At 40.4% G+C, this 72,089-nt stretch overlaps 2 long non-coding RNA genes across 3 annotated transcripts; one reads left to right on the top strand and one right to left on the bottom strand.

Moving 5' to 3' along the window:
• Positions 1–27,479: 27,479 nt before the first annotated feature.
• On the bottom strand, positions 27,480–67,602 carry LOC115781346 (uncharacterized). 2 transcript variants are annotated; one of them, XR_004020074.1, is made up of 4 exons: positions 67,330–67,602; positions 44,171–44,247; positions 36,584–36,667; positions 27,480–28,486 (listed from the first exon to the last, which is right to left on the bottom strand). It is a non-coding gene; the product is annotated as an uncharacterized LOC115781346 (long non-coding RNA). The 2 variants fall into 2 exon arrangements; XR_004020075.1 differs by lacking the exon at positions 44,171–44,247.
• LOC115781345 (uncharacterized) lies at positions 46,998–51,541 on the top strand. The gene is made up of 2 exons (XR_004020073.1): positions 46,998–47,282; positions 51,138–51,541. It is a non-coding gene; the product is annotated as an uncharacterized LOC115781345 (long non-coding RNA).
• Positions 67,603–72,089: the final 4,487 nt, after the last annotated feature.

The raw sequence follows: 72,089 nt of genomic DNA, 5'->3' as shown, positions 1-72,089 counted from the left end.
AAATCAGCACTTTTGGCTCCGCCACCTCCAGCTTGGCCTCCCGTCTTTTTGTCAGTGCCACTGTCGCCAAACCATACATCATAGCACATCTCACTGCATCTTGTAAATCTTTCTTTTCACTCTTGCTGTTATGCTTCTGTAACAAATCACCCCTTACAGATGACTGCACCCACTCCACCCTGCCTGCACTCTCATTCTTTATTCCTCTTCTCTCCACAGCATACCTCCACCTGCTCCCTACTCTCACTACAGATCACAATGTTGTCTACAAACATCATAGCCCATGGAGACTCCATTCTAACCTCGTCTGTCAACCTGTCCATCACCATAGCAAATAGGAAGGGAGAGCAGCTTCAACAACTCTTTCTTGTAGCTTCATGGGGTGGCTCATCAACTTTATCCCTCTGTAGTTACTAGAGCTCTGGACATCACCCTTGTTCTTGAAAATTGGTACCAGTACACTTCTTCTCCATTCCTCAGGCATCCTCTCACTCTCTGAGATTGTGTTAAACATTCTGGTCAAAAATGCCACTGCTCTCTCTCTCCTAGACATCTCTATACCTCAACAGATATGCCATCTGAACCAACATCCTAGCCACACTTCATTCTCTTCATAGTAGGGCTGCAAAGATTCAATGAAGTTCATTCTGAATAGTAAACCTCTTCATGAACTGAATTGTCTGAAAACTTTTCAGGTGTTTTGGATGGAAAAATCTTTTTGATTTCATTTGAGGCCTTATTTGAACTTTTGGACAGAGGCCATTTTTATTTTCTTATTTAAACATTATATTTTCATTTAAAAATAAAAAATTGCATTCACTTTAATATGCATTGTTTATTTGATATTTATTGTGATGGTCAAATTAATGTTAAAAAACCCATTGGATTAGTTTCAAACTCGTATTTTTAAGGGTCATTATTTTAATTGTGAGAAGAGAAAACAAGGTGATATTCACAGGTGGGCAGGCTTGAACAGGTGAGGTAAGATTGAAATAATCATTGACTAATTGATAAAATAATTGACAAATTAGCCGACTACCAAAATAATATTTAGTTGTAGCCCTACTGCACAGCTGCCCTCACTTCCTCCTTACTAATCCTCTGCACTTTCTGATTCACTAACTGTCCTCCATCTGTTTTCTTCACTCATTAGCTCCTCAAAGTACTCCTTCCATCTCTCTTCACTTGTTGGCACATTTCAATGTCTATCCTTAACCATCCTAACCTGCTGCACATCTTTTCCAGCCAAGCCAATTGATGGGAGTCATTTTCTTCTTCCTTAGTGTCGAACCTCACAACTCACAACAAGCCTTTGCCACTTCTCTCTTTGCTGTATGCCTAGTCTCCCAGTACTCCTGGCTATTTTCTCCATCTCCCTGACTATCCCACTTTTTCTTTGCTAAACCCTTCTTTTGAATACTGTCCTGTACTTCCTTATTCTACCCTCTTTTTCCTCTTTCCTCTGTCCAGAGGATACACCAAACACCTTCTTTGCAATTTCCCTCAGCACTACAGTTGTACATTCCCAGTCATCTGGTAACTCTTCACTATCACCCAGAGTCTGTCTCAACTCCTCCCCGAACTCTGTGCAACATTCTTCCTTCAACTTCCACCACTTAATCCTTGCCACGGTCTTCACTCGCTTCTTCTTCTTGATTTTCAAAGCCACCCTACAGACTACCATCTGATGCTGCTTATCTACATTCTCCCCTGCCATCACCTTGTAGTTCCCTATCTCTTTTAGATTGCACCTTCTGTATAGGATGTAGTCCACCTTTGTGTACCTTCCTCAACTCTTATATGTTACCCAACGTTCCTCCCTCTTCTTAAAGTATTCAGATTATACATATTGTGTTACTGTTGGTAATTGCAAAAGTCATCTCTCTTTCACTGGCATTTTAAGCCTTTAAGTAGTATGAATTGAATGGAAAAACCTAAGGAGGGTCCCTGCTGGTTGGTGAGCAACTAGCCAGAAGCATGATCAAAAGCAGATCAGTAACATCGATGAAACCGAAAAATACAGTATGCAATAACAACACCACCAAGACAACAAGACCTAGCTCAGAATCCTGTAGTGTTTCGTGCTTTGAATGGATTTTATCTGCATGAGCAATGATTTAACTTTTAAAACCACATACTAAAGTGTGGTATAGAAATCAGAATTGTTGTGTTAGGGGCTTTGTTTTTATTACTTTTTTTTTTTTTGATTAGTTTAAATGTGACTTGAATGAAAATGGAACTCTAAAGTTTTACAAATATATGAACTTAAAAAGTTAACCTAAAAATGTATATGTTCTAATAGAGGGTTAGTGTGTTAGACATATTCAGTTTTTACTTGCATGGAAAAGAGAGATGCTAATACACCACTGGTGGGTTGCTGACAAATGTGCAAATATAAATAGACTTTTTCGGTTTTGTTTCACCGGGAACGGCGAAACAACAGATGATTAAGACGACTCCTTTGACATGCAGCATGCTAAAGTGTAACAGTTACATAAAAGCCACAACATTTTTCAGGTTTAGTTATAACGCATAAGCAAAGAAAATATTCACAATACAGTGAAGTAAATGTTAGAATCAAGACTCAAAGCTTAGAGGAGCTGAATGAAATCTTATGGTAAAGACCCTGTAGATTACCACTCTTTCAAAGCCCTTCTAAACATGAAAAGAGGCCTGGCATATCAACAGGAAACTTTACTAAGCTACTCACTCTACAATATACTTTTATCTGAATGGAGCCAGTGTTAGCTCTGTTAGCACAAAGTAACCCTATTTAGCATTCAGCTTCTAGCTCCTGACCCTCAGGTCTTCCTTCCGAGGATATCCTGTCTCATAAACTTGTTTCACTCAGCACCATCTCATTGTTATCCCTTTTAAAGGGGAAACAATAAAGATGCTTCTTGACTACAGCTTGACTAAAATCTAGGCTTTTTTTTTTTTTTAAACAAAATGTAATCAAATGATGTGATAAAATTATACTCCTAAATGTCACTTAAAACTTCTTCCATAGTCCAGATATTGATCAGTCTGAAGTGGACTAAATGGCAAGGTTTTGTGTCAACACGCCCAGAGCATTTAAATAAACCACAAAAAACAAGTTCTTTACTGAACTCATGACCTCTCAACCAGCAGCTTAGACGTAATGGACCAAAGTAAACCTCATGTTGCCACCAACATACATAAGAATGTCAACACAGAGAGCTGATTAGCATCAGACTGCAGAGGTCTAGTGGACTGAGATCAAGAAAGACAGAGAGACACATGGAGGGTGGAGAGGAATGTCTGTTAAGCTACACTAGTGGGTCTGTATCTGCAGTGTGTGAGAGAGTGAGCATATGAGGCATGGGAAAAAAAAAGACAACGGTCCCTATGGCGACAGAATACCTTTGTCTCATAGGTCAGGACCTCTCTTGTGCTCACTCAACCAAGCCTGCTGAGGGCACTCTGCACACAAGGTCGTAAGTGTTTGTATGCGCACTAGAGTTGGAACTAGGGCCCATCGCAGACAAGAGGGGGTTAACCTGAAAAAGCCAACCTCCCAGGTCACTATGGCAATGCCATGGCAATTATGACACACAACCTATGCTCTGAAATCAGAAGTGTCAATCTCGCATCAAAATCAATCAACCCCATTATGGTTTACTGCAAAAAAAAAAAAAAAAAATGGTTATACATGTGCGTTAGCAATTTGGACCAGTGATTACACAGTTGGATGTGCAGGTGGAGCATAAATAATCCATACTATCTGATGGAGTTCTGCTTAGCGGGATCACCCAACCCCCACAAAAGCAGTGAAGAGTCACATTAGACAGACAGGCCATGAAAACCGCTAAAAAGCTTTGGCTGAAGTAGCTGCGTGATCTGAACGTCACTGAAACATGCGGACCACGTCTTATTCTCCCTGCATGAAGAGGCTTTTCACAGGCATCTAACATCTTGACTAAAATTGAAACTACGCTGCACTGTTGAGCTTGGAGCCTCATTAGTGATATCTATCACTGATCTCGGCCCACATTATACACATGAACAAATGCTGCTACATGACTACAGTGAATATACTCATGCAGCCTCCATGACTAACCACTGGCTGAGAGATATTCAGTGAAGCTTGAAGCTTTGCAAATCCAAAAAAGAATTGGGACAAGAAACATGAGAATGAGATGCCAAGAAAATGCATATTAAATTGGGAACCGTCCAAGACATTAGTGGTGTGTATGGGCTTGTCTCACCGACGTATGAAGAAAAAAAAGTTACCAAAACACTGTAGTGCTTCGAAAGTACAGAATAACAATACCTGGAAATGGCAAGCGATACTGCTAAACTGCTCACATTTGCCAGGTGTAGAATAAAAATCAGGCTTCCTTTTGTTTATAATATATCTATATGAAAACCACAAAAGAACTTGAGCAAAACCTAATGCCACCCTACCTTCCTCATCAGAAAAACTTGAAGTCTTCCATGCAAGTTCCTTGACAATACAGTTTGTTAGCCAGCTCTTTCTAACACTTTGTATGATCACTCATAGTGTGTGCATTTCCATATACAGTGTGTATGTGTGTATCAAAGAGTAGCCCACAGGTTAATGTTTAAACCATCCATCTCGTGGTCTGAATGCTGACAAGCCTGTAAGGAGGACTCCTCGGGGTAATGGTGGTCATATGGGCTGATGGGGCTGTCCCGTAGGCCTGCCCATTTGTTTAAAGAGTTCATTATGATCTTGGCCTCGATCGTGCCTGCAGTGTAAACACTCGAGTGAACCCTTATCACGTAAAGCTGATATGCAGGCCGGCAACCCTCTTATCGTTATGGTGACTGACCAAAGTACGGGCTGTGGAAGTGATTGATGCTGGACTTTAGCTACTGCCTGTGACAGATGAGCCATGTGACAGGTAACAAACTGTCCTATTATTAGGACATTTAACTGTGTGATTTCGGGGTCAGCGATGGTTAAATACACTGCTAAAGCAAATTTTGTCTGCCATTTTTAGACCCGAAGATCTACACCAGTGTCTGAGCTAGTTGCATTAGGTTTAATTATATGCGCTTTAATAATTTTGATGATGACCAAATGCATGACATAAATTTTGTATGTTCTCGGGGATGTTACTCGTTGACGTGTCCATTGTGTTCGTTGTGTAATCCATCACCAGGTACATTAACTCAGGTGCAGCCCCCCCCCCCAGGGCACTTTATAATATCTCTCTAATCATTTCTAATGTTTGCGTGAAAGCTCAAGATAAAATATATATTCATTCTTGACTTGTAAAGTGTGGTACATTACTTTATATGTTTGTCAGATATGTTTACTGCCAGATAACAAATCCATTAAGAGGTTTCTCACTCTTTTAGACAGGACAGGAGAGTTACTCAAGATGAGCAGTCGCTTTGGCTGTCAGCCCACCCACTGCTGCACTGAGTTGGGAAATAAAACAAGTTACACAAACTCCTCTGGACTCCAGCCTCTGCAGCTGACATGCTTAGTGTCAGAATAATAATGAAATGCCCATAAATTCTCACAAGCGATGAGCCCTTACAATCTCAACAGACTCTATGGGCAGAAGCTGCAATGTGACATTGTATCATGTTACCTCAAAGGTCTATGGTGACCTGACCCTTCACACCGGCTGTTTATAGCACACCATTACGTGGTGGAAATATGTGCCTGCATTCACGTGTTTTGTGGAGTTAAAACAAGCACTTGAAAAAGTTTTTTTTTTTTTTTTAAGGCGCATTCAATTGCTACCTGTTGTTTTTCGTTCTAAAGAACATACACAGTGTCTAAAATGCTGAGTGCACAACAAATGGATCTCTCCTCGAAACTTTATGATATAAGAAACAATGTTGCTTTGGTCTTCATAATGATACCACACTACTACACATCAATGTCTGAACCAGCACCTTCCACTATTAGTACCTTTATGCATTTTGTTTCTGATAAGGATTTGATTCTTTTTATGTTTGTCTTTGATACGTGGAACAATAACCACAAAACCGATATGATCACATGCTGAAACATTATGAATTTATTAAGCAGCCATCTTTTTTTTTTTTTTGCACGTTTTATGGACAGTGGAGAGAGACAGGAAATGGGAGAAAGATACAGTGGAAGACGCGCAGGCAAATTGGCGACGGGCCGGGATGCGAACCCGCGCCGCCCGCACCGCAACATGGCATGCGTATGTGGTCACCGGCTTCACCACTAAGCCACACAGGCGCCCCTGAAGCAGCTATCTTTGAAAGCATATGATTTGCAATAACTGATTTCATGGGACTTCTTTGGCTTAGAGGACAATTAAAAAAAAAAGAAGGAAAAATTAAACGAGTTGTCATGCTTTTATAAAATGCTACTATCAAATATGAAGAATTTCCTAAATATGGGATAAGTAAAGTATTTATTATTCTGTTTTATACAGACTCTTCCATTCCAGCAACAGTGAGTTTATATTAAGACATGGCACAGCCCCAACTTGAAGCATATAGCCACAGTTATACTCTTACACTGTTAATATATTAACAGCTGGATCAATGGCAGAAACAGCTACCACTGTTTCCAACTATTAAGATGATCAATAGCAAACAACACTGTCATTAAGCAACATTTCATTCCTTTGCCAAAGAATGACTCCTGGCTGCCACTTTGTGCCTATTTCCAAATCAGTCACAGGGATCAGATGGGCCAATATTACAAATCCTCCCTGCAGAATATTGCAATCTTTCCAAGCTACTTTTTTTTTCAGTTGACAAATGTAATGCTGGGGGTAAAAAGACATCAGGGCAAGACTAGCTTGATAACACCACACAGCTCCTTACTGAGTCACATGTATTACTTGTAAGACTTGATTTCCACTGTTGTTATTGGATTTACTGCATTTCAGGATCCTTTCCAGATGTCAGTAAATAACTGTGGATAGGGGACTATGCTATGATTGACCTATTAAGGTACATGAAAAGCAAAACAGTCAATATTTTCACAATGGCTTATAATATTTTATGGTAAAGATGCCTATTCAAGTGCGATCTCCACTAAAAGGCCATCAGCAAGAACAGCCTTCCACCTTCATCTTTGTGCTGTAGTGCAGGGGTTAAATTGAGCGTTCTGTGGTTTTAGGGTTGTCATGAGTGCACGTACGTGTGTGTGTGTGTGTGTGTGTGTGTGTGTGCTTTTTAAAGAGCCAAACCTATGCGTAATATAATTTCACAGACTGCACATGAAATATAACAGGGGCTGACCTTTGCTTTGAATGTGGCAGTGTGAAAAACTACCAGCTAAAGAGAGTAAAACCTTAAAGTGATGCTTAAAGTGACTCTCAGGCCTCACTGTTGGGGATATCCTCCCTCTATTTATACAATAAGCCAGATCTAATGGATATGTACAAGGTATTGAAATCATATTATTAGTGAAAAGTAGTCACTGTGCTATTTGGTATCATGGTGAACATGGGCCACAGAAAGCTACAGAGAGAGCTGTCTCAGGAGATCAGAAAGAGAATTATTCTCAAGATGTTCAATGTGAAGGCTACAAGACCATCTCCAAGCAGCTGATGTTCCTGTGACTACAGCTGCATGTATTATTCAGAAGTTTAAGGTCCATGGAACTGTACCCAATCTCCCTGGATGCGGCTGCAAGAGGAAAATTGATGATAAATTGAAGAGACGGATAGTAGGAATGATAACCAAAGAACCCAGAACAACTTCCAAAGAGATTAGAGGTGAACTCCAAGGTCAAAGCACATCAGTGTCAGATCGAACCATCTGTTGATCTTTGAGCCAAAGTGGACTTAATGGAAGACAGCTGAGGAGAACGCTACTGTTCAAAGCAAATCATAAAAAGCGAGACTAGAATTTACCAAAATGCATAACGAGAAGCCCCAAAGCTTCTGCGAGAACGTCCTTTAGACAGATGAGACAAAACTGGAGCTTTTTGGCAAATTACATCAGCTCTACGTTCACAGATGCAAAAATGATGCATACAAAGAAAAGAACACTGCTGTGAAACATGGAGGAAGTCATTGGTCCTCCAACAGGATAATGACCCAAAACACAGCTAAAAACACCCAGAGAATGGCTCAGAACAAAACACTGGACTATTCTGAAGTGGCCTCTCTGAGCCCTGATCTAAATCATATTGAACATCTGCGGAAGGAGCTGAAAGGTGCAGTCTGGAGACGGCACCCTTCAAACCTGAGACAGCTGGAGCAGTTTGCTCAAATACCTGTGGACAGGTGCAGAAGTCTCATTGAGAGTTACAGAAATCACTTGATTGCGCTGATCGCCTCAAAAAGTTGTGCAACAAAATATTAAGTTAAGGGTACCATCATGTTTGTCTAGGCCGGTTTCATTACTTTTTTTTTTTTAATAATTCTCTTGAACCACAATTCAAAAGCAGTGTCTGATTTTCATTAGTTAATTTTCAGTAAATTTTTATTTATTATCACTTTTGTCAAATTCAAGTTATTTCAGTGATCATTGTGAATGAATATCATGTTGCATATGCCAAATTTCATGGCTCAACCTCTTGTGGTTTTGGAGTCTATAGACCTGAAAGGTAAATCCTCACGGACAGACGCTCGGATGAATGGATGGTATGGTATGATGACAATATCCTCCTGCTTTATGCTGGGCGGGAGGATAGAAAAAAAAAAGAGCTCAGAGATGTTATTGCTAACCTATATTTCTCTAACCTTCAATATTGTAGAGATGGGTGACAAATTAAAGTAAAATACAGTCAGCTGCCAGTGCTCAGCTTCAGGCAGTAGAATATTTAGGTGGCACGAATCCCCTGGAAGCACAAACTCTAGAACACATAATTACCAGGTCTCAGTAGATCTTATTGGGGTGCACATGAGCCTAAGTCACTTTATTCACCGTATCAATTCAAAAACAAATGGATAAGTGAGAACCAGGAATAAGAAATGCTAAAAATCATAATAAACATAAACCACTGAGAATACTATCACTCTCTGTGACTACCCCATTAGCGTTTTTAGGCTGAGTGGTAATAAAATTGAATCCCTGACAATGAGAAGATCCAGTGGATGATAGATGCCAGCTTGCCTGATTTGGGTTAACCTTTCCTTTAAAAGTGAAGAGTCACCACTAATCAATAAAAAGTTGTTCACCTTTGTCCCATCATTAAACATTTCTTTGGTGATGTGACTGGTTTCTTCTGGGATGACAGTGGCTCCTACCATAAATCAATGGGACTCAATCAACTGGGACATTCTGGACATGCTGTCCACCATAACCATTAAAACACTAAATGTCAAGGCATCTTGAAGCTGTTCTAGCACCATATAATAGTCCAACATCTTGCTTAGACACTTTATGTTTTGTTCCTTTAATTTTTTATCTGTCTGTATGTCGTTAGAACAACAGGTCAGTTTTTTTATACACTTAAAGTACCCAAGGTAAAGTAAAGTCTCCACATTTATTTCTATTTTTCTCCCTACCTTGCCATTCATCTGCTGCCTGACTGCAGCAGAACATTTGATATTCACAGCTGAGTTACAGCTGCAGTTTGTATAGAGATCAAATGGTACTAGTTGTCAAAATATATACATTTTTTAGAGATGCATGTAGTGGGCCTGAGCATCCTCAAATATAACAACTTCAGGTGACCTAGATCATTTTCAAAAGAGTGAAAGAATAAGTTCATTAATTTTACAGTTGTTTACCAAAATGCCTTGTGAGCATATTTAAGGCTTAACAAACCCGATGAATGCACTTTCTTTAACTTTCTTGCAAAGTTGAATTCCTGTGCTGGTGGACTGTTGCACTTTCAGTACCGTCACCTGTAAGCTCAGTGGAACAGCGGAACATCCTTGTGCATGGGAGCTCTTAAGCCCATGGATGAGAGAAACCCGAGGCCCACATAGAGCTACTGCAGTTCTAAAATTCCACAGTTTAAAAAAAAAAAAAAAAATCCAGCACATTTAACGTAGTTTCTGCATTGCTAGCCCCCCCGAAGAAAAAAAAAAAAAAAACACAAAGCAGTGGAGAGCGCTTGACTACACCTCAAATCTGAAATGAAGCTGGGAGCATTTCTCAGACAGTTGTGTATCTTATTTCATTTTCCAGCTTGGCGCTGGAGTCCTGAGTTCCCCTTTCTGGCTGCCAAACCGGCCTACGTGTTTGTTGGTAGGCATGCAGAACACAGGCCTGGTGACAGAACAACACTGATTTGCTACTGTAGTGCAACAAAAGACATAATGTTCTTTTGGTTTCCTGTGCGCAACCCTTAAGCAGGAGCTGTTATTAGCAATCGAGGAGATGTGTGCAGTGTAAGGACAAAGAGTTAATTTTGATCTGCTGCACAGCTGACATAGTTATGGTTATGTTGTATCTCATAAAGCTCCAACTAGCAAAATCTTAAAAAAAAAAAAAAATAGTATTACTGGCTAAATATTGATGATGAGTGAGAGTTGGAGAGTAGGTGTGGCCAGTGACAGATTATTGATTCTGCATACATGCCCATTTCCCTCAACTTCAAGTTGGCAAGAAAGAGAACACTTTCCAACAATCTTACATCAACAATCAATAAGAATATGGATGTGAACAAATGTGACACTAACATAAGGAGACCAGAAAGACACAGACATTGTTCAGGGAACCAGTCAAATCCTCTCATCCAGTCAACTTACAAATTCAGCTTACATATGGCATCTTTCCCTGGCTATTAGTGAAGCCAATCTCCTGTCCAGAGCTCCTTACTGTAAATCTGGCAGGAGGGTCCCAATCCTATTCAACCCAGAAGGGCTTTACCATAAGGAAGGCTCAAGGGGAATAGACCCAGCTCAGAGGAAGGTCAGCCCTGGCTGATGGAGGACAAACGCTGCAAAACAAACCAACCATAAAAGTGACTAGAAGATGGTGCAGGAACTTGAAAAACAGGCCAACAGGGCTATGCAGCTGTTGAACATACATCACTGCGGGCCAGCTATAGATACAAATGATAAACGTCTGAACCTGAAAGTCCTGTTTGAGGAGAAATCTCTGTATTTCCCTCTGTTGTTTTCTCTGTCTCTACAAGCTGTGAATGCACCCAAGCAGAAGCTTATCGCAGGTCTCAGGTTTGCTGGAGACAAACGGAGTGCAACGGCTGAGCCAGACAAAAAAAGTAACAACGAATAAAAACAACTGCAGGACAAGTCCTCAAACACTAAAATTAAAAAGGCACAAATGTTTGTCTGAGCAGGATTACCATAAAAACAGATTATAACTAATGTGTTCTGTCAGTTTTATTACAATACTGAAGATAAATTACAAGCACCAGTACCAGAATAAAGGGTAGATAACATTTACATGTTAGTGTCTGTCAAGTCTGTATGGATTTAAAGGAGTCACCATGCAATTACAAGCGGGCTTCAGAACAGAGCATCTGTCTTCAGCTCATCTTCAGCAAAGATCCAGAACAGCAGATGCGACTTTACAGGCCCTACAAAATACTCTGAGGTCGAATTCTCTTCAAACCACACGTATTTATATCATAAACAACCCTTCAAACATCACACGTCAGTCAGGATTCACTGCGGTGTCTTAAGGTTGCCCCAAAATGCACCGAAGAGTGGATTGTTGCCAGGGTTACAAAACAGTAATCTGTAATTACTCACTACACATCCAGTATTATTATCAAACAAGCATCACGTGAATATGTGAGGAGTTGGGAGTTACCTGAACCAGGTGCAAAAGTACACCTAATGCATATCTGTGAGATGCCTTTGGCTTTGACAAAGCTACAGCGTTCAGCCCTATGGGAATAAGAATGGGATAGCAGTGGTATACGCTGAGTCCAAGGTGGCCTTTGCTGCTTCCAATTGTATGTCTGATGGCATTTCTCTTGGATGGTGACGGCTCAGCTAATCATAGCCATGTTAGCAAAAGTGATATGAAACTCTTCTGTTTTCAACCTCCTAAGACTCTCTGCCCTCCTATAGGGCTATTACATTTTGGCTTTGCTGCATCTTATATTTCATTCTGCTCAATAGTGTTGTATACTTTGTTAAGCCGTGTTGAATTTGTTGTGTTAGTTGTGTTATGCTGCAGAATAAACCTAAGGTCCCCATTAGTGTGGCAATCCAGCAGCAGAGGCATCTCCCAGTCAAAAGTGGTCAACAGTTTAGAAATGGCACGTGCCAGTGAACCAGGCGTGGATGGATGCCAGTCACTTTTCAACCTGATCAATATAATAGCATTATTAAGAAATGAAAACTGCCAGTTGGTCAAGTTCTTTCAGTACATAACACATCATTTATCAAATAATTTGCAGAAAGCAGTGGCCAACTTCTGTTTTCTATAAATTTGCCTAGGACGCCAATTCCCCGAAAGTTTTTCATGTTCAGGCACAAGGAAAGAAGGAAGCAGAGGAGGAGAAAAATCCTCAGTGTTACTTTAGGAGTAACACAGCACCTGCAGCCACATATTAACCACTGCTTCACTCTTTTAATCTTCCCCCTGCTGTGCTATAAAAGTACTAAACACCACTCACAGGCAATAAAAATCCAACATTTCTTGGCTGAACATCAAGTCGGCAAGTGAGGCGCATCACCATTACCCATCCAGCCATGACCCCTGTCACACCTTCTGACTCTCTCACTGTCACAAATATTTTCTGTACAATATAATAAAGGTATACAACATGGTCTGCATACTAGAAAATTTCTTCCTAAGCAATAATCCCATCTCTAAAACAAAACTTCTTGATTGACTTCATGAAAAATCAATATTTACAGTATAAGCAGGTGTTATGCAGGTGTTTCCACCAGCAGGTGTTTCGCCCTGTGCCTCAGAGCTGACTGAAACAACTGTGCTGAATGTATAACACTGCATTAACCCTTTGAGATCACTGTCCCCATCCCCGCATCAAACATACTGGCCAGAGGCCTTTATAAAGAACAGCTTTAATCGCTTAAGCAATCACTGCGTCTTCAACCGCTATGTCAGAAATCGGGCGTGCAAACAAGACAATAAATAGGCTTTGTGTTGAGTGCATGGCTCACTAATGAATAGCTTACATCACAGGGAGATGCTGCCTATTGATGAGCAAGAGCCGTTCAAGCTGCGCAGGCGTGCAAATGAAAAGCCCCCACCACCACACACACACACACACACACACACACACCCCACCCAACCACCCTCCCTCCATACAATAACAATAACCCTGGAAAAAATTAGTAACAAATGACAAATCTGCGCGTGACAAATGGGCAAAGTGTAAAATTAAGAGACATACACTGCTTGTAGGTTGCAGCCATCCCTGTGCCACTAACACAACATTCCCTCACAGACAGGCACAACTGCTGCAAAGAGGGCTGCACTTATAAACCAAAGTCCACATGAAGACTTATACCTTACAGCAGATTGCGCAAACCGAGGGCGCCATGTCTTCGGAAATCTCGGTGAGCTGGGAAACGGTCAGTGCAAGAGCGAGAAAGGAGCGAGGAAAGAGCGAAATATTCGCCGACACCAACCACGTCCTCGTTGGCTCCCCTTGCAGTCCTGCCGCTGTCAAAAATCCCCCACCACGTCCATACAAAGCAGAGCCATGGTGCTCACGCCCGCAGGAAGTGACCTCATGACTGACAACTGGCAGAGAGAAAGCGCACACCCTGACACACCTATGGTTTCAGCGAATAGAAAGAGCGCAAGAGTTTCCCTTGTGAAGGACGCCCCCTGAGCATGGAGAGCGAGCAAGGCGGACCGGAAAAGCCTCATCTTCTAGAGGCAGCAGTGACACACTGCAAACATAGGATGTTACAGAAAAGAAAAGAAAAGAAAAAAAGAACCATATATATATATATATATATATATATATATATATATATATATATATATATATATATATATATATATAGTACCAGTCAAAAGTTTGGACACATCTTATAATTCAGTGGTTTTTCATTATTTAAAAATTCTCTGCATTGTAGATTAATACTAAAGTAATTTGACCTAGGGAGAGATGCATATGGAATATTTAGTAAACACAAAAGGGCTAAACCAGAATATATTTTAGATTTTAGATTCTTCAAAGTAGGCACCTCTTGTTTGGATGAGAGCTTTGAACATCTTGGCATTTTCTCAGTCAGCTTTATGAGGTAGTCACCGGGAATGGCTTTTAGTTAACAGCTGTGCCTCGTCAAGAGTTAATTTCTTGAATTTCTTAATGTGTTTGAGACCATCAGTTGTAGAGTTGGTGTGCAGTGAATAGCCCTGTTTGAGTAATGTTCTAATCCATATTATGGCAAGAAGTACTCAGGCAAGTAAAGAAAAACGACAGTCCATCATTACTTTAAGATTTGAGATTTGAGATTTTTGGTTCCAAATATCATGTCTCTGTAAGACGCACAAAAAGACGAGCAGATGGTTCCTACATGTGTAGTTCCCACTGTAAAGTATGGAGGAGGAAGTGTGATGGCATAGGGGTGCCTTGCTGGTGACACTGTTGACGATTTAGCTAAAATCCAAGGCACACTTAACCAGCATAAGGGCTGTTTGACCAAGTGGAGTGTTGCGCCAGATGACCTGGCCTCCACAATCACCTGATCTCAACCCAACTGAGATGGTTTGGGATGAAGTGGACTGCAGAGTGAAGGCAACGCAGCCAACAGTTGCTCAGCACCTCTGGGAACTCCTTCAAGACTGTTGGAAAATCATTTCAGGTGATTACCTCATGAAGCTGATTGACTTCCAATATTGTGCAAAGCTGTAATCAAAGGAAAACTTTGAACACTTTTAAGTTTACTACATGATCACTTATGTGTTCCTTCATAGTCTGGATGACTTCAGTATTAAGTGACAATGTAGGAAAAAATAAATAAATAAAAACACTGAGTGAGAAGGTGTGTCCAGACCTTTGACTGGTACTGTATCCTATTCAAACTAATTTCAGGTATGTTTCCATGGAAAACAGGAGAATTTCCAAGCGATCCCAAACTTTGGAGCGATAGTGTATATACAGTGATGCCGACCCAAATGAATATGGAGTGACAAAATTTGCAACCCTGTGGCATTGTCCTCACATGCCCCCCACCCCAGCTCGTGGTCATCCAGGTTTCCTTCCCTCTTGGCCTCAGTTCAGTGCTGTTTAATTCAGTTCAATGAAGAGAGTTTGAATTACACACCTTGCTGTCAAATATACTTTATAGTCCTCACAGGGAAATTTGTCTTGGACATCGTACAAAAACAAGCTGCTACCACAATAATACAGTATACCATAAAATACAGCATACTATAAAAAGCAAGAGATAAACACAGTGACTGCAAGTCATATATACATAAAAATTGCACACTTACAATACTAATAAAGAAGCACGATTATAGAGCAAAGCAAAAAAAAAACCCCAAAAAACAAACAAAAAAAACCAATAAACTGTGTCTTTATATTTTCCTGCATTCTCTTTTATTTTATTTCAGGATTATTTCAGCTGCTGTTCTGCCTGGTAACAGTCTTTGGGTTTCAGTAGGGATATGGCCATTGATTGGCTTACCTTTTCTTTTGACAGTTTTAGCAATTTTTAGCCAATTATGACACTTCACACCATATTTTTCCTCTGTGTGAAACTGAAACTAGCAGAACATACTGCCACTTCATTGTGGTAGTTTCTATCATATTGACCAAAATCAGTAAAACCTGTGGCTAGTTGGTGACTTGTAACTTTCCCGTATGAGTATGGCATTAATCATTCTGACCTTCTTCTTCTGATTGTAATAAAAAGTCATCCCTTCATATGGATCGGGTAAAAGCCAGACTTTAGGAAAGTGTATGTTCTGTGGAGCTGGTCAAAATGTGGGACATTGTCTCAAGATGTGAGACAGGAGGACAAGGAGTACAAATGCTGTGCAGTCCCACATAAAGAAGGACATCAGGTCACCCTCCATGGCAGTGAGGAAACCATTTTGTCCTGGAGGCAAACTTTATATGAGGTGTGGATGAACTTTAGCCTCTTGTGGTGGAAATTTGTTTTACAGACATAAATGTAGAAAAAAAAATCATCCTGAAAACTTGGGCTCAGTAACTCAGGAAAAAGAGAGACAGAGAGAAAAAGCTATAATTATAATAAGTCTACATTTATGGTTGGCTACACATTTGACATGGTCCATTTGGTGATAGCCACAAGTTTTTTTTTAAACCACTCGATGCCCTTCCTGATGCAACCCCAAAGGGATTTGTGTGTCCTCCTGGGATCAAACTGGGAAACTTTTGCTTGCAATGTTTAATCTGTGAAGCAATTTGTCCAATTTAAAAGAACTGCAGGACTGAAAAGTTCATTCTACATTGTACATACGTATATGTACACAAAATGTTCAGATGTCCATTTCATACTTAATAAAGTTGCACACCGGATCATGACTGGCTAAAAATAGATAAGTAGTAAAATTATGCTTGCATGCTCTTAGTTTAAACTCATAGTTGAGCACCGTGAAACGTCCTGCCTGGATCGGAGGAACTAAATGTTTCACATATAAATACTATAGGACTGGGAAAAACGTGACATGATTCCCTCACATCTGAGCAAAAAGACAGTATCCTTACATTTACAGATGCCTTGGCAGGATTGTGTAATTTATGGGATATTTGAACATTTCAAGGTTGTGCTAATTGTGTATAAGAAAATTCAGGTTTTTTTTTTTTTTTTTAACTTTTCAGAAGAGAAAAGCAGCCGGAGAAAACAAGGTCTTTCACTCTGACATCAGGCCAAGTTATGAGGATTTCCAGTCAGTGTTGCAATAAACTGCCCATTACTGAAGCTTTGTTTCCCCCCGGCTCATGCCAGATGCTGAGTGTGCAACCCTGGCTGTCAGTTGCATCTCTCTTCTCTACTGTTTCTTCACCCCATTCCCTGTCCCAGCGTGCCATCAAAGGTCTTTGCAATGTGGGCGTCACTCGAGGTCTGGGACCAGGCGCTGGCTGTGCTGCTTGTGTACTTGGACCACAGTGGACTTTTGCAACCTCCATGCACACTCAGCATGTACCACACAAGCTTGGCGATGGCAGGTATTCAGATTCTACAGTAAAGTTATCCAATGCCTTGCTATTTCAGTAGTATTTTAAGTGGCACTTAAAGATTATGAGTTACTGGTTGAGGTTAAACTAATGCATTTATTCTATTCAGTCGTAATCTACACACACACACAGACACACACACACACACACACACACACACACACACACACACACACACACACACACACACACACACACACACACACAGAGTGTACTTATTGTGTAATTTGTAGCAACAGTTTTGTCTATATTCCGTGCTAAGCGTATACATTCATGCTTGATCTTAACAATAAATGCCCAATAAACAACATAACCCAGAGGCCCACTCACTATCTGTTAGTTTTGAGTACTTGTCTTACTGCACTGTGCCAAGTGGAAAGTATGGTGGGGGGTTGTTTTTCAGGAGTTGGGCTCAGCCCCTTAATTCCAGTGACAGGAACTCTTAATGCTTCAGCATACAAAGACATTTTGGACAATGTCATGCTCCCAACTTTCTGGGAACAGTTTGGGGACGGCCCCTTCCTGTTCCAACATGACTGCACACCAGTGCACAAAGCGAGGTCCATAAAGACCTGGATGAACAAAGTTTGGTGTGGAAGAACTTAACTGGCCTGCACAGAGTCCTGACCTCAACCCGATGGAACACCTTTGGGATGAATTAGAGCCGAGACTGTGAGCCAGGCCTTCTCGTCCAACATCAGTGTCTGACCTCACAAATGTGCTTCTGGAAAAATGGTCAAAAAATCCCATAAACACTCCTAAATCTTGTGGAAAGCCTTCCCCAAAGAGGTGAAGCTGTTATAGCTGCAAAGGGTGGGCCGACATCATATTAGACCCTGTGGACAGAGCCGGCCCAAGGCATAGGCGACATATGCGGCTGCATTGGGCCCCCCCTGACCACCAGGGGGCCCCCAAGCTCACTTACATTTGTGATGAAGCTTTATTCTTTTTTAACATGCCAGTGTAGTAATAGAAAAAAGGAACTATCCCACCTCCTCATATTTGTACAATTGTAACAACACTAATTTAATGAGTAGGCCACTTGCTGACTGACTGCGTGTGTCAGCGTGAATTCAGGTAGTTTGGGCACGCATGCGCATTGGCAGTGCTCCAGGTGACCTGATGGTCCGTCAGTTTCGGTCATTTGTGGATGAAGCTACTGAACAGAAATGTGACAGAAGGGAGCTGTCCCAGTGAGGCAGAAAGGAGGGAAAGGAGAATATTGGAGGAAGAAAAAGACAAAGGTATGTTTCCATGAGCAGTTACAATAGTTTAGTTTGTAACCAGCTCCAAACGAATCGCTATCGCTAGCCGGCTAAGTATGGTACTTATCATGTCACTGTGTCTCTGTCAAAAACAACCTGTCAGCCTGTGTCACCTTCCTTACTGTGTTACTAGTTAATATACATTTTGCTTTGTTTATTTTAGAGTTCATTTTAAAATCCTTTTATTTGTTTTTAAGTCTTTAAATGGCCTTGCATCTACTGCATCTACACTCCCCTTCCCGCTCGCTCAGATCAGCTGATAAACTGCTTTTGGACTTGCCGAGGACTAAGCGGAAGCTTAGGGGGGACAGAGCCTTTGCAGTGGCAAAAAACTATGGAACTCGCTGCCATTGGGGTGGCTGTAGCTCAGTAGGTAGAGCAGGACACCTACTGATCGGAAGGTCAGCGGTTCGAATCCTGGCTACTCCGGGCTACATGCCAATGTATCCTTGGGCAAGATACTTAACCCCAAGTTGCTCTCCGACCGTTCTGTCGGAGTATGAATGTGTGTGAATGTTAGGTAATTAAAAGCACTTAGCTTCATAAAAATGGAAGTGCTTGTATGAATGGGAGTGCATGGGTGAATGCAAACAGGTTGTATAAGCGCTTTGAGTGCTCATACTGAGTAGAAAAGCGCTATATAAGAACTAGTCCATTTACCATTGCATATTAGACAGGCCTCCTCACTGACAACTTTTAAAACTTCTCTTAAGACCCACTTATTTCACCTGGCTTTTGACCAGGTTTGAGATGCTGATTTTAGTTGTTGTGTATTTATTTTGTATTTTATTTTACCTAGTTATTTTATACTGTTTTATTATTTGATTCATGATAAACTATGTATGTTATTGTTGCTTTTATCCTATGTTATTTTTATTTATTTATTTATTTTTATCTGCACTTCCCTTATGTACCCTTGTCTTGTTTTCCTTGTTCAGCACTTTGGTCAGTGCTTGCTGTTTTTAAAGTGCTTTATAAATAAAATTGGCTTGGCTTTGCTTGGATCTTATCATCATGATCGTGGGTTTATGACCCAGCGTTTAGAATTTTAGGACTTTCATTTTTCAATTTATATTGTTAATGTTACTGTTTGATTCCTAGTTTATTGTGTTGTTGCAGTTTTGAATTTTTGTCTTTTTCTGTTGTGTCAAGTCAGCATTTGTTTCCTATTTCCTGTTTTACTCCCCTTGTCTTGTTCTGCTGTGCTCCCTGGTGTCCTCTCTACATGATCACCTCGTGTGTGTATCGTCTATGTCCTCCTGTTCTTTGTCACATCGTCTCACTCAGGTAGTGTGTTTCCTGGTTCAGACTTTCCCTGAGTATTCCTAGTTGTTGACCTATTAGCTCCAGGTGAGCTTTCTATTTTCCTTGAACCTGATGTGCATCCAGAAACAAAGCTGTGTATTACTGAGTTCACGCTTTTTTCTCCTGAGTCCTGTGTTTGGGTCCTTATCCTGCCTGCTGCACTGCAGAATCATGACTCTTTTATGTCAGGGCTGTTCAATATTTACAAGGTTCAGTGGACGGGACAAGCTAGCTTTGCATATCTTGGTTTTATTCATGCATGTTCAGACATAACTGCATTTGTGAGGTGTGGTGGTTTAATCTGACTAGTTTACTCACTGTTCCTGTGGTGACAGCATTTTGTTGTTTTTACACTGTGGTCAGGTTGCATGGATAGACTATTGGACCTCACTTTTATGTTCCATTTGTGCTCTTGGAGTACCACTATGCCATTTTGTGGTATAGCAGCGTAATAACATTTACAGTACTGTGCCCAATTGTTGACCACTCGTTTTTGATGTTATTCTATTGATGCTTGGCAATTCTGTATGCTGCATAATTATTATTTATATATTACAAATGGCTTATTTACTAGTCTGTAATTAGGTGCATTTGCACAGTTATGCATAAACATACATCTTTTAGATGAAAAGAGCATGTCCAACATGTCCAAAAGCAGGTCAAACACCATGAATTACATATTTCCTAAAAAGTCTATGCCCTCTAGGTCGGATATGGAATGCATTCAACTATGTCATGGACATAGTATAACAATGTGTATCATATTGAAATACACTGCTCAGAAAAATAAAGGAACACTTAAACAACACAATATAACTCCAAGTAAATCAAACTTCTGTGAAATCAAACTGTCCACTTAGGAAGCAACACTGATTGACAATCAATTTCACATGTGGTTGTTCAAATGGAATAAACAACAGGTGGAAATTATTGGCAATTAGCAAGACACACTCAATAAAGGAGGGGTTCTGCAGGTGGGGACCACAGACCACTTCTCAGTACCTATGCTTTCTGGCTGATGTTTTGGTCACTTTTGAATGTTGGTGGTGCTTTCACACTCGTGGTAGCATGAGATGGACTCTACAACCCACACAAGTGGCTCAGGTAGTGCAGCTCATCCAGGCTGGCACATCAATGCGAGCTGTGGCAAGAAGGTTTGCTGTGTCTGTCAGCGTAGTGTCCAGAGGCTGGAGGCGCTACCAGGAGACAGGCCAGTACACCAGGAGAGGTGGAGGAGGCCGTAGGAGGGCAACAACCCAGCAGCAGGACCACTACCTCTGCCTTTGTGCAAGGAGCAACAGAAGGAACACTGCCAGAGCCCTGCAAAATGACCTCCAGCAGGCCACAAATGTGCATGTGTCTGCACAAACGGTTAGAAACCGACTCCATGAGGATGGTATGAGGGCCCGACATCCACAGATGGGGGTTGTGCTCACAGCCCAACACCATGCAGGACGCTTGGCATTTGCCAGAGAACACCAGGATTGGCAAGTTCGCCACTGGCGCCCTGTGCTCTTCACAGATGAAAGCAGGTTCACACTGAGCACATGTGACAGACGTGACAGAGTCTGGAGACGCCGTGGAGAACGATCTGCTTCCTGCAACATCCTTCAGCATGACCGGTTTGGCAGTGGGTCAGTAATGGTGTGGGGTGGCATTTCTTTGGAGGGCCGCACAGCCCTCCATGTGCTCGCCAGAGGTAGCATGACTGCCATTAGGTACCAAGATGAGATCCTTGGATCCCTTGTGAGACCATATGCTGGTGCGGTTGGCCCTGTGTTCCTCCTAATGCAGGACAATGCTAGACCTCATGTGGCTGGAGTGTGTCAGCAGTTCCTGTAAGATGAAGGCATTGAAGCTATGGACTGCCTGCCCGTTCCCCAGACGTGAATCCGATTGAGCACATCTGGGACATCATGTCTTGCTCCATCCACCAACGTCACATTGCACCACAGACTGTCCAGGAGTTGGCGGATGCTTTAGTCCAGGTCTGGGAGGAGATCCCTCAGGAGACCATCCGCCACCTCATTAGGAGCATGCCCAGGCATTGTAGGGAGGTCACACAGGCATGTGGAGGCCACACACAATACTGAGGCTCATTCTGAATTGTTTTAAGGACATTACATCAAAGTTGGATCAGCCTGTAGTGTGTTTTTCCACTTTAATTTTGTGTGTGACTCCAAATCCAGGCCTCCATTGCTTAATAAATTTGATTTCCATTTATGATTTTTGTGTGATTTTGTTGTCAGCACATTCAACTTTGTACAGAGCAAAGTATTCAATGAGAATATTTCATTCATTCAGATCTAGGATGTGTTATTTGAGTGTTCCCTTTATTTTTTTGAGCAGTGTACATTGTTTTTCAATGGGCTGAGACTGAAACAGCGATGCATCCCAAAAAAATAATATTCAACTTCATTGGGGGGCAAATCAAATTTCGCTTAGGGCCCCTTCAAGGCTCGGGCCGGCTCTGCCTATGGATTAAGTCACTGAAGTTCATATGCGTGTGAAGGCAGGCAAGCAAATACTTTTGGCAATGTAGTGTAGTTCCAGTGGATGCTTCAGTCTTGCACTAGACTACACCCTGGAGTACTTGGCCCTTAGACCCTATCACATATGTTTTACCTGTGTATGTCTTAGTCTTTGATCTTGCCATCTCATCTTCCATGACTCTTGATATTATACCTTTGTCTCTGTTCAACACCCATGCAAATCATAGCCTCCACCGATTGTTGTCCCCTCAAACTCTCCTGTGTATCAGTATAACTGCAATGCCTTTCCAGTGGTTCGGGGTTGGCTTACCTTACCCCAGAGCTACTGTCTGGGCGGATAACCCCACCACATACCGGAATACTGTAATAAATCCACCACCACAGCGAGGCTGCAGAGCTTGACTCTGAGTCATTTCTCAACATTGGGTCAATCCCGAGTCAAGACAATTCAGGGCACTGAGTAAATGCAGTAAGTATATCATGATCTTTGTATGTAAAATCTTAATCTGAAAAAAATATACAATATTGCTGAGTAAAAATTACAATTTGTTTGGAAATGCAGTGGCTTTGAATAAGATGCTGAAGGTGGTAAATTCAGCGTAGTACCTGCACTTAACTGTAGTTACTAAATGTCGAGTTACACCCTGCAATACAGCTAACTGAAGTTCACAGAGAAACACAGTCCAGAGTTAAAGAAAGGTCAAGATATTACTTGCTAATGACTTATTACTCCAGTGCACATCCACATAGATACCAGCTGCAGTTCAACAAGTTTCTCCATGTGAGGAGGACATGGAGAAACATTACACTCAGAAGATACGGCTCGTTGCAACACAACTGAGTAGAGCAGACAGAAACAGAGTCCACAGTAAGACTTTCTGTCTGGATCACAGCTGGTTTCCCAATTAAAGGGAGACTTTCCACATCTAGATAATTTAATGACAACTGCCCCATTTGCTTACAGCATGTCTGTCCATGAACTGAACCTAGCTGTAATAAAAACAAACTATGAACAAGCAACAATGTGATGAAGTATTCTGTGGTTGTGAAAGGGAACCCATCCATAGAATTACAGCTCTGTGGAAGACTCAGCGCTCCACAGTGGACATCATGGATTCGAATGCTTAATACTTTTTTTTTGCCCCTTTGAAAATCATGAGTCTATGATCACATCTACACTGTGTTTTTGTGTGTTAACAGTGCAACTGCACAGTCTATGACATATGACCCTATAAGATAAGAGATAAGATAAAACTTTAATGATCCCACAACAAGGAAATTTGTGCTTTACAGCAGCTCAGTGCAGAGAAGAAGAATAAAAAATGAAATAAAATAGAAAACACTATATACATAAAATATATATCAATACACATATCAATATATACATATACACACATATACATCAGAACACTATATACATATGTAGCCAGTAAAGTATACAGCATACACAGTATGCATTATATGGCTGAGGGTGTTATAAATAAAAATGTAGGAGGTAGAGTGTCATGACATCATGATGTGTTATACAGTCTAACTGCTGTTGGGATGAATGACCTGTTAAAGCGCTCCTTCCTGCAGCGAGTATGTTTCAGTCTCTGACTGAAGGAGCTGCTCAGCTCATCCACGGTCTCATGCAGAGGGTGGGGTTGTCCATGATGGATATCAGCTTTGCTAACATCCTCCTCTCACCCCCCACCCCATCACAGACTCCAGAGGACATCCCAGGACAGAGCTAGACCTCCGCACCAGTTTGTCAATTCTGCTCCTGTCCCTTTCGCCCCCCCCCCCCCCCCCCCCCCCCCCCCCCCCCCCCCCAGCAGGCCACTGCATAGAAAAGGGCAGATGTCACCACTGAGTCATAAAAAGTCTTTAACAGAGTCCTGCAGACACTGAAGGACCTCACTCTCCTCAGCAGGTGGAGTCGACTCTGGCCTTTCTTATACAGGACGTCTGTGTTTGTAGTCCAGTCCAGCTTGTTACTGAGGTGAACACCCAGGTACTTGTAACAGACCACTGTCTCTATGTCCTTTCCCTGGATGTTCACTGGTGCTGTAGGGGGATATGCTATGATGGAGCTAAAACGAGGGAAATAAAACTCTTAAACAAACAATCACCCCCCCCCCCCCCCCCCCCAAAAAAAAAAAACAAACAAAAAAAATAAACAAACAAACAAAAAAAAACACGACCACGGTTGTGTATCACTAGTAACAAAATATGTTTTAGAAACTTAAGCTCACTTTTAACAGAGGGCTGGATTTTATACACGCAGTAAGCCCTCTGCTGCCACCTGCTGGTGAGAAACAGCAGGTGGGGAACCTGCATGGAGTCGGTCAAGTTTTTAAGCACCAACTATACAATTTTAGACCTCTAGCCAAAAAGCGGTTTTTGCAAATCCCTTCTAGAAAACAGATTTCTTATTAATCAACTAATTTTATACTTTGGTACCAAATATTATTTTAGGATTTATTAAATTGCCCAAATTACAAAAATGTTCCAAACTTTAAAATTTTGCAAGCTTTCATTTGTTTCCAGGTTGCCTATCCTGTGCTCCTCTATCTGTATGTCTGTTTTTTTGTTGTTTTTTTTTAAAGTCTGTGGGTGTCTGCCTATTCATCAGCGCTCAACACCCGTTTTCCACACCGCCTGCCGATCAGTCATCCGGTCACGATCACCCCTCTGCCTCACTCCCACACTCGCCTCACCTCCACCTCAACTGTGAGTTTGTGGCCTATTGATTGTCGGCCTAACAGTAAGAGCTGCAATGATTACTGGATTCACTGATCAACCTATTGAAAGCAAATGAATTGGCAACTAATCGGTTAGTCGTTCAAGACAATTTTAATCAAGTAGGTTCTCAAATGTAAGAATCTGAAACTTTTTCTTGTCTTACAATAAATTATCTTTAAAATTTTATATTTGTTGTTTAAACAGTTTTAGGTGAACAATGTTTGCATCATTATAGTCCAGGATAAACTGCCCCACAATGACAAACATAATTAATCGCGAAAGAGGGAAATAAAATATTCGGTAAATATGGTGCAAATATAATGTGTAGACGATTACTGAATGAGAATCCACTAGGTGGCGCTTTTGCCACGTCTTTAAAAAGCGAGAGCGGCCACTTATGTGGTGGCATCAGTGTTAAATGTGATTAATTAAAATGAATTCTGTATGCACAAAATATAGAAATGTAAACAAAATGATCTAATTGCCTTGCCCAACATTTCAAACTGAACGCTACATTTTATCCTCTCATATTAATGTGGCTGAGACTATTTTGAACCGTGCTTAGCTTTCCTTCATTTCAGCAAATGTAAACTGCTCAGCGGTTTATTTGCAGGACCTGCCCACACAGAGCTTTCAATCCTATCCACTTACATTCAATCAATAACACCATTCCATTTATACAGGCATGACATCATACACAGGCTTATAAAAGCACTGCTGTGAGTGTTATTCTTTTCAAATTCCTGGCAACTTTGGATAAAGCAACAGTATATTATTGAATTCTGACTCATATGTGTCACCCTGAGTCTTACAAGCATTTCATTAGTTCCTTATTGCATTAGTGGGGGGTGGGGGATGTATCCCAAAGTGGATTTCAAAGCTTTTTGTAATGTTCTTGGTGAAGTGGCAAAGCAGGAGGAGATGAAGGATGGAGGATGGCCTTTAGAGATGCAACCCAAGAGACAGGATGCACACAGAGCCATTGTCTCATCAGGCTTAGTATTCAGCTCCCTTTGCTCCATCACCATGGCCAAGGCTGAAATCAATTCAGCCTGTTGGCTGGCAGGGGTACAGCTACTCAGTGGGTGCAGCGCACATACAAATACACCCAACACTGGTCTAGACACATATAATACAGGACTGTGGTAGATTTCTTCCCGTACTGCAATGTTACAGCTCTGAACAGTGTTACTCCAGCGATGTGCTGTCAAACGATTCCCCTCTTTGTGTCAGAGACATCTGGTGGATGCGTAAGATGCTCAGCATGGTTTATAATGATAGATGTGTGTGAAGATTTGACACACAAAATGATAAACAGGTGAGTCCTAACAGAGGAGAGTGTGACTGCTCACAGCAGAGTTTTAGCGTCTGCATGTATTATGTTAAAAATCAAAAATAGCGACTCCTCACACAAAGCTGTCATTGGTTATGTGACAACTGCCTGAAAATACAGGGGTGTGCGAGAGCTCTCAGTGTAAGTGATAACCTCAAGCCTGACCTTGATATGAGATACAGGGCTGCAGTCTCAGACAGTGAGGTATGTCTAATACCCATGTTGGGATACCGGCTGGCACTCACCTTGTTATCCATCTGTGTGTGTGTGTATTTATATGTGCTGCTGGCCAGAAAGAGAGAACACTCTAAACGCCATCCATTGCATATGCTACAGCCCCACTATAGAGCCATTGCTCTTCTTTCCATCACTTATGAGCTGCTGTTTTAGAACATGCCCAGGCCCCTAACCGATCCCAGAACTGATCTGTAGTTCCAATATTTTCTCAGCACTGTTCAAACTAGATAAAGGGGTCAGAACAGACCAGTGATGCCCTGTTTGCACAGTGCAGAATAAGGCCTGGCCTTTTCCACGGGAGATCAAGCACCAAATGTAAACTGTATGGAAAACATGGAAGATATTTTGGAAACCAAAGAGCTTCACAAAGTTTGAAACACCTGATGAGAGAACAAATCAAAGAAAAGAACAGCCAAAGAGAAAAATGATGAATCACCTTATTTTTTATTATTAATTTTGAAGCAAAAAAAAAAAAAAAAAAAAATCTGAATCAAAGACAAGTTGCTTACTGAACAGACTTTACCTGCTGGCTCTCCGTGCTGCTATAGTCTGATGTGACATCTGTTTCCTGGGATAAAATGGCTTAAATGATTCGTTTAGTTTAGTTTGTAAATATATCAAGTCTTTCTACTGGTATGAACAAAATGCTTCCTGATGTCTGAATGGTGAAGTATTGCTGCCCTTCAGGGAAGGCAGTAGGTTGTATAGTTATCTCCTGATTGGGCAAAATCACTACCCTGAAACCACACAACCTACTACCTCACCCCGTACGAACATCAGAAAGGTCCTACAGGTTGGTTAAAAACTTTGGTATGATAAGCAGCATTATGATGACATGTGCAACCTGTGCTTTTTCTTTTAGCAAATAAATATATATTTATTCAATTATATAGACATAATTTGACAAAAACCATACCTATATAAAAGCAAAAACTGCTATTTTTGTCAAGTTTTAATGACTAAAAAAAAAATACTGTGATGATTTATTTTTCATAAGTTCAAAGAAACAAAGGAACGTGAATGGAGCAACTTTTGTAAAAGATTACATAGTGTGAAAGTGTTTGTTGAGATATGGTTTTGTTTTTGATGTTGTGTTTTACACAAAAAGAATGAACACTTACAATGAAAACACAATCATATTTTATTGACAGTCAATTCCTAAACATCAATGAAAATGAAGAAAAACGGAAAATGATCGACTTAAAGCGGCTGCAATCCTCAATGACTCACTGCTATCAAACGCTGTTAGAAATCAGTGGGCTGCTCTGGATCCATGCGCTCCAGCAAAGGGATCTGACGACATTACAGCCACTTCAGGAAAGACAGTAAGTTGTATAGTTATCTGACAGGAAGGGTATGACCCTAAAACTATACAACCTACTACCTCACCCCAAAGGACAGTCTTTAAAAACAAAGTCCTTTCAGGTCCCCGTTCATGCAGGTAATCCGCTTCGACACAGCTCACTGAACACAGAACAGCGGTTATGATTCACAGAAACATGCCACTCTCCTCTGGGACACCTCACCGCTGTGACCAAAGTCTGTGTGTTCAGAACACAATGTGACAACTGGGTCTTCCAGTTCATGTCCCAAGCTGAGGGGGGAATTCAAATGATCCAACAAGGCACACATGTCTCAAGAAATTTGCATAGCCAAAATATTTCCACAATTCAAATGCAACCAGTAAACAACTCTAACCTCAAAAATATTAAAATATATGATTATATTCACAGATATCACATACCTTTTAGAAGCTAGGGTGGGTGGTGCCTGAGAAGCTTGCTTATTTCTCATGATTAACGTGAAAAATAAGCAAGTAGATTAATTTTGGTTTCAGTTTGTCAGTACAGTTTTCTGTGGTTCTTGATAACATTAACTGTCCAGAGTTAAGAGTGGGAGAGCTCAAGCTAGCTCATATCCTGGCCCACATGTGTGGAGCAGAGGGCTGCAGCTGCTGCCTCTATTAATGTTTCTCACCTGCTATATAACATGCATCGAGGAGAGGGGCTGGGGGAGGGGGAGGGGGAAGGGGGGGCACTGGCCTATAACCTCCTCCCTCCATCACGGCTTCAGCAGCATGTCAGGTAGTCTCCATGTGGAAAAACCAGAGAGGGGAAATCTGTTGCGTCTGTAACAAAGACAAAGGGGAAATAGAAAAATACTCCAGCATGATGACTTTTAGATTTGACATATGTGAGATCAATTGCAAACACTCCGGTCTGTTCAAACACCAAATTTTGGACTTTTGGGTGAAGACACGTCTGGGTTTACTTGCAATTTGTATATTGGGTTATGTTTATTTACAGTATGGCTTATACTCATGCGTTCTTTGATAAAACCACACCATTCTGCATGCCTAGCTGCCATACAATCTGCTGATTACTGTATATAATCTACTGTATGGAAAAGATAGAAATGTACAGCAAAGCACATTACAGAGCAGTATGTCTTGAGCTGAGAGGCCCCATTGTGTCTGCTCAGTGGTGAGTCTGAGGCTCTCTGCATTATTCAATACTGCCTTACTTACATCACAGAGCTGTGGATTGTAAGCATGCACAGGCACACACACCTGTACAGCACAACAGATACACAAGGAGCAAACAGACATTTTACAGACAGAAACAACCTGACAGAAGAAAAAATTCACACAATAGGGCCTGAGCTTTAAATAAGTACCATTACAGAACTCAGCATGCAGTCATTTTAAGTGCTAAATCAGTCACTACATACAGAAAGCTGTATGCTAAAGCATGTAACTCACTTCACTGTGGAGTCCTGCAAAGCGCTCAGTGGCGTGGGGCCCAGACTTCACAAGGTAGGGTCAAGGCACATTGTCCACTGATTAAACATACTTTAATCTAATATAGTATATGAGCTGGGGTCCTGACCAATAGAGTGCTTGTCCAGGAAGGCTATCACTTTCAAGTAAAGCCAGAGCCAATTGCTATCATCCAATGGCAGGAAAATATTCACAATCACACCCACACACGTACTGTAGATAATCAATATGAAATGCAAGCATATATATATACACACACACACCCAAAGGACTATACACATGTCACACACTTGTTTAGAGCTTTTTACCACAGCTATACAATACAATCTGAAACACTTCTTTGGCTGTCCACCAGAACTCAACCTTCTCGATTGTGTGCAAACTCAGCAAGCATTCTGTTCCAACAGGAATATCTATAACTGATGCACCACTTCAGCCTCACACCTCACTTAGCTCAAGTCCTGCTTTTGGTACCTCGCTGCCTCATAATGTCCCAAAAAAAATGCATATATACATGCACGCGAGAATGCATAACCAAATGCACGTACATAAGGATGCGGTTTCAAATACATGCGCGTGTGCATGCACACAAATGTGGAAAAAAGGAAGTAAGGTAAAACGTTTTATCGATTTATCCAATCGCATCTTCACAGTGTTCACAGAAAAGCTAGGCACTGCTTAAAAAGTCACTTTAATTTAATCACACTTGAGTCTTAAGTGCTAGATTGCCAATCAGTTTATACTGAAGTAGAGTTTAGCTGCAGTGATAGTGAGGTGGAGCACTGCAACCTTGTAACTTGATCTTTGAGGTTCTGGGGGGGTTTAAGGTCAGTAAGTTGGTGGATAATTAAATTTTTTTTAATGCAATATACAATCTCAGACCCTCATTATTACTGCAAATTACACATATCCACTATGTTCATTTTTTAAAATAATAATTCAATATATTAATTTTTTAGTTTTGTACAGTTGTGGGTCTGTATACATTTGCTATTAATTTATTCTTTATTTTACCAAGACAGTCTCTTGAGATCACGTATTGTACTTTTAGTACTTTTTTTTTTATTTGTTCAAATCCAGACTGACTTCTGCTATTGCACCTTAAAATCTAGAGGTGAGCGTGCAGTAGTAGTCGCAATGTAGTTTTTACTGCAAGGGGATATTTTTGGCACTTAAAAAAAGAGTCTACAAGGTTCACTAAAGTGCATCAATTAGCCACAGGGGATACATATATTGTGCCTGGCCAAAATGACAAAAAAAAGTTTACAGTGCACATGCTGTATATGCAGTGACCTAGCCAAACCAACCAGATTTGCGACTAGCACAAATCTGAAGCCATATACCATATACTTAAATAGTAACATTTAATCAGACAATTACAACTTCCTCTGTACTGAAAGTCAAGGTGGAGGTATGTTTTCAATACCACTCTTTTAACCATCTGTTTACCAAAAACTTCCAGGCCAAGCTTCATGTATTAAAAAAACAAAACAAAGTTCCCTTGCCACAAGGGGTCACCAAAGCAGGTAGCTCCACATGCTCGATCTGTCAGAGTTTGACACCAGATGCCCTTCCTGACACAAGCCTAAAGGCAATGTACGTCTCCAGCTGGAATTGAACCAGTACCCTTTCACTCAGCAAGTAAATGTGTTAACCACTACACCATTGGAGGGACTTATTCCTGTATAAAAATCCTGATGTGGAAAAAAAAATACAAAAAAAAAGATAATCACTATACTGACTGTAACTCACTCTTCATTTTTTAAGCACTTAAGTGGGGGTCTGTTAAGAAAAAAACCTTCCTCCTCAGGCAGGTGATAGGTGTTCATAGTTTTTGCGAGTATGCCCATCCACAGTTAGGATGTGTGGTCTCTTATATCAGAGATGCGGTCAGGAATAGGGTTTAATCCCGAGATCCGGGATTCCCGGGAAATGCGATCAGAACCATTTCCCGTTTCCCGGGAAACGTTAGACGGGAAACCGGGAAAAAAGTCGCGCGCGTCGATTTGACTTTCAGAAAGAAAAGAAAGCTTCAGAATGTTAAATTTAAGGAAATGTTGAGAGAAGGGTTCGTTTAATGCGAAAAGCATTACTCTTCATTTCAGGCATGTTCAGCCTCCGTTTAAGGCTTCAGCTTCATCTCAAGCGTTTTAATAGAGGTATTACACAGTTGTGCTTTTTTCCTCTTTAATTTGTTGAAATCGTAGGCAATGTGTTTACCCTAAGGTATTTTGTATTATATAATTTTATATTATTATATATTGTTATATTGCATTATATAGCCTATAAAATATGCCTGCCCTGAACAATAAAGAAATATCTGTTTAACTTCGAGTGTTTCTTTTCCTCGTTTGCAGCCGCTTACTAACAATCATGAATTAGGATACGGGCCTAATGTGTGAAGAAATTATCATGAAATAGATTGCTTTAACATATTTCGCTTTTAAAATGGAGTTGAGTAAAATGTATATTTTTTTAGGCTATAAGGATTGGCCAGTTTTTCAATAGACGATTCACAGCGAACCTACTTTAACCCTCAGACACGGTGTTATAAATTTGCTGTTGCCAGAATGGCAATGACCAAGTCGTAGTGCATTACTCAAGGCCCTGTGTTATGCCATATTATAGTGTAGTACGGTAGTTAACTTTTCAATGACTATTACAGCGTTCCACTGGTGGAGATATAGCCCAACAGATGTCGCCACGACAGCGTGGCTGAGCCTTTATCAATGCTGTGGAGATGAACCGTATTGTTTTGCACCAGCAGTTGTAAAATATCTTGGTATAATTCCATGTACAATGGAGGAATATTCGAATTATATTTGTTAAGGGAGTGTTGAGGAACGATACAACACCGCATAGCTCGAGCACTCGAATGTCGAGATGTAGGTTTTATTGCGTTAATCAAGCCGACGTTACCCCCTACTGGGCATAACAGGACATAGCTGGAAAGCTACCTCTACAATATCAGAATAGGTTAAGGCCGACACAGGCTACAGAAGGCCTAATTAAAATAAAAAAATAAATAAACTTTTTCCCGGGATTCCCGGGAAATGGCTCTTCATTTCCCGGGATTTGATCCATGTCATTTTCGGGAAAAATATTAAACCCTAGTCAGGAATACCTGTTTCTCTTGTCTTTATCTGGATGTATGTCCTGCCAGAGCAAACATGGTGCAGACAAGAGGAATCCAGATAGACAGAGTGGAATATTCATTCCCCCCTTCTGTCCGGGTAGCACAGCAGGCATGACCCATCTATTTATACCAGGGCCAAGGGGCAGGCAGCAGGAGGAGGAGGACAGGAGCGGGGGGAAGAGGAGAGGCTGCATGGGCAGGTCCTGTTACACATGCCAGGGGGAATGGCTGGGGCAAGCCACAGGGGGATTCTGCTCAAAGTCAGACAGGCTGACCTCCCCGTCACCTCTGTATGAGGCAGATACTGAGCTTGCAAACCTTGTGCAAGTGTGTGTTAGGCGAGTGAAAGAACAGGGAGTTAACAGTTCATATGAATGCATTTGAACATACAGTGTATGCACAGGGTGTGCGTGTGATGCTGTAAGTATACATTAGTGTATGTGCACTCTATGCACTTGAATATGTGTGGTGTTTGCGCATGCAGCTGAACAAATCTATACACGTGCGAGTGTGCATGTACTCACACCAATGTTCTTAATGTGTGTGTCTGCCTGTTAGACTGTGAGATGAACTGGCCCCACTGACATATCCCCCTCCACCCCTCCATCCCCCAGCAGAGCCATAAACATGCCAGGTGAGGAGGGCTGGATTAGGCAGACTTAGCTCATCTCAGCGTGGCACTGCGGCCCCATCTTTAGAGGTAAAAAAAACAAAAAAAAACGACCCCAATCACCGTAATGACAGGGCAACGCAGCAGGGGTTGCCCAGACCACTCAGCCCAACCTTGCCAGCTGCTTCTCATCTCTCACACAGTGTACAGTCACACAAACACAAAGAAACATCCGCACATTTGCATCCATATGCACACAGGCTGCAGGATGCACAACAAGACAAAGGTCTACGCAGAAAAAAGCCTGAAAGCAGGTGTGTCGCACAATCGCATATCTGGACCCATGAGCCATGGTGCCTTTTAACCTTTTTCACTTACTGTACACGTTAGTGCTCAAAGTATTCAAAGAGATTTTGGGAAGATCAAAAAGAGGGCACTTAATAGCAAGAATTTATTATTTATTCAAAAGTGGATTTTTGGTTTTATTTTCAATAGGTGGTATAGAAATCCAGAATTCTATGTTGAGGTGATGTTTACCTATACTTTGTGCATTTGTTTGTAATGTCAGGAGTTTTCTGCACATGCGTGATTGGCTTCTTCTGTTTAGGACACGTTTTTACACATACAGGTCATAAACTTCTACCTCTTTGACAGCTTGAACTGTCTCAGTTTCCCCTCAATGGATTATGTCAGCACTCAATTCAATAAATAAATAAAAATTCAATAAATATCACCTTTTTTGCTCATTTAACAAGTCACAGACTTCATCTTTGTGCTGCCATTCTAAGGGGCTCTGGTGAAATGTGCGCTGCCATGTGGCTGCTGGTGACCTACAAGGCCTCTCTCTATTAGAGGAAGCCTATAGTTCTGACACGTCTACATGCTCTGTTCTGCGCTGGCCTGCTTGCAGGGCCCTTTTCAAATGGGCAGTGCCCCTTCAAGCGGCATCTGTCACCAGCTATATTTAGAGGGTTGGACAAATACCTTTCTCTGTGGATATGAAGTTCAGTTGACAGACAGCAGGCCAGAGTAGGCAGACAGGGATCTGTACAGTTTGTAACCTTGAAGAGACTGTTACTCTCAGACTACAGCTGCATGTAGTCAGGCTCACTACTGAAAGCTAAGGCTGTAAATACAGCACAGACAACCATAGTTAACATTGATTTGGCAGTAGTTTTTAGTGCCAGTGCCTATAGTTCCAGGACAGCTGCCAGCATGAAGGGGATTATATAATTATGTACTCTGATAACAGGTTTTAATACTCCCCACCCCCACAGCGACGTATAGAAGAATAATGAATGAATGAATTTCTGTGGCTTCAATCCCCTTGCTGAAGATAGCTACATTTCTGCCTATAAAGGCTCTGTGTGTGTGTGTGTGTGTGTGTGTGTGTGTGTGTGTGTGTGTGTGTGTGTGTGTGTGTGTGTGTGTGTGTGTGACAGTACCAGTGAGGCAGCCAGTGTGTGACTATGTGACCCTGTTGCATGGCCATCTGCTCTATATAACCATAAACAAATGCAGGCAGGCCAGCTTCACAGTATTATTTCCAAGAGGTCTAGGCTGGGTAAATGTATTCATGCTTTGGTCTCTGGGTAGATGTTGTAGTGATATGCCCTAGAAACAGGCCACAGTTATGCAACGGGATTCATAATTCATAGTACAAACACAATATGGAGGCCTCTCTGTCCCATATGCAAGCGCATGGCCAGATTAAGGAGTGAGCAGTCAAAGGGGACAGAGTGCATGCTGAACTGCCACTGACTGACTGGCTGTCTCACAGAGCGCTTGTATGTGACAGGCCTAAATAGGCCAGGTTTTACTGCCAGAGGGATCTCTGCTATATTTTGTCTAAATCAGTTACATGGGGGCAAAGAGACTAATACTAATACAGTAAGGGTGTTTTTTAAAATATATATATATATATATATATATATATATATATATATATATATATATATATATATATATATATATATATATATATTAAAAAAACACTTCAAGCTATTAACAGAACAGCACCTAGATATACCCTGATGAGCAGTTTTTTGATACAGGCTCTTCAGTAACAGTTCGTTAAAATACATCAAAGTAAGAAAATTAATATCTCTCTTCATATATAACAAACATCTGGTAGCTGGTGTGATGAGGTTCATCCAACCTTTCAAACTCTAGCTAGTTTTTTTTTTTTTGTTTGAGGTCAAGCAGAAGAATTTCTGCTTTTATAATAATTATATTATATATGATCATTTTTCTCCCAACCCCACACTTATTCTTTCCCATTAGTTCACTGTGCAATATTAGGCTGTTAACCTGAAACAGTCCCAGAAGCAAATCCAGTTCAGTTATAGCTAATTATGATGAATTATTTTAATAAAACTGTAGAGCTAAATGACAACAAACAGAGATGAAAGGAAATCCTGAAATCTTTCAGTATCTAACATGGATGCTAAAACACTCAATGGGTTTCTGCGATTATGTGTGTCAGTTAAGACCGGCATTGAGGCGGGGGGGATCAAGAGGAAAGCAGCTTTAGACACCTACTGAACACCTGCTATAGTATCTGTGGGCTACAGATGAGAGAGGGATTTTAATAACATCTGCACTTCCAGAGCTCCAAACAGCTAGTCACTATAGCTATAGAGTGCAGGGTGGTGCCTGGGGTTACTAAGTGCATATAATACAGGCACAGTTTGGGGTGAAGCTACAGCTCAGTGCGCTGCAGTTAGGGTGGAGACAGGTTAAAAAGCAGAGGTTAAAGCTTTATCCATGCACACTGGCTCCAAGGGACGCAAAGAAAGCAGGTTATGTTGGAGGGGAGCACAAGGGTGCTACACAACTGTGGCCTCCACCAGCACATTTGCCCCAGTGAAAAAAAAGGACTGTTTATGGTGTCCACCCAAGGTCAGCGCTTCGAAAAGAGGAGCTGGAAATGGTCCAGAGTGGAGGCTGCTTGATTTTGATCTAATCAGCCAGCAACAGTTAAAACATCTCCCCATAAGAAATAGGCATGTTAATGATCCTGTCAGTGCACGTTAGGGCGCTACATTGCCTCATGTTGCACACCTTTTCACAGTTTATTAGAGTGTTTTTCTGAACCCAGCATCCAGTTGCACCCACTTTTTCTTTCCCACTTTACTGTGTTCCTCTGCTACCTGACTACTTTGGCAGCGATACACAAAATGGCGGCGGGGAGCTGAGAGCTGGAAGGCACAGAGTGGAAGCCATTTTCTAACAGTTTTCGGACCAGGCATAGGAGAGAGTCGAGACTTTGCCTAGTGGGCAGTTAAGATAAGTGTTTTCTGTGCATGTGTACAAAAGATTATCTTTGTTTTTCCTTTCTTAATGTGCTGTGCTAATAAGCCATTGGGACCTTGGCCTTTCTAGAGGGATAAAGGAAACAATATCCAGCCATTATGATTTAATCTGTTCCAGGCTCACATCGTAATAAGTGTCAGAAAGAGAAAGAAAATAAATGTAGACAAAGCAGTAATGTGCCATGCATATAACAAATGAAACTTGCACAGCATCTAATTACAGATGCGAGACAATACAATGGCATCACAACACATCATCACATACAAAAAAAAAAAATAAATAAATTTATATATATATATATATATATATATATATATATATATATATATATATATATATATATATATATATATATATTCAATTTCCAACAAATTATGGTACTTACTGTACAACCGCCAGCCTGTGTTTGCCTAATTTCGCTCTTTGGCCAAAATTGTTTGTGCTTGTAGCTCAAACCCCATCTTACTGCCTACAAGAAGGAAAGACAGAGAGGAGAAAAAAAAATAAGAGTGAGAATTCTAGATTCGAAGGGAGAGACAATTTACAGCAACATAAACAGAGAGGAAGAGAAAAATAATTGAGAGAAGCAGAGACAGAAAGCCTGATGAGTTTGGGAGCCGGCAGCAGCAGCAGCAGCAGAGGGCTGTAGGGTCTTTTCTCTGTAGCCTGTTTACTAATAAGCTTGCCCTACAGTTTTGCCTGGCCAAGGAAACTCATTAGTGAAACATGTAACACACCGCACCCTCTCTGCTGGCCTGTACACCGGCCAACTCTTACTGCCGCATGCTCACCAAACTCCAACACACAAGCTCCTCCGTGGTCTTGGCCTTGCCCGGTAGCACCCACTCGCTGCATACATGTACACACTTTGGTGTACTGTGTTACTGAAAGCCTACAGTGTCATGTGCGTGGGTGAAGTGGTGCATCTGTGTGTACTTGCGAGCATAATAAGTAATTTTGTACACATGCGGCGCAGTATGTTCGGTGCACGCGAGAGGGCACGTACGGGCTGCGCAGAGCTCATGTGCAAGGCAGCTTTTAACGTGCACCCGTGTCATCGTGCGCTGCATGCATGTGATGCCATCACGTGGAGGTGGAACAGGAAGAAAGGCAACGGAGGTAGTCATCACAAGTCAAATTGCAGATTGCGCAAAAAAAAGAAAAAAGAAAATTGAGCATAGAGGAGAATAAAGAAAAGCACGACAATTCTGTAGACCCAGGAGGACACTGCCAATTAAAGGCTTCCACTCAGTGTGGTGGCAGCTGCTGAAGGGTGATAATTCTGGACATGGATGCTAATTGCAGCGCAAAGCACGGCCTTGCTGGGGAAGGGTCTTTTATATATTGTTTCTAACGTTTGTAATTACAGTGCAGTGCCTTGGACTGTTGCCAGCACATGTTTATGGGCTCATGAGTAACCCAACTCCTCCAGCCCATGGAGAGAGATTCATGTCTGAGCTGTGCACCCACTGCACTCTGTGTGTGAGTGTGGGTATGTTGTTTGTGTGTGTATGCATGCTGATGACTCACGAAGTCTGGCTGAGTATGTGCAGAGGGGATAGCCAACATTATATGAGAATATTATATTATATATATATATATATATATATATATATATGAATGGCTGCAAGGATGGAAAGAAAATATATATTTATACATTTTTTTTAAAGTAAATTAATGCTTTCAAGTTTTGAAGGGCTTCTGTTGTATTTCACTCTAAACTCTAAAACATTTTTGGTCAGTGTAATCAAGGAAACCTGAGTATATAAACATTATATAAACATCAAGTGCTGTATTACACAGTAGAAGTCAGTAGAAACTGTAGTCAACCAAAATGAGCAGCAAAAAGAGAGCCCAAACCAGTGTACTTCACAAAATGTTGCCAACAGTAAATGTAGCCAACATAATTTAGCTCATCAGTGACGAACAGTATGAAAGTGATGAAGTGGAGGTGAGCTGAAGGAAGGGATTTACAGTATTTTGATAGTTGGAGTGTTGCAGGCGAAGGTTTTCAACACTTCCAATTTTACCTCCAAGTGGAACAAGGTTGCTGATTCTGCAGTTTTTCTCTGACTAAATTGCCTTGGCGACAGCAGAGGCCAAAAGCTGAAGAAATATATGAGTGCTGGAAAAGAAAAACTGAGTGGGTGCAGCTCAGCATTATCTGGAATATCGCTTTGCCTGGCAGGTACATAAAACAAGTATCTGACCTGATGATGTGTGCAGAGAGACACTCACATGTGATGCTGCAGACTGCGGCCTAAATGCATTTTAAGCACACTGATTAGGGCAGGAAAAGAAAACAATGAGTTGCTTTTTAATTATTTAAAATATTGAAATATTTAATCTCTCAAACAGCTAACAAACTCTCCTGAGAGAAGAGCGATCAGTTTTCAAAGGTGAGAGTTGTCCAGCGAGTATGTAACAAAATTGTCCTTGGAAAAATAAACTTGAGGAAAAACACACACACACACACACACACACACACACACACACACACACACACACACACACACACACACACACACACACACTGACTTTAGTCAAAGAGCTCATGATGTAAAGCAACCATGTGGATTTTGCACAGGTCCTTTTTCAGAATGTCTGGAGGAAAGGAGGGATAGGTACAGGGGAGGAAAATTAAAATCTTTTGTCATGCCCTCAAACTTTCTCCCAGTCCAATATTATGTCATTATGACTGTACTTACCGTCTCTGTAGAATTGCTGTGGTTTTGTGGATAAATTACATGTGACACTCCCAGCTGACATCCTGATTAACACAGGAAGGGGAAAAAAAAAAAAAGACCAGTCCTCAGTAGTCAGCAGGGTAATGGACTAATGGCTTCCATGTATGATGAGACGGGTGAGGAAAAGCAGGGTTTTTTTTTTGTTTTTTTTGCAGGAATAAGTATGCATGAGCATCAGCAAATGTGCCTGTAATTGTACTGCTTATTAAAAGTATAATATGCAGCTGGCTACTGTTTGTAAATGTGCAAATAGAGAGAGAGAGAGAGCGAGAGAGAGCGCAGTGATCGAGTAAACTAAAAAGTGAAGAAAGCAGCGAATTAGAGAAATTAAACAGCATTTTCACATTTGTAAAGTTCAAACAAACACGCACATGTACTTGCGCGACCCTTCAAAAAGGTGGCGCGTTGCCAGTTTTTGCATGAATTCAGCTGCAGCTCATGCTTTACAAACAGAGAAGGGAAAAACACGAACGCTCAGTCCAGAATCCTCAGCAAACCGCGCGTTATCAGACTGAACGTGTTTCTGGTCGCTGTGTTTTCATAGAGTCCCGCCCTCACGCCCTGCCCGGTGTTAGTGCCTGAGGACTACACACTGACACACACTGACTGCACTAGTGAAACACCCAAACGCAGCAAAAATTAAAATAAAAAAGGGGTTCTGCACATGAGTACACGACCACAACATACTTCTAGTGTGTAGAGATGACTTTTGTATGAATCTATACAATTTTTTTTTTTTTTTTTTTTTTAGGAGATCCAGCATGTTATATTGCTGACCGCAACCCTGAAAATGCTTGTATATTCGTCTCTGTGTGTGTTTGTGTGTGTTCTGAGGTCTCTGATTTTTTTGTCTAGCTCCTTTCTACTCGGGCCTGGCCTACTTTCTTCTGTACTGTAGCGCTGATCCTGTGTGTGCCACAGCCTGTAGTGGCCACTGTAGATCCACTCATGAACTCTTCCACGTTCAGGAGAGCAACAGGGGGCCTGGTCATCTTCTAAAACAGAGACCCGGCATGACTGCACTAAAATGAGATTTATGATTTTTTTAAGCTTTCCTAATTAAAATGTTGAAGTGCCTAAATACATACAGAGAAATGCATTCACCTTGACCTTTAGATGTGCTGCAGTAACACTATGCAGACCTGCTGCATAGTGTTACTGCTTCAGTAAGAATACTGCACCTAAATATATGATGGATCAATATATTGATGCTTTTTGAGCATGATTTAGAGCTACATCAAATTATATCATATTTAATTTTTGAGGTTTTTCCTTGAATATACACATCCATTGACTAAATGGGCCACTTCTGTTACAAAAAAAAAAAAAAAAAAAAAGAGTTTTGTGTGAAATGTCTGATGCCTGGTAGTTTATAAAACATTAAAATGTCTTTTTAAGAGAAAAAGACATGCATTTAACAAATATCTAATCACATAATAAACAATGATTACCCACTGGATAATTTCCATTTGTTAAACATGACAGTGAACTTGTGAATACATTAAACTTACAGTGCCACATGCATTTTTGTAGAGTCAGCCCAGACAGTAGAGTATGACAACAAAATCGCGAACCCTGAGGGCTCTCCAGAGAGCTCAGACATACAATATAATTTCCATTATGTCGGCTTTCTCAATTTGATTGTAGTTTTAACTGCACACTGAAGCCGCTTTAGCAGTCGAATTCAAAGAGGCTTCATTATTATGTCACAAAAATATATTTACAGCAAGTGGTGACTTGGCCCCCATTCATCACTCCAATCTGGATTTCATATTAGCCAGGAGGAAATTGGATGAAATTCACAACATCACAGCAAGCTCATAAATGAAACAAAATCACATAATCTAAAACACCAATTTATCCACTTAACAAATGAAGCACTGTGTTGGTGGCTTATTCCTGTGTTGTACTCATGAATGACTCATTTTCACTGTGTTGCACTAGTAAGAATACACTGAGCACTGGCACACGACCTAAACCACATACTCAAAACCTCAAATTGAAACACTCAGACAGCAGTCTGTGCAGTGCTGCTACTCCACATATAAGCATTAAAATGCACAAAAATGAAAACATCTGAGGTCTGAACATTTTATTATATATATATATATATATATATATATATATATATATATATATATATATATATATATATATATATATATATGCATGCTTTAAGTTGATGTGAAATGTAATTATTTTTCATTAAATATGATTTAGATTTGTGGCAATTTGTCAGTACGTAAAAACAGATTATCCTAATTTAATTTTCTACCTACACACATATGATTTATTTTTACAATTACTATACCACTTATTATTTGGGGAAATTAAATTCAAATAATTCATACAACAATTGCCTAATACTTTTTTACACTAGTCAACAGGTAGAACTAGATGATTATTAACTGTAATTATGATGAACCTAATTCTGAGAATTGTCCCAATTACAAATATATTAAAATATTGTGCCACATCAAAAGTCAAAGAATAATAACAGGGCACTTTGTGGTTTTGCTGTCAAAGATATTAAACAAACAAAAAAAAGAAGCCAAAATAGAGGTGAAAACAAAGTTTATGAAAAAAAAATAAATAAATCAAATACACAATCCAGCAACAAGTAGACACATGCTCACTCATGCAGAGGCATCCCTGTCTCACTGTAAACACACACACACACACACACACACACACACACACACACACACACACACACACACACACACACACACACACACACACACACACACCAAAATATGCTGATGCTGTGTGTTATCTATTCATCAACGAGTCTCTACAGTAATGCAAGTAGTTTAAAAACTGTTGCTTTATCACACATTTTCTTTTATGCTCTCTGCTTAGTTTGCGCTATGAAAATATATGATTACAAAAATCACGGGGCGAACGTCACATTTTTTTTTAACAATTAAATATGCCCCCAAAAAATGTGGATGCGCGTGAATTCGTAAGGTTTTATATCCGCCTCTCTGTTTACGCTGCAATCTATCCTCGAGAAACTGAAATAGATCAAACTTAAATACAAATTAGATAAAACCAACTGAAAGTGACTAATAAAATAAAATAAAAAACCTTATGTTTTAAAGCCCAGTATGATACATATAACAAAAATTTTTTTACAATTGCTGTGATTACTGTAGAAAAATAAATATTCACACAGTGCTTCCTAATCATATTTTTTTAGCTTATATCATTAAAAAAGTATTAAGTTTCGCCAGATGGTATTTTTTTTTTAGCACCGTATGTTGCATTTTAACATATTAAGACTAATAGTTTCTAAAAACAATTGTTGCATTTTTTCCCCCCATTCAAGTTCAAGGACACAGTCAAGTTCAAGTTTGAGAAGTTGGTGTTCGAGCTGTGTCCTGCAGGTCAGATTTTTGCTTTTCTTTCACATTCTACTGGCAACATATTTCCATTTATATTAAATGTAAAAATAATAATAATAATTTAAGACACTTTGTTGTCGGGAATTACCTGAATAAATGTTTCAAACCAACCATTTCAGCGAGCCTCATGTCACACACCGAAAAGGCAAAAACAGATGCAAAAAAGTATTAATATACGACGACCTGAATGATGACAATTATAATTAACTATGAGGATACATTTACATGCAGGTTTGACTGTAAAATTGCATTTGTGTATATGCATTTGTGTGTGTGTGTGTGTGTCCTATTACTACCTGTGCTGTGTAGATGCAATAAACTGCAAGTTTGCTTCAGTGCACAGACTGCGTCAGTGTGGGTTGTGTTGGTTAGCTACACTTTTACAGAGAGAGAAAAAGCTGAAAACCCTCACGACCCGGCCATCTGCCTCTCAACATGCAACCTTCTACTGGACTCCTGCCATTCTGTGCCAAAAAGGCCTCAGGGGTGGAGTAGCGAGATACTCTTCCAGCCAAAGCCAAGTGTCCACAGCTAGGTCGGCTAGTTAAGCAAAGCTTACATTCATATGAATTTGCATAATAAGCTACACGTGCAAAAGTAAGCCTCACTTGTGAAAGCTTTGAGCGAAATCATTTTGACTTTGTCCTTCAAAAAAAGGTCTTTTTTTTTTTTTTTTTTAGATAAAACCTGACCATCAAACTCACACAACTGAAATCCAGAGCAGAATATGTGCCAAATATGGACATTTTTGGTGAATAAACTACAAAAAAAAATTTTTTAAAATCCACTTTTGCAAAAGACGAAATCAGAAAACAGGTTTACTGCATATTTGATTATACTTTCAAGCACTACCACAAATAAAAAAATTTCCCAGTTAGGTTTGGGAATGTACTTTACTCTATCAGTGTCTTAAATACATTTATGCAGTACAGATTTCCCATTATCTTCATCATCAACGATATTTATCCATAATCCCTTTTTTTGTAAATTCTCTTTTGTTAAACTGCTTCACAACTGCTCAAACAAGTTTATTGTTCATTTAGGCTTGTTTATTCCATGAAATGAAGAGAAGGCGATCAGTACAAACATAATAACAAAAGCATCTGTAGTTGTACGCAAAGCGCCCGTATGAAAAGCACGAGCCTTATAAAATCTGTTTAAATATGTAAGGCATAGATCGAGATGCACAAAAATGAAAAAAATAAATAATCTGACTAGCAAAATTATGTATATGAAAGCAAACGGTGAAGAGATGGACTAATTCTCTATTCTGTTGTCTTAAATAAACTATAAACCTACTAAATATTAACTGCAAAAACACAAAGTCAAAGAAATTAGGCAGTTCTTTTCCCACAAACACTCACAAAAATTAAGATGAAGCTTTTGAAAACATTAAACTCGTCAAAATGATCAGTGCACCACATGCATTCTGTACATACATACTGGACAGTTTCATTCATATGAAATACCTCCACAACTGTGGCCTTGCACTCACTCACTGATTGTCATGAAGTAGGATTATCCTGGCAACAATCAAAGTTGCCCCCCCCCCCCCGATAAATGAGTTTGTTGAATATTGTTGTGGAAAAATGTTCTTGAAGTTACGAGAATAGATGTTAACACTATTATATATGCAGAGCTTTAAGTTCAGGTGTATAAACGTGAGCTCAGGTGAAAAGAAACTTTGTGTAAGAACCTCATATGCATCAAATGTTTATTTGTTCCCGTGAATCACTGAAAGCCTATGAAATGTAAACATGTGGATGAAGTACATTGGAACCGTGCATCCACGGACGGATTAAAACAGAAATTACTCACCAATTATAAGAGCAGAGATGGTAAATGTCCGGTCAGGGTGTGAATTTTGGAAGCTCTTCCCGCTTTGATTCACATCTCTGTCAAGAAGAGGAGAAAGCCATAAGCTCCTGTTTGGTGCTTCTTGCATAACCCAGTGATTTCCCTCAGACTGTCCCGTTCAGAACCGTGCCTCAGCCTCAGCTCCGGCCTCAGCGCCCACGTCAGTCTCACCTCCAGGCTCGACCCCTCTTTCAACCACAGTCTCAACCCAGAGCTCGGGGCAGCACGGCTTGCCTGCCACCAGCTGGGTCCGGGCCTGGTGAGGCCTGAAACAATAGGAGGCCATGAGGCTGTCTGCAAGGCTCTAGCTAAGCCCGTCTGCTGGTTAACAAGTCTTTGAATGAGGAATGTTAGCAAACAGACAAACAGCATGTCTGATGCATGCAAATAGCACAACCAGTCCAGTCACAGCCTTGGCTGAGCACATGAATAATTCAGAAGTCTATATGCTGCTCTCCCACATTACTCCCTCCCTCTTCTCAAATGAAATGCCTTCACTAGAATAAGTGAGGCAAAGTATTCAAACCTCTGTTTCACTTTAGTCGCAACATCCATTTTATTACTTCATAATATAATGCAATAGTAACACAAATTGGTCATGTAGAGGCACAACATGCACGGCTGCTGGTGACATTTTGCCGCAACAACTTGAAATTCCACAATTACACCCCCCCCCCCCCTTATTGCCTGTTAATGTCTTTTGTTTGCAATTGGCAACTGTCCCAGTAAGATCTCCAGCTCAGCGCACCACTCATTCCCCCGTTAGGAGAGCGAGTCGGTGTGAAAGAGAGAGAACAAGAGTGAGCAAGAGACACAGAGAGACAGCGAAGGAGAGGACATGGAAAGGAAACAGAAGGAAAAGCAGAGTAAATACAAACAAGGTGCGGTGCTTAACGCCAGTCACTGGCGCGGGTTACGAAACATTTCTTTAAAACACATATGTATACCACACTGAGACACCGGTCAATCTCTGTCATCCATGGTCATCCAGACCACAAGCCCACCACAAGCAGGTTACCCGTCAAAAATGGCGCCCTGGCATTCCAGGTGAAACAAGGCCCATCAGATGGAGGAAACACCACCTTGTCAAATTTCGATCCAAAAGTAGAGAAAAAGAATAAACACTACTAGAAACCAGTGAGGGGGAAAAAAAACAGCAGCAACAAAAAAATTAATAAAAAACAAAAAAACAAAAAAACAGGAAGATCTGGTGCATTTTTAGAAAATAAGACAGAGAAAAGCAGAAGACAGCGCAAAAATCCAAAGCGATGCAAAAATAAATGTGCCAAAAAGTAAGAAAAGGCTCCCAAAAAGCCACTTGTTGCCAGGTTTTGCAGAGCTGCTGTGCAGCAAGTTGGAGGCAGAGGGTTAAAATCCAGCTAGTAGTGAGTTAAAAAAAAAAAAGATCCGTCTATGGAAGGGCGGGCTGCGGGGAGGCCCTGACTGTAGAAATAGCAGCAGACTTTTTTCTTTTTTTTTTCCCCTCGCAGAGCTTAAGTCTCCCCCTTGCGTGTGGCTGTAGCAGAAAGAGGGGAGCAACCGATACAGGGAGAGAAGATGGGGAGAGAGAGAGGACGAGAGGAGGAGACAGACAGACGCACAGTGGAGGGCAGAAAAGCTTCGCTGATGATGAAATAGGAGGTGTAGCAGAGCGCGCGAACCAGCCACTTTTTCATCACATGTCCAACACGGCAAGGAACTGTATTTGCACTGGGGCCTGGGGAGGAGGGAGGGAGGGAGAAAGGGAGCATAAGATGGGTGGGAGATGGAGACACAGAAGGAAAGAGAGCGAGGGAGAGTGGGAGGGTGGAAAGCACTAAATGTGGGAGGGGTGGAGGAAGAAGAATGACACAGAAATCCACTCCTCCAGCAGCGCGCAGACTCAGTGCTCACACTCATACGCCATACTGGGATACACTATAACGTACGTCAGCAACTATATCAACTAGTGAGAAGAAAAGCATGGAAAACAGGAAAATACAGACTCATTCAGAAGTGGCTGCCCCGCTGAAGGATCCTTGAAATATGCAACACTTCTGAGATCTCCTTGAATTATTAACCTCATCTCTTACCGTAGTGAAGCTTTACAGACCTGGAAATACACACTGAAAGGAACACACACACTCAGAGTGCATTAACTCTTTGGCATGCCCGAGCAGCCTGAATGGATAGAATAGACTGCGCACACACACACACACACACACACACACACACACATGCGTGCACACACTGAAAAAGAAAAGCACGGAGAGTGTTAATTTCAGTAACATGTGGCAAAGAACGCACGGCCAGGACCCTCCTTCTCGCCCTGGCTCTGTCACAAAGTGAAGGCTGTAGCTGAACCCTCGCAGCTATTTTGGCACAAAGTCAAAAGGCTGATAAGCATTTTTGGGTGAGAGTCCGCTGCTTTTCCTCGAGGAAAAACAGCTGCCACTTGCCCGGCATTCAACGTTCAGCAGTTCAGAGAACATTTAGTGAAACCCCCAGAGATGCTGATTTGTCTTGTTTAAAATGGAGAATAAAAAAAAAGAAAAAAAAAAGGAAAGAAACCATAATGGTCTACACATTTCGTTTGAACCAATTTCTCGCACAGAGTTACATGAAGCGCAAGTGAGCCTCGGAGGGAACTAGAAGGGGGGGACCTAAAGAGCAGGGCTGTTTCCACCATCTTAGATTGTATTGATTATGCTTTGCTCTCACACGCTAGCGCTCCCAGTCTGTCCCTCCCTCTCTCTTTCTGTCTGTTCTGCCACCTTCTCCACTCTGCGATCAGCATTTGGCTTTTTCCATTTGAGGCAGATTACTGTAACGCTATTGTACAACAACTTCCTGCCTCTTTTGGCTCTGGTTCTAAAAACTGCAAAGGCAGACCTCGTGGCTTTAACTTTTTCCCCTCGGCCTTGAACTAGGAGCTCTATAAGGGAAGAAAAGGAGGAAGGAGATATATAAAGTGTATCTATTACTGAGGAGCTATTTTTGTTTTTGTTTTTTTCTAATTTCATTTCTGCTTTATAAACTGCTGACAATTAAAGAGGGGACTTCATGCCTAGCAGAGACAATGAGAGAAAAAAAGGTGGGGGTTAAACTTTTCTTACTTTTACTCTATGAAAAGTTTCTGTTGCTTTTGGAGGGCACTGATATACTAGTGGGGCTCAAGCTCACGGAGACTTATTTAACATGGCTGCTACTGCTTCAGGCTGCACAGTTTGAGAGGGTGGCTTTCACTGCACGGCCACCACCCCGTTCCTCTCCGGCTCTCTTCCTCACAGCAGCGCAGACTGGACTGCACAAAATACTGTTCTCTCCCTGCACTCCTCTTTGCTAGACAGGTTTTTAGTAAAAACACACATGACCAAAGACAATGAGCAGACAGTGAGAGAAAAATGCCGGCATTATTTACACTAGCAAAGTGCAGGAAAAGGCCGCTTTGCAATTTATTTGTTCTCTTTTTTTTCCTTCCCCTAAATGAGACACTAGCTCAGTTCAGTCATCTACTTTGGCAGGAGCTATAGAATCCTATTAGAAGGGGTTCAGTTATACGTCACATCTCGCCATGCATTTTGACCAATTGAGAAACCCATGACTTCATTATGGCTTCAATGTATAACAATGTCTCGGGTATATGTTAAGATTTTTTTGGGACTAAGCTGCATCAAAATCAGCACATATTAGAACTCCATGGACTATTAGTTATTAGTTTTAGTGAAGCACACTCTGTGAATTTATGCTTAGTGTGCATTCTGTACTTTGCATGACATAAAGTTCATTTGAGGATACAGTTTTGTTTTTGGGACTGCTGCCAGCTCTTGCCGCTGTGTTTCTCTACATTGTACCTCTGTCGCGTTTCGCAATTACCTGTCACGTCTTCATTTTACAGTCATAATTTATCAGATTTCAGAAGCAAATTCAGACTATTTAAAGTGACTAAATAATTAAGGTTTCAGTGAAACGCACGAACTAGAAGTGGCCTTTCCACCTTTTCTATTTGCCCTCCTTCTTACTACCACTAACATCTTTTTTTTTTCAGATGAAATGATCAAAAACTAAATTCACGTCACACGAATCTTAACAGCAACATGTGTTGCTGCACTTTGATTTCAACACTTAAAATAAAAAAAAAAAAAAAGGCAGGAAAAAGCCGTGGCTTTTCTTCTGGAGTGCATGGCTGCTTCTGCAGCTGTGTGATACAACGTCAGTCGATCAGGCCAATTGATACTGCAACGAGAAACAAAATGGCAGACGGCGCCATGTTCTAGACTCTGCCTGACATTATTTGACAATAATTTGTAGGAGAGAAACTGTAAAGTATGACTGTGCTTCTTTATTTATTTGTAATATAATTTTCTTTGACTTTGTAACAAGATTGTACAGCAAAAAAATGTGCTTTAAGTGGTTAAAATACAAAAATGGCATAACAATAAAAATGCTGTGCATATCTAGAAAACTTCTTTAAAAATAATACATATTATTCTGTGGTTATCGAGGCTCGAATAAACTGTCTGCTGACTGCATTCAGAAGAAAACATTAAACACATAAAGTGTTTTCAGAGGCATCTGTTAGCATTTGTTAGGGTGAACGTTTTATCATAGAGTTCAAATGTGGACTGGATGAGCTCATATTAAAGAAATGGTTTTTCCAGAGTTTTCTTCCTAGTGCTACATAAAACAATAAAACAATGAGAATAGCAGGAGTGACCTGGAATTTCACTGGGCAGGGAATCCACAAAGAAACAATATTTGCACTTAGGCATTTACAAACATCGAGGAGGCATTAGCAAGTGGGGGTGGTGGGTGGTGGGTGGTGGGGGATGGTTGTGTGCTTGGTCAGCAACCACTACAACAGCAACACTTAGATATGATATGTGGCACATAAAAACAAGGTTATTCTAATGGACTTATTTAAGGGGATAAAAGCTAACCACAAAGTATCCCTCCTATGTGAGGGAAGAGTATACTCTCCAGGAGAAGGGTCTATGAGGTGGTCTAGCTTAAACCCTGCACGTGTCTAAACAACTTCTCTATTACACCCGGGACCTTTGAGGGCACTCCCCATCGAGGAGGGAACAAAGGCCATGACCCCTAGGTCAAAAGCGTTACATGGGAGGCCAAGCTAGCTCATTGACTGCTCCACTGTTGTTTGCTTTAAGAAGGTAAAGATTACTAACACATTAACTAATGCTGATTAGGGGGTTATCCCTCATGGGACCGATGTCCCAGGGCAGCACATCACATCGTATTAACACGGCCTGACCTTTGACCCCCACCAGTCACCTTAGGCAGTCGACTGTGACCACCACTTTCTCTCTCTCTGTTTGGCATTTATGCACATGCACACACAGACGGGGGATTGAAGGCTATCTCTGCAAGGTGCAGCACACGCAGCTGAAAACAGAACAGTTTCTGTCTGGGAAAAGTTGAAGAAATGGTTGAATAGTATCACTGAAGTTCAGAAAATGGTTGCGTGTGCAATAAAATGGTGGACATGAGACATGCGCAGTATTCATATTCTTCATGCAACAAAAAAATAACTGTGATGTCGCTGACTGTGAAAGACAAGAAAGGAGCAGTTTGTTCAGAAAGTCCTTCAACATCGACTTTTATATTAATAAAGACGTGAAAGCATGCTGCCGTGCTGAGCTTACCTAACCCTAACACTTCCAGGAAAAGCAAGCCGATAATAAGTTATAATGAAACATAAATCATGTATATTATTTTCAAAAACACCATGGGAATATATTTTTTTAAAAAAAGAAAAAATATCAGAACTGGGGACATTTTTCCAGCAGTGTGTTCCCAAAGGTCAAGTTCATGTTCAAGTTTTTCCACAAGTTACCTTCACAGGCAAAAAACTCTTCACTGAGCACTTATTTGATAATACATCATCTACCAATACTTAAAATGCACTGTGGCATGTATTATAATAACTATAATGCATATTATAGTTTGAATATAAATATGACAGTTTTCCCCAAACTGCTGCCCTCTTATTACAGAAATAAGAGGGCAGCATTTTCTTATAAGAAATAAAAAAAAGATTAAAACTTGTATTAATTTTGTCAATGACATTATATATTTACATGAATTAAATGCATATTTCTCATATATATAAGCTTAATTACAAAGTGTAATAAGGAACGCGCTGCCTAAAAAACAAAACTGCCAGAGATACTAATTTTGCTTTAGCAAATCTTTAATAATGCATGGAATTTAGGGCTTTATATTATGCTATTTATGATTTATTAAAAGGAAAAAAAGCAAAACAAAAAACCCCCCCCAAAATTTAAAACAAACAAGAACAAAAAAAACACTTTGCACAACTTTTCCTGAAATCACTCTTCTGTTCACTGGGCAGCCCTTCGTTATACAAATAATAACAAACTGAAATTCAGTCTTAGCAAATCATAGACACAAGTTCATTTATTTAAGATGAACCTTTAATAAAAAATAAAATAAAAACTATTAGGATTCTGCTTTGGATTTAAATAATACAGGCTGTTGTTCATGTATCAGTGTTTCCCCACTACACTGTGAAATACGGCATATTTAGAAAACACTTCACTTTTAATAAATAGTTTCATAGAAATAAACTATATATTTATTTACTTTTAATTTATTCGATTTCAGTACAATCAACTTTGTCCGAAATGTTCTACTGATAACACAAAAACAGCACTGCCCCCCACCCCCACCCCCACCCCCCCATGTGTGCCACATCAGCTCAGCTAGCATTTGAGCTGATGCCTTCATGGGAACAATTCAAAAGTATCGCAATAAATCCCGAGTTTCAAAATAATTCGGACACATATTCTGAAGAAAAGAGAATTTGTGGCTGTAACACAGACGATGGGTCGAATCATCTCAGCGGGAAAATAGGAAAAAAGAGACTTTTTCAAAAGCAGGAATTAACTCACCTTGCTGTTTCTCACAGGACTCTGAAAGAAGGAGAGGAGGAAGAGAGACACAGAGAGAAAAGAGCAAGGGAGAGCTTCTCCTGGGAACAAGCTGGAAATTATGGACCTATTCGATATCAGACCTCAGAGTGGACAACCTATCCTATGAGGGACGCGCCCTAACTGTAACTAACAACTACTTCTGGCAGCCCTTCAACAACCAGACATATTGTCCTGGATCAGGGCCGTTTTCAAAAGGCAGCAATGAACAAGGGCAGCTTAGGCAAGAAATCAACATCAAACTACAGCCTCAATAATCTAAATTAATGCTGTTTTTTTTACCTAAGAAAAATACTGAGTTGTAAACTATGATCCCACCAAGACAGGGATTATCAAACTTAACCTGCTGAGGTGATACATACTACAAAAAAAAAAAAAAAAAGGCATTAAACTAGGAATTCCACTCTAATGTGGGGCAGCACACATCTTTTTTTATATTTTATTATGTGTTAATTATTTCAGCTACTATTTTAATACTGCGATATTACAAGCCCAATATAAACACTAATACAACTTGGCATTAGGTCACCATACTGTGTAGGTTTGAAAGCCCAAATTTTAAGCTTGGGCTATATTACAAAACTGCCTTAGAGCAGAAACAAGGACAAACAGGGTTCGAATGACTGGCAGAATATAAAATCACTTGAGTGTAAAAATATTACATTTTTTTTGATTGAGTATAGTACCTGTGTCATTATGGCCATTACAAAAGTATCAGACATATAGCAAATGGGTAAATGGGTAGTTAAACTGCACTGTGTAAAAATACTGATCTGCAGCACTAAATAATGCACTGGGACATATTTCAAAAGTCACTGACACATAAAGTCGACTATCTGCATAAGGTTTTTAAATACTTCTACTCTCCTTTTGCAGTTTTCTCCCAAGGGTTGCTAATTCCTGCTTTAAAAAAAAAAAAAAAAAACTTGGCCATTTTGTCCTGTTCTTCCTAATCACCAAGCCAGGAGTGCAGAGCCCTGGCATTTTAGGGGCCACGTCACAACGCCTGTTTCTGTGCCACGGGGCTGCAAGGAGTCCAACAGCAGAGCCATATGCACTCAGCGTTTCACTGCCTCAACAAACACTTTCAGCGTGCTGTTTTGTTGTCTCACACAGTCTGTCTAGCATCCTTGCTCCGCTGTGAACAGCAAAGCATGTACCTAAAAACATTTTTAGAATACATGCGCTTTTTCTGATGCCTTTTCCAACACAGGATCACCGAGCTTTCAGTTCCTGAATTCTTTCTTATGGTTACCACAGTAAAGCAAGCTTAGTCACAAAATAGTTTCTCAAAGACAAAAATAGAGGCAGGAAATATTCTAGATATTTACCGCTTAGTTATCTTGATATCTGTTTTTGGCATCAAGAGGGGACACAGAGCTGATATTGATGTCATAGATTAAAAAAAAAACTGATTAGGTAAATCACACTTGGGCAAAGCTGTATTAACAGAATGGTATTTATCTATGTGGGAGAAAAGCAGTGATTTATAGGCCAGTTGCATAAACAGATGCTACACTCTGTGGGTTATTCATGCAAATTTAGTGGCTCTTTTAACTCCTGCAAATTATTATTTTTTACATAGAGTAAAATAATACATGTTTGAGACACATATCACTATTCAAACAAAACAGACCACATGCCAGCAGGAAAAGTAACATCCATTCGCTACTGTAAAAACACATTTCTTTAAATATGAGCTTGGTCATCTGAGGGCATGTACATTGTGTGAAAATATAATCCTGTGTGTTGACAACTTATTGGTTTGTGTGTTCCGTACACAGGTTTGTATCTAGTATACGCTCAATTTATTTTGTGTGTGTTCTTTCTATTTGGCCTACAAGTGTCATGCATTGTGTACTTTTTTTTAAAAATTTCATGTCAAGTGTGTGATAAAAACAATGTTTATTTTTATGAAGCTCATTATCATCATTATAATCATTATGTCTCATTATATAATACTTTTGTGGGAACAAGCAGCCCTGTTCCTCATGACCACAGACACTTAGATAGGTAAACACTTGTGTGCAAAATTATTTCAATGCTAGTCTGTGAGTCAGGGTCCCTCTGTGTAAACTGTATGCTCTCCTTATGTTAAACTGTGCTGACATTGACGGGGTGCTGGTCCACCCATCACCATTATCATCATCGAGCTAAAGGTGTCGACAGCACGTATTCAACGGTACGACAGCCCCTGACCTCTCACACCAGCTTAGAGAGGCAGAGGGTCACACGGAGGACATGGCTATGGAGGGAGAAGTCAATCTTATCCTTCCGTTCCGCCACAGGCTTGTGTGCAGCGACAGCAAGATGAGCTAGCGGGCTTTCCAAAATCCACACTCGTTTGGCTGGGAGTAAGGCATCGGGGCCGTGTGTGTTTCAAAGAAAACGCTGAGGAAAGGGTTTTTTTTTTTTTTGTGGCAACACTCGTGCACTTGACAGTGTGTATTTGCCTGCCTCTGTCTTTGCTCCATCCCCACCCTGACTCAATATCCCTCAGCACCAATATGTGTCATCTTTAGTAGCCAAAATGGCGAACAGCCCACTTATCTCCCAGTGGTAGAGAACCCTACCTTGTATCTCTTGATATGGATCTCACGTGCGCAGACAATTTTTTGCCATTATCTCTACACATTACAAATACCTCGGGCTCTGCTGAGTAGCGTGGGACTGAGAGGTTAAAAGGCAGGAGGCACTGAAATGAGAGGCACTGAAAAGCCTCAGCTCTCGGACTGTTGTCAATTGAGCCTGTGCTTCTCTAATGGGGGGGGGGGGGGGGGGGGGGGTTTATAACCTGGCACACAACCAACCACTAATGCCACTTAAATGTCAGAGACTGCAGAAAGAAAGGGAGACAGCAAAACTGGGAGCACATTCATATTTCAGCACAGCAGATGCTACAATACGTTCGTGCCTCACAATGAGCACAAACAAAGACCCCAGAAGTTAGAAAAAAAGAGAAGGCAGGCATGATAAAGGGGAAATGAAAAAGAGGAAAAGAGATTCTGTAGAAGTGATGGAGGCAGCTCCATCTAATGGTTGTCTCTATTCGACAAAGTTTGGAGCAGATCTGTCTCACTCTCTCTCTCTCTGCAGATGAAAACCTGACTGGGTGGGGGTCGGGGACGGGGTTGAGTCTGGTGTTGGGGGTGGGGTTGGATTGCTGGAGAGAGTGATTTTTTTTTTTCCAGCGGGGTGAAAGGCGGACGGTCATGTGTGCAGAGCTCATGACAAAAGGCCCTTTTATGTGCAGCGTATGCAGATAGAGGAGGCTCCTTTGTGCACAGATGGAGATCCCATGCCTGGGTCTGCCTGCGGCAGAGAGAGAAGGGAGGGTGGAGAGGAGAGAAGAGTGGTGGTGAAGGGAAGAGAGGGGTGGGAGGGGTGTCTCTGGCACTGAGTGCCATCACTATGTCTGGTGGGGGATGGGGCACGGAAAAGAAGGACCAAGCTGTCCTGGTCCTGCCAGGTTCGTACCCGGTGAGGAGGGGCCACAAGCCTTGCTAAGAGGATACAGAGACTTGTAACTCAATAATGGAATCGAAGAGAGGCCATCAACTGACTAGCAAGTGGCCAAAGGTCAAGTATTACATACATATAATCTTTGATTTTTCTTTCAACTGGCTTTGAAAAACACTGTCACACATTGTGCCAAGGAGCTAAGACAAGTACAGGAAAGCATGCGAAACTTATCTGATACCAAGGATTATGAGCTTAGAAAAGCTTAACCTACTTTTTTTAATGCCAACTATCACATGTTCCTAACAGGTTAAAATGTTCCAACATAAACATCCCTTACAGTAACTACAGTTGTACTTTTGACCCAATAAAAAGAAGTCGACGATTCACGTGAACAATCAAGGTCCAAATGACACTGACTGGCAAGTTCAATTTCTAGTTCATTCTCAAATAAATACCTCTTCCTCTGCCTCCACCGCCCCTGTCATCTCAGTGTTGTTGCTTTGAACACCTTGTCATGACTGTTATTTATCAATCTCTGGACAGGAGCATGAAATGTGTATCTTGGTGACACCTCTCCCCTAAGAGCTGAGGTGACTCCTGTTGACATCTAATCTGCTGAGAAGACATTATATCCTTTCAGTAGACTCCTTCCCCTGACCGGCACATCACAACACTCAAGTCAGCCAGCTTCCCTTCCTGCTGAAGTGGCCCAGCTCTTTTCACCAGTGGACAGATAGACACCACATAATGACAGACCCTTTAACCCCTTCACAGCTAAAGCTGTTGATCAGTTTGCTGAGAGTTGCTAATATCTGGATATAAAACAAGTGTAAGGTAGAAATGCAGCACTTGCTAAAAAAAAAGAATTCTGCCTAGGGATTTTTTTTTAACTAACATGCTTGATCACTAATGAGTTAATGTCAGCTAACTAGTGATGATAGTAAGCTTGTTAACAAAAGAGCATAAGAAGGTTTCCCAAACCATAACAGGTTTGTGTTGCTTTTTAATGTAAGGTATGCTCTTGGAGCTTTTGACACTGGTGGTCGTGTACATGAAAAAGGTGCTTAAGGTAAAGCAAATATCAGATTATAATATACGCATTGTCTTGGTGTCATTAACCTCATAAGCCTGGGCAATCTAGCAGTAGTTAACTTACATAGTTTATCTGAGTAAACACACAAGTTTAGGATCACCTTCTTTTTTATTCTTCTTCTTCTTAGTAGAAGAAGAATTTCACAATTTCACAATTTATCTACATAATCAACTTATCTTGGCTATAAGGCTGAAATTTTGCCTCTGTCTCATGGTGATTTCTGAATTAGTGACCAAATGTGATCTGACACAAATAGAGCTTTTAATCACACAGGAAATGCATTTTTATTTTTACCGAATGAAGCTCGCTTCCTTCCTCTGATCACTTGATTTAGGACCTCCTAAAGACGCTTCTGAGGAGTTAATAGTCTCAAAGACTAGTTTTAAAAAGACAACAAAAAACAACACTTTCATTTTGTAAACAGGGGTTGAGACAGACAGTAAAACAAGGCGTACTTTAAGGCAGGCCTTCCTTCTGATTTACAAGCCATTTTCTGCCTCAGTCCTCTTACTTCTCATGTCTGGTTTCAAAATACTAAAACAGCAACAGACAAAACACGGACCAATGGGTGGCATCGCAGTCCATTTTTTGTATACAGTCTATGCGTCTCCCTGGGACAGACTTTGCCAACTCAAACTGAAATAAATGGACTGTGGAACAAAAATATGGAGTGAAAAGAAGCTGAATCACTATGAGTAATGGGGAAACTAAACAAACAAGAGTTTGCCGATGCTATTGCTCTGACCATTATGTCTTTAAATTACAAATCGGATCCCTTTTTACTGGTAATGACTGATAAAAATTGGATGTGAGGTGTAAACTTTTTTGGCTTCTAAGCGAGGCATGCCAGAAAAAGTCTGAGAACCACGGGCTTAGGCTAATTAAAGTGATCAGGTGTTTTTGTCTGAGTTTCGTCTTGGCTTTGGCCTAACTGCTCTGCCTGCCTGCCTGCAGTCTGCCTGCCAGAAGGCCAGGAATGAAAGCCTAGCACTTACCCCCTTCTCCTCTATCTGATCCCCTGTTGCTACCCTAGATGCCAACAAAGGTATTTCTGCCCCTAATCAGAATGGAGAAGCAGAGAAATATGAACGCATGCCTGTCTTTGACAGAAGGGTCTTAAGTTAACAATAGGAAACATTTTTTCAAGATTACACTGCATTCCCAAGAGCTAAACTGGTGCATTATGTTGTTGTTGTTTTTTTTAATCAAATCTTCTTCTCTATTTAATCTCAAATTCACGAGTTATGTCAATTATGCTTTTAAAATATGAAAAAGTCATCACCTTCGTTTCTGTCGTTCCTCCGATAATGAAAAAAAAGCTCTTCATAAATAAGACAACAAGCACAGCGTCTGGCTGGTGAAAAGATCCAGTCTGTCCAGTCAGACAGGTGGACTAGGCTGCTGCTCATTTAGCAGTTTTATTTCATTAATAAATCTGCTTCTGCTAAGTTTAAAAAAGCATCAGGTATGAGCAAAACATACTAAATGGCAGGTTGATGGCTACAAGAGCAAACACAAGAATCTTAACTCCTTGTATCCGGGGAACTGGAAACTTAGTGGACTACTTTTACATTTCATGGCAATGTCCACACAACTATCCTTACAGTTAACATGTTGCATTTGTAATGCTGAGGGATATTTGGATATTGTGAACCCTTTAAGACTGATCTGACAACAGAAAACAAGGACTTGGTTAGTTAATGTCTTCTTTTGGACTATAGCAGCCTCGTGGTACATGTGAAAAAAAAGATTACCATATGAGTCATTTTGGAAATGTTTTCATTGCATGAAAAATATTCTATTCTATCTTGTGTAATGCACCAAGTTGCTATCTTATACTGTACCTGACTCTGTTTTCATGTCAGGTTCAAATGGTAACAAATACAAAGTAAAGTTGTATTTGTTACCAGTTCTTCTGCCTCATTGTCCAGCCATTTTACCTCTGGCACCAACAGGAAAAGCATAACCCTCTTCTAGAAAGGGAAATGGGCAGCAGCAGATAAAACCAAGGGTATATAGTCATGATAGATTAAACAAACTGTGTGTTATTATAAGCTGAAACCTGAAACATGAGATTATTTAACTAGACAAGAATAAATATAAGTGCATTTATTACTGCGATCAGTACATGATCTGCTGGATCCATCAGATCTGATGATTTTTTTTTTGTTATTGAAAGAAAGAACTAATTTACTGTACTTCAGTGCATCAAGAGACAGGAAATCTGGAAAAACAATCAGAAATCAAGACTGTGACACAAAGACGAGGATGATGAAGATGCTGGTGAAGAGAGAAACACGAGGGTGTTCAATATGTGGCTGTCTCAGCTGACCTGTTAAATCTTACAGACAATGCAAATAATGATGATTTGCCTGCACTCAAAACTCTTGAAGGATTTTCAAGAGAGCTTACTCTCACAATAGTGGGGCGCCCAGGGTAGGAGGGGTATACAGTCTGGACCCTGAACAGCACAATGTGCAAAAGCAAAATGGGGAGCATGAAATGATGGCTCAAGACCCTCCAGACTGCGTACCACTGCTTAGCTTCGGGTGCTTCGCTACAAAGCTGACCACCTCTGCTCACCGCTATTGAGACAGCCGCTCGGCAGTGACGCCCAGCACTGTTGTTTAGGCCCGTTAATTTCTCAAATCCATCCTTGTCCATTCAGATCTGATCAGGAATATGACCAGTAAAACCATCAACAGCAACAAAGATTACAGCAGGATGCCACTTTTTGGGAAAGAATATAACAGTAAAATTTTCAATCAAAAGAAAGTTATTTTAGCTACTTTGTAAAAACAGATCCAATTGACAAGGTACATATGAATCAAAATCATAATAATATTGAATACAAAAATACTCATGACAGGAAACATGACGTGCCCACTTGACCTTACATAAACCACAAAATAAAATACACCAGTATTCATTGGAAAGTGTAGTAATGTTAAAAAAAAAAAAGATAGTTACTGCTTTTATTTAACTGCAAATTTGAGTGTACCTGTGCAACTACTACTACTACTGCAAAATTTAGCTAAAACTACTAATGTAATGTCAGTTTAATGACATGTAGTTCACTACTCCTAATTACTCATAGCAGTTAAGTTTGTTGTAAATATGTAAAAATGCAGACCAAAGTGACATATACACACACTGAGTGCTCTGTGTGTGGAGCTAATGAGAATAATCTGCGTCAGGCTGACACGAGCTTAATAAGAACATCCAAAATTTAATATCACATAGTATAAGACGGGGGATTTATTACTTCTAAGAATAAAAAAAAGCACTTTATGAATTTAAAGTACTCAGTGTAAACTGTTCTAAGACCAGCACTGCAGATGATGTTAAAATCATTTTCCTGATAGCAAAATATTAAATTCAGTCATAAGCCATACTTGTTGTAGTGCCCTTGAGTGGCACTGGGGGCTTCTCTTTGCCAACTCATTTCTTGATAAACTGAAACAAAAAAATTACACTGCTACGTGCTTCTCACAGTCATACACAACTTTAGCTTCATTAATTCAGTTCCCTAATATTAAAATCAAGTTGCAATACTTTGCTTTCTAATTCAGTGCTGGAACATTTTAACACAACAAACATGGTCATAGCAAGTTACAGGTGAGCAATTTAAATTGACAATTTCTGTTATTGTGAATACTGACATTACATATATGAACTGTCCTAAAAGCCGCAACTGCAAAAACGACCCGTTTTACGGTGCATTTCACATTTCCAATTTCCACGTCCGTGTCTCTTTAAGAGACGGCCGAGTTTGCAGCTGTGAAAAGCCTGTGCATTGTTGCTTCACTTACTTCTACTTTCAAACTTCATTTTCAGCCCCTGCAAAGATTTTCAGAGCCACTCTCTGGACACTGGCAGGTACTTTCACCGGGAGCCAAACTTCCCAGCATGCCTTGTAGCAGGGCTGGCTTTGTTCCTCAAGTTAACTGTGAAGTTGCTCTGCCTAACATGTGATACAACCCTGCTTCATTCTTACTCGAGCGGAGCCACATAAGCTACATACTATACTGCCAGAAAACTGAAGTTTTCACTTACTGTATTTGCAGTTCTTAGCTTTGCACTCTTTAATTACATTAGTACTGAATACTCTTGCAGAAATCTCTTACTGCTCTTGGTGCGTGCGTGGCTGTAATTTAAAAGCTGCTGACTTCAAAACAGTGGTTAATAACTGCAATATAATGCTTTATATCAAACATCTTCTTTCATCATCTCCCCAAAAACTTGAATTAAGGCACATCTTTAATGACACTGCCCTGAGTCTACTTTCTATAACAGATGCATCATCAAAGATACTTAATAGCTTAAAATGGGACCGATTTTCTATGATGCACAGCTACATAACATTTAATCCTAATACCATGGAAACAGTTCCAATCTTTGCTCCAAAGTGGACATTACAGCTCCACTGCATAACATGCAAGGGACAGTGCAGACTGCCTGCAGCATCTGGTGGACACCTGTAAGACTGCAAGTCACTGGAATAAATGAGAGAAGCTTCTGTGATTTTGCTAAGTCGCTAAAATTCCACGGCCAGTGTACAGTGACCTTTAGTGCTACTTCCACAGACACGTGGGGTATGTAACCCAAGTGTTCGATCCCTAAATCATATAAAGTCAGTGAAATGTCAACACAAATCTGGTCAGCCAGAAACTAGTATGTATCACATACAAGTTTTTACAATCCTATTTTTTTATTTTACTGATGTTCAAGTCGTTGTGTTCACCTGATATATATATAAAAAAAATATGATTGTTTTCTGGGCTCCTGCTTTTTTCTTCATTATCGTGCTCTATTGCGTAAACAGCATTAAAGAAGTATGTCAGTATGTTTTTTTAAAATGACCGTGAAAGACAAAGAAAACTGACTAAACCTGTGTATTTAACTCAAGCACTTAAGAGCTATATCTAGTGAGTGTCGTGAACTCAATAATCACTATGAGTGAACGTGATCGCAAAGGGACAATCACTGACACCAAAACAATTACGTTGCAAAGGTCTAATCCTTTGCACAGCACTTAGGACAGTTTTAAAGGCCACTAGGGCACACTGCAGTGCTCCCTTAACTTTTAGGGTGCAGTCTAGTCCATTTTGCAGTCACTTGGGCACAGGCCTGATTGTTAAGACCAGGGAAAGTAATCCCTGGAGTCAGGCCACTAAACCTGTTCTGTCCCTGTAACCATAGCAGCAGACAGGTAGTGTCTGGGTCACAGGGCAAACATGGCCAGGCTTCAACCCTGGCTGATGCAACACATTTTCACATTTATCTATTGGAGTCTAATAGATGTAAAAAAGTCACCTTTGATATATTCACAGGTCTGCAAAGCTGTCGGGACAGAGACGGACTGTGGCAGGTGGGTTTTGGTATCAAAGTATGACAGACAGGAAACTTTCAATCATTACATAACAAATTATATACTGTAAGTTCATAACTGTAAGTAGTTCCTTTGTAAAGAAATAATTTACTTTACTTTACAATCAACTCCATGAAGATTAGAGAGTAAATGTTTCTATTCAGTGTGATTCTGCAAACAAAATTATCAAACAGTCAATTGAAAAATTACCTTCATGTCGATCAACAGTGAATATAATTATTACTAATGTAAAATTTACAGCTCTACATTGTTTACAGGATGGTCTTTGTCACTACACTGGGGCTGTCTCAGTCCATTTTCCTTTTTAATGTTTATTCATACAGTCTCATCAGTTCACTCCACTATTGCATTATGTTCACGGAGAGCCCTGACAGTCACAAAATACTAACAATATACATTAAAAAAAGTCATCACATAATCAAAATATAAACACATAGGACAACACTTATTACTATTCCAGGCTCTAAAATATTGCCATTTGAAATAAAGGAAACAAATAATGCCACATAAGGATGAGACAAATGTCCAGTTGAATTTTGCCTCTTTGTAAAAATGCCCAAATGATGGTCTTGCCCTTTTGAAAGAAACACATGATCTCCTGTGGCCTTTTCAGCTCTCCCTCTCTCTTTTCAGTTGCTATGAGACACTCCAGATGAAGCCAAGGCTTCCACAATTCATTACTGGAGGAATAAAAGCCAAAGCAGTGGACAAAGCAGGGCAGACCAACTCAAACCAGCTCCCACTTAACACACACATCACACCTCTGAGTGCTCTGCTGACATACAAACGGCCAATTCAAGACTTCTTTCCCTTTTTTAAAAAAATTTTTATTTTACAGTGCCAAGGGCATGGATGAAGAAAATGGCAAAATTACAAAGCGAAAAGTTAGCAGGTCAAATATTTCCCACATTAGAGACCAGTTAATGTGTTTCTCATCGATATAAAAAACAAACCAAAACAGGATTTCAGGCAATACACAAAAATATTTTTATATGTCCTTCATAGTGTAACACACAGCTTTTTATTAATTTTGTGCCAAAGGTTGAACGTGCTACAATGCAACATCACCTGTCTCTGGCTTCCCACCAGCGTTGACTCGCCAAATCATGAAACATCTCTTTTTCTCTCTGACCAATCAGATCTCAATCTCTAGCTGTTCTCATGCAAAGAAAGAAAGGGGAAGGCCAATGAGAAATGTCCCTCCTCCTTCCTCTCATATCTCTCACACACACACACACACACACACACACACACACACACACACACACACACACACACACACACACACACACACACACACACCAATCACCATCTGAGAAATGCCAACAGACGGGCAATCAGTCATTGTAATTAGGCTTGCTGCCATTCCCGAGCCTTCATAATTCAGGCTAGAGCTGGAGGACATAGGTAGTGAGATCCCAGCTGCCACAGCCCACCATTGGTTCACCCAAGTCTTGACACAGGCCACTCCCCTCTTCCATCTCTGCTCCCTACGATGAGGGGAACAGCAGAATTATAAGGGGGCTGGCTGACTGCAAAATTACTCCCCTCACCCCAGTCCCACTCCCATTCTTTTTTCGCTGCACTGCAGAGTTTTTTTGGGGGGGGTTTTGTCCAAACTGCACGAGAGCAGATACCTTGAGCTAAGAAAATGACTTTTAAAAATAGGAAGGTATTAATCTAAACTTCTAAAACCACCATAAAACATGATTTTGTATCATTTAGCCCATAGATTTTTGTAGGAGGGACCCTGCATTTACAGTATGGACAGCTTTGAATTCCTCAGAATTCAAAGCTAAACAGGAAACTATGGCAGTAATTTGCAGAGATTTATTTTATTTGCTTACAGGCTGTGGTTTACTCAGAAACTGGCTTTGCCTGTTCTATAGGACATGAAGTTTTTTTGGCAGTGAAATGAAGAACTGCAAGTTCAGCCAAAATAGACAATAAAGCAGAATGGAGAAACATGCCAAATTGCTGGGGCAATTCAGTCCAGAGGCTCATTTTTCCAAAATGATTCATACTGGAAAGAAAAGCATTTCCCTGTCCTTAGATGAACTTAGGGTGCTCGCTGTCGACTTTACAAGGAAGCGATGGGGGAGGGAGGCGGATGTGTTCACACTCAGTACCACAAACACATGTGTGTGCACACATATATATGACTGCACAGCTATGACTACAGATTCTTTGCTCACAAGTCCCAAACACAGACACATATAAACATGCACCACTTTAAAAATATATATATATTTTTTTTTACATAACGGGAAAACTAAACAGATGGATCCCAAATTAAAAAAAAAAAAAAAAAGGTTAAAGTTTGAAGTGTCATTTTGCACATCCTGTACATTACTGGGCAAAAATCTTGAATCACTGCTCATTTCTTTATATTTTAACTTTCTTACAATTTTATGTGGACTTGAGAAATAGTTCTCCAGGCTTCCTGAGGGTTTTCTTCTGATATTGGCTGCTTTTTCACTCATTTTCAGTCCAGTTCTTGTACCTGACAATTTTCAGGGGAATGTTTTTTTCGTTGCTAAGTCACTTAACACTGACCTATGAATCACTCAAGCATCAAAAGCACCTAACTCAAGGGATGAACCGGTGTTGTGGCTACACATAACAGACAACTTAACAAAGAACCAATTTTAAATTGTATCTTTAGGCACTTTGTTGCTAGCAGCTTGTTGCAAATCCACATAATTTGTTCTGATTTCTTAAGCTGAATCTATAAAAAAATGCCAAAGGTAACAGCTTGACAGGCATAAAATTGTAAGTTTGCACCAACAATGCTATTCATCTACATCAGATGAATAGTATATGAAAGTCGTGTAATTAAATAGGAAAAAAAAATTCAGCAATGACCTTACACGGGATCTGAGAGATCCATCTAATGTTCACTTGAAGCCACATCGGAAATGGTCTCAGTGGACAGGTGGCTGTGAAGAAGCCATTCTTAATGGAGGGAAATGGAGAAAAGGCTGAGGAATGCCAAATTACACAAGAAATGGACTTAAAAAAAATCAGTGTCTACACGTCTTTATGGAGTGATGAAACCAAATTTGAAAGTTTTGGTTCAAATTGACATCAATAGGTCAAGAGTGCAGTACAACAGTGAGTGTCTACAGCCATCTGTAAACCACAGTGGAGGCTCTGTCATGGTTTGAGGCTGGATTTCAGCCAGTGGTGTTGGGGATCTTGTCAAAATCGATGGAATTATGAACACAGAAAAGTACCGTCTGAATTTGAGCCACAATCCGTACCATCTGGAAAGTGTCTGATTAGCAGTGACTTCATTTTTCAGCATGACAGTGATCCTAAACACACTGCCAATGCAGTAAAAGCATACCTGGATAGTAAAAAGGTAAATGGACTGGTTCTTATATAGCACTTTTCTACTTTACTTGAGCACTCAAAGAGCTTTATGCAACATGCCTCATTCACCCATTCTATATAAGTGTTTTCTATCTAACATTCACAATCCAATGAAGACTGCGGAGAGCAACTTTGGGTTCAGTATTGCCCAAAGACACTTTGGCATGCAGACTGGAGCAGCCAGGAATCAAACCACTGAGCTTTTGATTAGTAGATGGCCTACTCTACCTCATACCCCAAAAACACACAAAGCAACACTATCAGTCATGGATTGGCCTCCCCAGAGCCCATACCTCAACATTACTGAAGCAGTGTGGGATCATCCTGACAGAGAACAGAACAAAAGGCAGCCAACATCCAAAGAAGAGCTTTGAATGTCCTTCAAGAAGCCTGGAGAACTATTCCTGAAGACGGCTTAAAGAAATTACAAGAAAGATGCCTCAGAGAGTTCAGGCTGTGTTGAAGAATAAAGGTGATCATACCAAATACTGACTTGTACAAACACTGTTTTTTCCTTATATGCTGTATTTCCATGTATGTTTACACGTTTCAATAAATTGCTGAACCCATTTCCATTTTCCTAAAAAAAATATAGAGAAATAAGGGGAAACTCACAACTTCTGCGCATTGCTGTATTTTGTCCTGCAGCTTGTACCCTGACCACAGGAGAAACAGCACTTTTTAGTGCGCTCTTAGTTTTCAGTGCAGTAGCAGTAGAGTTTAGGAATGAGGGAGAACTGAAGGCAAGTTTTGCATCAGTCAGCAGTGTCCTGAGGCTGGTTTATTGGCCTGTCTGGCTCAGCTGGCTGACAGTGTTCACCTGTTCCTTCTCCCCACTGCAGGATGGCAGTTAACGGTCTGCTGAAGCGCAACAAGGATAAGAACCTAAAACATATTTGTTAATATTTGTTTAATATAATTTTCTGTGCTGAGATTAATTAGCTACTTTCAATAAGTACTTCACAGCATTAAATCCCTTAAAAGATCCCTTAATTTAAAAAAAAAAAAAAAAAGAATAAATATGTCAGATGATGATGGAAGAGTGCAGATAACTTTGCGTATATCTACACATCAAAATTAGACCGAGCAAACATTAAGCATCTGGTTACATGGAAAAGATAAAAGCCTTTAATGCATTATGCTGCTAATAATGATATTTAAGAATCTGTTTTGTAAAAAAAAAAAAAAAAATCTGTGATATGCAGCAGATATCAAATAAAGACAATGATCAATAATGAATAGAACCAAACAGAAATATTTAAAGTTGCCACCTTATTAGTTATTTTACTTTGAGACTAAATCATATCTGCACTGCCATATTTTTGTGACCCTGCACAGACTCCAGGTCAGGCTTGCTCTCCTGATCAGAAATCTTTAATAGCTGCTGCAATGAAATGAATACGCATAAACATCTCACCAGTGACCTGAATGCATTCGGACAGTGGTACGGAGATTGAAAATGAGAATAAGCAGTGCTGTGTTATTGCTGACTCATGCAAAATGTGGGCAGATATGCAACAGATATGAGGCCATTAATCAGACAACTCCACTGAGGATCAGCCAAATGACAAACATAAAATTGTAACAAATCTATGAGTGACACAGTGGCAGAAAAATGGCAATGAGGTCTCTATACAAGGGTGTGACACCAAGCAGGAATTTATTTCAATCCCCAGCCGTTCTAATTGTTGCTCCAGATGTTGCCGTTCTACAACTGTAAATAAAAGAGGAAAACAGCGCTTCCCATTTAAGATATAAAAGATGTTATCATTAGCTTTCAGCTGTTTCTGTACTCCACAGACACTGTAAAAATCCAGCAGTCTGGTTATGCACAAGCATTAGTGACAGGCTATTATTCGCACATCACATTACATCACATATTTTTTTGCAGCTTCATAAAGAGGTCACAAGCTGCATTAAGCTACGTCTGATGTGGGACAGTTCAAGCCGAAGACAAAGCTACAGCATTTCACTCAACAACTCATGTTTTTTTTTTTAAACTTGTGACTCCTTGTAAACATACATGACCTACTTCAAATTTGCAGGAACTATGTTAGGCACGAGTTTTTTTTTTTTTGTTTTTATTTTTACTTGTTAATCTTCTTAAAATCCAGTAAATTGCATTTGATCTTTTACAAAACTCTTTAATGGAGTTTAAACTTTTGCAGCTTCATCTTCAGCTGGCTTCCATATTCATTAAATAAAATGCATTTTGAAATAAAACACTGAAATAATTTTCTGTTCACTTGACATTTCTATATCTCTCTTCATATTATCTCCAAGTAAAAAAACTAGCTATATGGAGGTTTATTATTATTAATATTAGTATTATTGTGCAGAAACCAGTAAAGCTAGTGATTTTATTCCCTCTTTCCCATGACAGTGAACTTGAAACCACATGACACCTAACAATGGGCGCCAGTGCACAAATAGAGGAAATAAAAAAAAACAACAAAAAAAAACAGCCACAACAGAAGTAAACTTTATACCACAGCAGCACTCAAAAATCTAGTTGAAAATGCTAGTGTGAAACTTAAAAAAATCCCACGTAATCCATAGTAAAATAAAACCTGCCACTAAATGCGATCATCCAACAGTTATCAGCGCCACACAGGAGTTCCGACACCATAAAAACCACCTTTATCGTGTCTCTGCTTTACACGAAGAGTCTTTTACAAGTCACGCTATAAATATTCCAATGATATTATTTTATTTTATTTTTCTCTGTGGTAGCTCCCATGGATACAAAACGTCAAATTATTATTATTTTTTTTTTGTGTCCATTTCCAGATGAAGTCACACTGTTAAATGCGTGCTGTGGAACAAAGAAAAGTTGCTGGCGACTCACCGTAACAGCGCACCATGTGCTGCAAATGTCTCGAGTCCACAGCGCAACAGGCACGAGTGGAAACCGAGAAACAACGACATGTTAAGGTGTTCAGTCCGGCTGCTGCAGCTGCTGTGTGCTGTTTTGGTTCTGAGGGGAACTTAAGACTGTCACTGTCTGCGTTTGGTTAAATACAAACAACCTGGGAGGGGGGGGAAAAGTGATGATCCGCCGAGTTATAATCTACGTGGTGGTCTGACGGCTTTCGTGAGGACAGGATTATGCGCGTCCCAGAGAAAGCTTTTCATCTGTTTCATCCGCTGCGCGGGCTGTCCCCAATATCTCCACACAAGGCTTCATGGCGATTCTGAATCAGTTTACTGTGCGTAAAGGCTGTTCTGCAAGTTATTGCTGCTAACAGGGTTTGACTAGAGTTTTATGGGAAACAAAATATTTATTTGGTTTCGTTTTGGTTTTCTGATCATTGCTCTGCGGATACTTCAGGTCCTGATGTGTATGTGGCTGCGGTGCCTTTCCTGCTGGAACACTGCATGCAGAGTTTGAGGTTTATATTATGAAGCGCTGGTGCACGCACGGAGCGACCGATAATATTTTAGTTCCTGGGACTAAAAATGTCCTTGACATTCAGCTGCTGTAGTTTTGTGGAGTTTGCTCTAGAAGTGCCCTATTAAAATGATGGGTGCTTGTGTAAAAGAGCAGTAGAAGAGTATTGGACTCTTCCCTGTGATTATCGCCACTGATATTCAGTCATATCGATTCAAAGCAAAGACAATTATTACAATAGCAACTTTATTTAGATCACTATACTTTCTAATTTCCACCGGGATACACTGCTATTTCACTTATTAAGATTATAATTAACTCATTCTTTAAAATAGCCACACATTGGTGATCTTGTGCTGAGCTGCTTTCCATTAAATAGATCATTTTTTGGTCATATTTTCTTATTTGTGCTCCAAGTTCCGCAGAGATTTTGGGACCAGGTTACCATTTGCCATGAGTCAAGCACTTAGCATGCTTCTTGAAGCGTGCACTTGAGCAGTCAGTAACTCACTCTGCAGTCCTTTGAATGGTGATTTGAGCTATCACTCAGAATAGCTCACTCTCACAGTATCTTAAGTTGCACCTGTTGCACGAAAAGCTCTGAAATACCAGACTTGACAGACAGTAAACACGGGCTGCTCTGACTTTTCATCCGGGGCTCATAAACAACTTTTGCCCAGCAACATGCTTTGCACTGAAGCCAGGCCCACTTAGATCTCTTGATAGCAAACAAACACCACCTTTCACACAGAGGTGACTTTAATGATCGTTTTGATCCTGGCGCAGTGCGCTGGCACAAGCAGGGCAACCCTGTTGACCCCATACTGCATAGAGACACGGGTAATGAGATTAGCTGTGCATGAGTGTGGCTTTTGTTTGTGACGTGTCCTCTCCAGATTGTGCATGCACAGCTTTTCAAGCTCTGCAGTTCATGTGACAACATAACTGCAGTTAAGGTAGTAAGGATTACTGGATGAGGTTATTGGGTTCACAGAGCTGTGTGCTCAGGGCAAGAGTTAGGCACCGTGAGTGCATGTGCCGAAGGAAATGTTGTGAAATATCAGGGATTTCTGACTGTTTCTACAGAGAAAGTGAGGCACCTTTTGTGTGGCGTTAATCCCTAGTTGTGTCAAAGTTTGTGTACTTTTGCCTTTGCTGCGCCTAAAAATGTTAAAGAATTGTCTTAACTGTGACTTTTTTAAATTCAGAAAAACCTGAACATTAAGCATTTATCTGTGACCTCAGATCTGCCGTGTCAAACACGAAAAAATTATTAGAAAAAAAATACAAAAACGTGTGGTTAAAATCACACTTTCATCAAGAAAAATTGTGAATGAGCTCTACAACACAATATCGATTACACCAGGTGGTTACAATATTGATTCTGTAAGGTTGCTGAACCCATTTGTTGCTCTTCAGAGCAGTTGCTGAAAACGCCGTGGTTTTGCCTCCACAGTTACTCGTCTGGCTCTTCCAGAAACAAATGCAATGACAAAGACACAACTATGACTCTGCTTGTCAAATCAAATGATATTAAACTGTTTAGGAGAGACGTCTGTTCTGCCATGTGATGAATCACCCATTACCCACTGGATCAGCAGATTACTACCACATTTTGAATTTAGCTTTATTTTGTGAGTGGGCATCATTGTCCTTGTTTATCTGTATCCTCTTCTGTGTGATCAAGAGTCCTAGCACAACCGGCTCACGTATACAAAAGCAATAGATATTTTGATTAAGGATTATGTCTTGTCTCATTGCTTTTAAAAGCATTAACCGTCATCCAGGGGTGTGTGAATTGCCACTATGGGGGTAAATCCTTGAGGTTGCCTGTGATTCTGCTGAGATGCTTGACCTCGGAGGCTCTCGAGGCTCACAGTTTGCTAAGCAATGCTTCTTTGTAAACAGAGTGTTTTGCTGAAGTTGGACAAGGCTGCTTTACACAAAGAGCCAATTCTCACTGGTGTCTGGACATCATTTCTGCTTTATATATGTTTGTAGCAGAGGAGTTCATTTGCTTTGGACTGAGAAAATGTAACTATATAAATCATGCATTAACTAGAATTGCCTATGAATGACTTAAACGGAATTTCTGTTGTGTTTCAGTGCTCAGACGACCAACATTACAAACAATACATCTAGTAAAATGCTGCATGAAATCCAAAAGACTGTAAAGCTAAACTGGCATCAGATTTCACATTTCTTGGCTGTCATTAGCTTTCTCCCATTCTCTCTTGTGCTTGTGCTGTTAACTTTCAGAGGTACTTCTGAAGGAAAACATGTTCATTAAATTCCCAGCAGGGTTCCATACATGGGCTTCACCCTGTCATTGACAGATTCATGAATGACTCAATATGCGTCTGGATTTGTAACCTGCAAGGGCTGAAGAAAAAGTCTGGGAACAATGGCAACTGAGGCAAAGCTGGAGAGCCTTCAGTCTAAACAAAATCTCATTGTTCGTGTTTTCCACAGTCAGGGGGTTAGGCATTCCCTTACCCACCCCCCGCACCGTAGGACTCCCAGAACCTTAGTTCGCTGTTCCACCCCAGTCTCAGTGTTCCACCAGCTTGTAGTGGAGCTAGTAATTAAACAGGCTGCCTCTCAGTTTCTGCAGCTCCACAGGGGGAGCCCCTGCATGAAATGCACTCCTCATTCTGAGTCCAGACAGCAGCTGATGAGGGATTATCTTCTGGCAGAGGCATGGCATACTCCCCACCATAATCTTCAATTAGTTCAGTTCACGGTCATATGTTGGGTGGACCTGCCACTACCTTTCCCACGGCTTTTTCATAAACAGCACCAGTGTATTAAAAATTTACATGTTTTACATATGGCATGCCAATTTTTTAACTTACAGTTTTCAGACCTGCTACATCATACTGTGTGTGAATGTTTTATGTGTTATATTTAGATAGTTTAGATACTTATATGCAGTATATCTAATAGTATATCTAATAATAGGTATACTACGTATATCTAATAATAGATAGTAGATTTTTTCAAAATTTGCAGCTCAGTTTTCATGAGACTCTACTTCCAGCTAGTACTCAGGTGTCACAGCCAGTGGCACTCATGCTATCAGTGCCTTTGACTTAATGACACTCTGAAATATTGACTACTTCAATTATGAAGCATTGCTTGTACTGCAGTATTGAAGTAAAAATCGAGCTCCAACAAACTGCATTCATCTCTCGAGAATATTACATATCAGCAGCCTAGTTTTAAACATGCTGTTAAAACTAGAATTCAAGGTTAAAAATTGTTTTATGCCATCTAGTCAAGTTGCAGTTCACGCTATGTCTCTCTGAAGATGATCTCTTCTTTTGGATATAAAACCCCACCAACTGAACACTTGATCCCATTAGACATTTGTAGGATTTTCTTTCAGAAATACCTTTGAGGTTGTTGTGTGTGTGTGTGTGTGTGGGTATGGTGACTTTGCCTTTGACTTATGCAATCTAGCTCTGAAAAGCTACATTACATTAAAGACATTACCTACTGTAACACCATCGTCTGTGGACAGTATGGTGAATATTAGAAGTATATTCTTTCAGTGAGAAAAAGTTCAAATGAAATCAATATTTTTTGTGTGAACCTATCCCGGACTACCAAAGTGAAAGTCCCAACAGCAACAGTGTTGCACGGTGTGATATTTGGCTGCACGAGTGCAAAAAGTGTTGGGGTGTTTATAGAGGGCACCGTGAATGCTTTTGGATATACCGAAGTGCTGGTGGAAAAGATGACTCCCAGTCTCTAGAAGCTTGACAGAAGAGAAATATTCCAGCATGATTCCGATCCAAAGCAGACTCCCAAACTTACAGAAGCTTTTATAAAGAAGTAAAAAGTGAAATTTGTGACCTGGCTAAGTATATCATGTGTCTTAAATCTAATATAACATCTTGGGAGTATTTTAAAGAGAAAGGTAAAGCAACATAGCGTCTCTAGAAAAGAACAGCCGAAAAAACAATGAATGAATTCCAGTTCAGCACTGGTATCCTCCGTGCCCAAGAGAATTGAGTCTGTCATAAAAAAAAGATGGACGTATGAAGTAACGGGGAAAAGAAACAATTTCAGTCTGATAAATAATGTCATTTGTAACATTGTTAGTTATAAATTTTCATTAAAATCCATTAATAGTATTCAAAATTATTCTGCTAACAGACAGACATACAGACCAATGCAACCAAAAACATAACCTCCCTCCACCCATCGGTGGT

The sequence above is a fragment of the Archocentrus centrarchus genome, chromosome 6 (genome assembly GCF_007364275.1).
Source record: "Archocentrus centrarchus isolate MPI-CPG fArcCen1 chromosome 6, fArcCen1, whole genome shotgun sequence".
Classification (NCBI taxonomy): domain Eukaryota; kingdom Metazoa; phylum Chordata; class Actinopteri; order Cichliformes; family Cichlidae; genus Archocentrus; species Archocentrus centrarchus.
Note: the sequence above shows the minus strand (reverse complement) of the source record. Positions and strands in the feature narration are given on the sequence as shown.